Source organism: Eumetopias jubatus, unplaced genomic scaffold, assembly GCF_037043125.1.
Source record: "Eumetopias jubatus isolate StellerSeaLion01/CBP00866 unplaced genomic scaffold, mEumJub1_p1.0 scaffold_3, whole genome shotgun sequence".
Classification (NCBI taxonomy): Eukaryota; Metazoa; Chordata; class Mammalia; order Carnivora; family Otariidae; genus Eumetopias; species Eumetopias jubatus.
The window spans coordinates 169,093,153-169,165,241 of NW_028274809.1; the positions used below are offsets into that span (position 1 = coordinate 169,093,153).

The 72,089-nt window shown below is 34.4% G+C and overlaps 1 pseudogene; it reads left to right on the top strand.

Annotated features, from left to right (window-relative positions):
* Positions 1-37,855: 37,855 nt before the first annotated feature.
* LOC114211548 (ribosome biogenesis protein NSA2 homolog pseudogene) lies at positions 37,856-38,638 on the top strand (annotated as a pseudogene).
* Positions 38,639-72,089: the final 33,451 nt, after the last annotated feature.

Consider the following 72,089-nt stretch of genomic DNA (forward strand, 5'->3'; position numbering starts at 1 on the left):
TGCATCCTATTTAAAATAAGTATAATGTTTTCATATTTAAACATGTTTTTAGATTCTTTTTGATGTGCCATTAGCTGTACAGAAATGGTAAGATTATTGTTATAATTGTGGGCACCTTTATTTATTTTCTGAACTGATTCTAGTTATAATTAAGGCTTTAATATATTATTTGACATACCAAATGCTTTTTGCATTATTCTAAATTATATTACCCCTGTCACTGCTCAGGGTCAAGCTGATTCTTGCAGGGACTTGTTTTTTGTTTCTTTTTAATTGAAGTCATTAAAAATAAGGAAAATAATGATAAAGGCTATTGAGCTTCCAGAACCCATTTTGCTTAGTGTACAAAAACTTTATTATATGGCATGATTATTTAAGATTGCCAAACAGAATATTTTGTACAACAAAATAACACAATGACAAAGCTATTTAATTTTAAAGATCTTCAAGAATTTTCATTACATTTATCTACAAACTCAATTATTGTCTGTGAAAAATATCAGTTGCCACATCCAATTTTTCAAAAATAATTTAATTTAAAACTTATTGCAGAAAACATTTAGCCATTTTTTAAAAAAGAAGCTAAACATACAACTATCACATGATGCAACCATTGCACTCCTAGGTGTTTATCCCAGAAAAAGAACATAAAATAAAACTTATGTTGACACAAATACCTGCACATGAAAACCTATAGCAGTTTTATTCATTAAAGCCAAAAACTGCCAACTATCCTGTTGTCTTTCAACAAGTGAATGGCTGTAGAGTCAGGGGGATATCCATACCATGGAATACCACTCTAGAGAAGGAACTAACTATTGATACATCGACCAACATGGATGACTCTCCAGAGAATTATGCTGAGTGAAACAAGGCAGTTCCAAAAACTTGCATACTATATGATTTCATTCACATAAAATGTTTGAAATAAATAAGGGCCTAGGAAATTAATTTGAAAGTTTTAGAGAAGGGAATCTAGTTTTAAGAATTTTCCAAAACTGTTAATTCTTGTGTAAATCCGAAGTCATGAGGATGTAACAGTGATATAGTAGCAGCAAAAGAGGTCTCAAAATTAATAGCACAATAAGAATTACACATATATTCAAAAGACTTAAGTCTTATGTCTTCAATTAATTAATAATTGCCCATATTTCCTAAAGCTAGTTTTCATTTAATTATAGAAATACAAATATTTATCACTCCAATAGATCAATATCAAAAAATATTCTCAATTACTATTTTTAAATTTAATTATCATTCTCCTTTTCTATTTCTGTCCTTCTGATGACCGGTTCTATATAAAAGAGAACTTCCCTGAATATTTCCAAAGGACAGGTGGGAAACATGTTGGCTCTTCTTGCTTACACAATTTCCCACTGAGTGTAAAATTAGCAGTAATATCCTAAATCATTATGCCTGATTGTTACTGGAACCTCATCCCAAACAACCTTTCATGGTGATAGGAAATTACCAGTTTTAGGGAGTCCCAGAATAACTCCATCTCTTCTAATTTAATTTTAACAATGTCAGCTTCCAGGCCTCAAAAAGGTAATCCTGATTTTAATTAAATTAATTCTGGTTAGATAATAATGTTTGACGATTAAACGGACATGCTTTATTACTCCTAAATCTTCATACAAATGCAATGAATTAAAAACTGAGAACGCTGCAAAAAAGGATTAGAATAATAAATTTATTGCTGAGTTTCCACTATCAGATTGGTTTTGAGGATAATCCAGATTGATTCAGTAGTGTTTGGAATTAGATTTTATTAGGGAGATTTGTGAATTAAAGAAGGAGACAAATTATTTGCCATTTCTCCCATTAAGAGGTGGGATGTATTTTCTTTCCCCCTAATTCTGGGCTTGACCTGTGACATTCTTTGATTAACAGAATTTGGCAAAAGTGGTACTGCTTAAGGTCTTAGACCAGGCCTTAAGAAATCAGCAGCTGCCACTTTTGCAAGCTTGGAACTTAGCCCGCTCCAGGCTAAGAGAAACTCAAAGTACTTGGAGAAGCCACAAGAAGAACGTGAACCTCTGGTCAGTAGCTCTTGCTCATTTCCAAGCCAAAGACTAGTTAACATTCCTTGCCAGATGTGTGCCGTAGTCATTTTTGAACATTCCAGCACAGTTGAGCCTTCAGACAACTGCAGCCTCATTAAACATCACATGAAGCAGAAGGATTGCCCAACTGTGCCCAATTAACCTACAGAATCATTTATAAATGATAAATGGTCCTTGTTTTAGTCTCCTAAGTTTTAGGGTGGACTGTCATGCAGCAATAAGTAACTAAAATTGGAGAAAATAGATTTTCTGAATTCCAGTAGTTTCTTTTACATAATTAGCTACACACTTGGTTAATTTGGATCCTAGAGTTTCATAGTATGCAAAAATAAGGAAATACCCAGCATATGAAATAAACAGTTTAAGAAGCCAATACCACCCCTGCTGGTGAGAAGATTAGAGCAAAAGAAAGATAGATGTAGAATCAGAGGAGGAAGCAAAGTAATGGAAATACCAGATAGATTTAGCTGCTGGTATTCCTTTTCCCCTAACATCGTGTGTAAGGGCAACAGAATGACACTAATGGAGAGAGATTTCTACACAACATGGAAATGGTGCTGTTATTCTACAGGAAACCAACATGTTTCTGCATGCTCCCAGGGAGGTATCAGAGAAGCTAAGAAGGCTCATGGTCAGATAATGGAGGTCACAGTTGGTTGAATATCATCACCAAGAATTTCAGCCTAGAGAGGAGCAGGTGCCCCAGAACATCTATTTGAAGGCAGTTTGGGATACTCATGAAGAAGAAGGGCTAGGGTAGCCTTTCAGTATTAACCCAAAGGCCTACGTTTTCCAAACTACAGACCTAACCAGATTGCTTTCTGAGTTGTCTTATCTGAGTCATTCTTCTATAAACGTGCAGCTTCTGTTCTGACCAAAAAAGGTCCTAGGGAAGTTCTGAAAGTTCAGGTTTCTTGTGTCACTTCCTGACTTATTTCAAAAAACAGGATTTTTTTCCTTCAATCATGACAAGCTTTTACCTTCATAAAGAATATGTTACTGGTTCTTTCTAAAATTCCTTGCCTTGGGACTCTTTCGACACTCCTTCACATTTTTCTACTTCTTCCTTCTTAGAGTCTACCTAATCCTAGGCCTTTTGAGTAACCTTTACCAAAATCTGGAGACTTTGATTTTATCTGTCTTCTAGGGTTACTAAAAATGAAATCCGAAATTTGTCTTTTCTTTTATTTTGCCATTCTCTTTGTCGCAGAGGGGGAAGAAAAGCAGGAGCAGAAAAGGAAACAGAAGAAGAGGAACAACAAAAAACAACACAGAGATAGCACTTGACCAAGCATTAACATTGTCTCTACAGATTTTCATTCCAAATGTCTAGCACTCAAAGAAAAATGAGCAAATATAAAAGAGTAGTGGCTTGACCAAAACACTAGAGAGTAGTATAAAAAAACATGGAAGATGCAGCATTTGGGGTGACCAGACATGCACGTTAAATAACCATGATTCAAGGATTTGAGAAAAAAAGAGAATATCAGCAAAAACCAGGAGATTACTTAAAGAGTAAAATGGATCTTTTCAAATAGAAAATGAGAATTATATAAATGGATTAACAAAAGTTAGAAAATGGTTATAAGGAAATTCATGATGTAGAATATAGATTAGAAAAAAAAATCCAAAGTGTACTTTAAGTACAAAGTGATACTAAAATGGAAATAGAGATCACAAACTTTATTTTATAACTTTTTTCCATTTATAACTTATAAATGGAAATAAAGATTATAAACTATGTGAACTATAGTTAGAAGGAGAACAGAAGAGGGAGAATAGAGAGAAGAGAATGGGAAAGAAACAAATAGCCAAAGAGATTGAGGTGAAAATTTCCAGTATTGTTAAAAATCATCCATCTGCCCCTGTTCTTAGCATAAGTAGAAAGAAAATAGCTTCTAGACACATGAGAGGAAATGAGTAACATACAATGACAATGAAAAATCTTAGAAACAGGAACTATAAGAGAAAAAAGTTCAAAAAGAAAAGAAAAAAGACAGTTTACAATTTTACAGAAACAGTGTGTACCAGTTTCTTCTGCAGTTTTGTATTTGTAACGCTTTCACAATTTCAGTGGCTTATTGCAACCATTCTGTATTTTTCTATTTCACAGGTTCCTGTCGGTCCGCTGTGGTTCAGCTGATCTGAGCAGGGCTCGTCAGCTGGGCCATTCTGAACCGCAGACTTCCGGTCAGGTAAGATTTACTCCTACCTTCGTTCGAGAACCCTATCAGAAACCGCAACTACAGGCAGCACCTTCTTCCGAAAACGGGTCATAGTAGCACAGGAAAACATGCCAGATCACACAGGCACATCTGAAGGCTTACTTTTTGTCTTACAGACAGACGAACATTCGACTGTCCAGAGCACACCCGGCATAGGAAGGTGGGAAAGTGGACTCTGTCTGGGTGGGAGGAATGATAAAATCACATGCCAGAGGTCTTTCTCTGTAAGGGGCAAATAATGTATCGAGAATAATTTTCTAAGCTACCTCATAATAGAAGCTATTAAACAATGATATTAAATCTTGAAAGCGCTAAAAGAAAATAGCTTCCAATTCACATTTCTATATCCAGAGAAAACTCTAAGAATATTGTACATGAATTTTTCTTGAAGAACTTTCTCCAGATAGAGATCAAGCAACTAAAAGAACTTCTTCCAGATACAGATCAAGCAACTACTTAGGACTAAAGTAGCATAACAAAAAATACTGGTTTTGATTAATGTATATATTTAACTGAATATATTTAAGTAAAACAATGTGGGAATTAAAGCGACTGAGGAGACATGTAAATATTTAAGCTCTAAAAATTAAAAAAAATAAGGTGAAAGAGGAAACAATTTGGAAGTTATAAGTTTTATAGTTGTTCACTTTATAATAACCGCATGCCAAAAAATTTATTTAATATGGACAAATAGAAGATCTCTCCTGCTGGAACATCTCGGCTTCTACAGTGAAGGAAACACCTGTGATAGTTCAGTACTTTAGCTTTTCTGTTTGAAAAATCATTTAAATTATCCTTGACGACTGAGAAGTTAGTATCTGTATATTTGACTAAACCTTTTCCTAAGCTATCGATAATGGTACATAGGGTTTTTAGCATAATAATAATAAAAAAACCACTATCTGGATCATCTCCCAGCCAGTATGTCAGTATGGAGCTTATAGATGGAACACCAAGAACCTCTTCCACATTTACTTTTCATCCAAATAAAAGGCATGGTGTACCAGAAGCTTAAGATCGGGTGTGAGACTTTCAGCAAGCTCAGTGATGCTAAAACCTCACTATCACATAACTTTCTGTGTGGATTTCTTTGGAACACTGTTCCAGCTCGGATCAGACTCAAGGGGTTTTCACTGCCTCTGTTATTTTAGAACTCTACTAGTAACATTGAGGCTCCAGGGTGGGGAGCTGAGGGGGCCAGTATGCTAATTATGCAACCTCTAATATTCTGCACCATATGTGGGAGCACCTTACCTGTGTTGGGATTTCACAGATAATGAGAGTAGTCACAGACCAGCCATCAGAGAAGCTAGAGTACATGATAGCACAGAGTTTTCATTAGCTTTATCACAATATTCACAATAGAAAATTATATTACGTGGTAGCAGAAATAGGCATTTGTCAGTGTTGCTTATATTTTACCTCAAATTAAATAGTAGATATAGGGTAATAAATAAAATCCATTCATGCCTTTCACACACTATAAACACACAAATAAACAAATAATAAATAAAGTGGACAAATATTCTATATTACCATATAGAATAGTGAAAAGAAAAGAAGAAAAAATAGTACTTGCAAAACATAGGTGATGTAGGAGAATGTAAGGATCCTTAGTGATAATTACGAATTGTGTCTAAATAAACATAGTATGAAAGGTATCATACAATTGATAATAATAAAGATAACGGTAAGAACCAAACTTCATTAAGTAGCAGGGAAGAAGGTATACTACAAAAAGAAACAGAACAATTCAGAGAGAAAGATTGAAGGAAAATTTAATATAGGAGAAAAATAGCATAATATGATATACTCCAGTGTGATCATATGTCATGTTCATAAATATAAATAAGTTAATCTCATCTTTTAAAAAAGAGCCGTATAGTTCATGTAACAGAGCAAGCTTGCACCCCTCCAAACAATTTTTCCTTTCCTATAATCCTCACATATATGCCTGACACCTCACAGAGTAATCTTGGGAAGCCACCATTCTTCAGCTCATAAATGAATATAGGTTATATATCTTCTTTACAAATGGTGCTAAAGCAGTCATGAAAATTGTTCAATTATTCCTATTTATAAATAGTTTCATTCACTACACCACGGAAACTATATTTGGTGTCCAAAATAAAAAAGACAGTATCATCTAACACAGCTTCATGAAAATAATTTACTTAGAGATTTATGAAATATATTTTGACTGCTTCAGTAAGCAGATAAAAATGCATAGACCTTTCATAACTGTAAAGTCACAAAACAGGCATTTTAATTTCCTGAAAACAAGAGAAAATGCTTTTATGTACAAAATATAGGGGCTTTGTAGTGGATCACTTACTGGGGGGCATACTGAGAGCAGGTTTTCCAAGTCTAGAGATTAATATATTTAATAGTCTGTGATCATGTGCAAAGATTGAAATAATGCTGCAATATTATATTTCTAAGAAATCTAGATAGTAAAATAGATTCAGTGCTACCAACACCTTGATTGTCTTCACACTTATTTGATTCCAAAGACAGATACAAACAGAAATCTGTTTCTATTTTAACAGGTTAAAAGTATACTTGGATCCCATCATTCGATTCTGAACAGTATTATCAAATCCAATAACATCAGTCATTCCTTGGGCTTTTGGGAACAATGTAAATAGTGTGTCGATGAAGTTGTTTTAAAGTAGTAAATATAATGAAGTTTATTTGAAGAAAAAATGATGGGAAGTAATTGATATACTTCTTGAACATGCAGTCAGTGGCAATATACATATATTATTTAAAAATATGAAGGGAGTATTAGAGAAATTACTATAAGGAATTGAAATTTCTTGCCTCGGGAGGGAGGTCAGATGAGGAAAAGTAAAGCTGAGAGGTGTTTTATTTTTTTATTTCCTTTTTCTTTTAAATTTTAGAACTAAGAGACTATTTCAGATATGTGCAATGATAAAAATGAAAACTAATTTATAAAAAATTCAAAAGTTTACAATATTTTATCCTTAATAGTGCAGTCCTTGGCATACACTTCAAATGAAACTCTAGCTCCTCACCTCCCAGCTATCTGTACCTGGGCACAGAATTTATCTTCTCTGTGGCTCTATTATCTTAATTATACAATCACAATAATAATAGTGCCTACCTCAAAGGACCTCATGCTTGAGTTAATATATGGAAGTGATTTAGGCTTTGCTCTGCACATAATTAAATTCTCAATAATTGTTAAAAATTTAAATGTTGTTGTTGATAGTTCTATATAAGGTCTTTCGCTTATAATTATTTCTGGAGGAAAAAATAAAACACCTTAAAGCATTCAGATGCTACATCTCTCTATAAGAACTTTCTTCATCTTTATGTAAAAGTGCTCTTTCCAAAGACAATTTATCTGTATTTGTATGCTAATAGACACAAGTAGACCAGTATTGTTAAGAGATATGCAAGCCTAGGAGATTTAAAGGATCAGCAGACCTTGTCCCTGGTGTAGGAATAGTCCTAGTCGAGAGTGGGAGACATTTGCAGTTTGAAAGGCAACTTTACTCATTATTTTGGTCTAACAAACTATGAAATGTAAAGTTTGACAATATTGTTTAAAAGGTATACTGAGAAGTCATGAGGGAAAGGTGACACGAGTTTTTTAAAGAGTGTGTTAAAATGAGCTAGAGTTGTTCAGTATGACCTTTATATTTCTTGAAAATTGATACATCATTTCCCTAAAGTTAATGTAAAGAAAGCTAAATCAATGTTTATAAAAATTTCAGAATAAATTAATATACAGCTAATTGAGTTACTGTGTTGTAAATACTGTGGCTGTATAGTAATCAGAATTGATGTTAGGAAAGACATTAGGGTTCGAAGCCGACAGCCAAGAAAAGAATTCTTGAGACATCTTTTGTGCAAAAAGGTAATTTTATTAAAGCTCGGGGACAGGACCCGTGGGCAGAAGGAGCTGCACTGGGGTCATGAGGAGGGGCCCATCATGTACTTTCAAGTTGGGAAGGGGTCAGGGATAGTGTAGTTCTCTAAGGAATCTTGGAAGCAAGGCTTCCAGGACCTTGAGGAGGCTAGCTGTTGTTGGGAAAAGGTCATTTATTACCATCTGATAAAAAAACCTTAGTCATGAGCCCTTTCAGATGTATATCGGTGGGCCACATGCTTGGGGGATGATTGCCCACACGTCTCTTGGGGGATTTAAAGATAAAGGAAAATTCTAAAGGAATTTCTGTATGTTAAAATAGACTTACAGGATCCTGGGGGTCGGGCTAAGGTTGCCTTTTGCCCTTAGCAAAGTATTAACATCCAGGCAGTGGAGTCCCTAGAGGAAGGTCACTCTGCCTGTTTCAAGGACTTGTCAATGCGCTGTAGGTAGTGAGGATATTTAATACTTTTCCTTCTGCCTCTGTTTCCCACATCACATAGCACGTGCGTGCATTATTTGATATGTGATAGTATCACTATCACATTTAGATAGTTTTTGCACAATCTTTGAAAGCAGTAAAAGTTGTTTTTTTTTTTACATCAAAAGGAAAATTTAACTGAAGGAAGCAATATGAAAGTGAGCTAAAAGCAGAAGATAGGACATGACTTTAGAAAAGAAAAAGATTCACCTTAATCACTATAGTGCCTAAGGCTAATTATACTCCGTGATACAATTAACATAGCATAAGTAGAATAAAATATGTGTTATAATTATTCTCTGGGAAATGACACAGCACAGTGTCCAATTTCTGAATTAGGGGACATACGATTTAAACCGGTGTAAATGCATTTGAAACCATTTTATAACAAAATTGCTGTTTTAGGCCACCTTTTTGTCTCACTGAAATTAAGAAAGTAGTAAGATCTTACTTTAAATTTCAGAACGTCTCTATCTCTAGATTATCTGTGCTGTGTGTGGTTAGTAAAACTGTGTGAGAACTACCACGATACAGCTCTAATTTCTAATAACGTTTTGTTTATAAATGTTTTATTGCTGTTATTTCCTGTGGTGGTAATGGACCAAACTGATGAAACTGTAACTCTCTTTCAGAACTATCAAAAAGTCAGAACTATAACATATGTGATGAATGAAAGTTTGTTTTTGTTAAAATAGTATTGGATTGGTAATTCTAATCTGATTAAAAAGCTGACACAAGTGTAGCTAGAAATGAATGGGTAACTTTAGAAATGCTTTATAACTTAAAGAGATTGAACTCTTTCTATAAATAGCAAAGGACAGATGGGGATGGGAATATCTAAAACTCTCATCTTCATAAGTAGATCAGCCTTTAATAAAATATTTGTGGAAAATGGGATTAAGTCTTTCTATCAGCAAGCTAGAGAAAGAATGTAATTACAATTCATTGAGTATAATACAAAGACCAGAAGAGACATTACAATGATGATAATTAAATAATTATATAGAAATAAATGTCATTTTAAAGACATCTAGGAAAAAGGAGGCTATGAGTTCTTTAATTAATAGGATATTCAATCTATATACCTTTGTTCCTTCAACAATTGAAAATATGAAATGCTTCACTCTTATAATCTTTACCTTCCAGAAACTGCCTAGGAAACTTTCTCCATGTTTAGTGCTTTGAAATTAAATATATATGTAGTTAGCTACTGGATTATGTATTATAAAATTTAAACATTATCACTTATATTAACTCTGAATACTTAAACATTAAAGTATATATCAAAAGACTATAAATAGATATACAGTTGACCCTTAATGTGGGGGTTAAGGGTGCAGTTGAAAATCCAAGTGTTAACTTTTGACTCCCCCGCCAAACTTAACACTAATATGCTACTGTTGACTGGAAGCCTTACCGATAACAGAGACAGTCCATTAACACATATTTTGTATGTTATGTGTATTATGTTTGTATGTTATGTTCTTGCAACAGAGTAAGCTAGAGAAAAGAAAATGTGAGAGAGAAAATACATTTATAGTACTAAGCTGTAAAAAGTCCAAGTATAAGTGGACCTGTGTGCTGTTTAAACTGGTGTTGTTCAAGGATTAACTGTACATAATAAGTATCTTTTTCTCTGAAAACAGAACTCAGTTTTGAGGTAATTCACTTTTTAATGTCTGCATGGATTTAGTGTGAAGATGTCTCCCAGAAGTTCTCTAGGTAGAGAAAAATCACAGGAATAATGAGTACGTTATTCTGCAAATTATCTAGGGTATCTAGAATGGAGCTAACTTTCATAGCTGTTGGAATATGATCAGTATGTTAAAATACATGGATGTGACAGATCACACAGTAGGATATTTACCAGGCTGTCTTTCTGTAAGATCTAATAACATTAAAAGAAAGGGTCTGATCACTGATGGTGTTACTACTATGAAAATCTAAATGACCTGGACTAGCATTTTTAATTGCCACACTTTGTTAATGTGACTAAATTTGAAAAGGCTAGAACTCCCTTTTTTTTTTTTTAAATATTATAACCACTAATATTTTGTTATAGAGAGGGTATTATGAATGAATTCACAGTTTCCAGCATTGATAATCTTTGCCAAATAATCAACCAAAGTACAAAACTTACATTAATAAAGATGTCATTAAAAGACTGATTGACATTTTCCAGTGAGTATTTTGTTTTGTTTTTAATAAAGGAAAGATAAATAGTAGGCTTTAAGTAGAAATATCTGAGTAACAACAACAAATTCAATTTAATATTTAGTCAACATATCTGATTAAATTATCAAGATGTCCAAGGGATTATCCAGCAGTTTTGCTGTCCTAAAATCTTTAAGTAATCTTTTGAAGCATTGGAATTTCAATGGACTTGTTAACTGTGACCTAGCCCTTCAGATAGAGATATTATTCTTACTCCATTTATCCATTTTTTTCTAACAAGGTCAGTGAGCATACCAAGACTTTCATTATAGTTTAAGTAGAGTTCCATGAATAGAACAATGTGTTATAAAATGTTGGCTTAATATTACTCTTTCAATTGAAAATAATAAAAATCAAAATTCAAAATAATCTAAGCATATTAGAAAAATTGGCTAACATAACTAAGAAAACCAAAAGTGGAAACAGTTTCCATCTCTTGCCTCTGAAATTTTCTTTGCCATACCTGCATTTTCTCTTATTGCAAACTCACTTTCTCCACATGGCAATTTAGATACTCTTGGATAGTCACTGATTCCCATGTGCGCTATTTTGTTACTCCAGGGATAAGACATTTCCACTAACTGCAAATACAGTAATCCAGGGAGAGGCATACCTTTGCACCACTTATTCTGACCAGGATATTAATTTAATATATTCAATTGTATGTGAATTATATAAATCAATCTGGAACAAAGAATAAGGATATTACGATTGTCAAACCCACCCCAAATTAGCATAATTGGAGGTATGCTGGAAAAGAAAACCAATTACTATGTGAGATAAGTATTATAAGAGGAGATCATCAGCTATTACTTTCTCCTGTCCTTAAAAATAAACAAACTTGTATAGATTTAAAAATTAGAGCAGTGCTCTTAGGAAAAGGAGCTATTCTTTATCCAATCGTACATCTATTTCAATCTAAACCAGGGTGGGATGATAGGACCTCTTTTTTTAGCAGAATAATACTAGAGCTATATAATAGAATTTTTACATATTTTGTGACATTGACATATATGATTTATTAGTAGTATTAAATAACAGATATTAAACTGAAAAACATGACAGCTCTTAGCAATAGCAATAGTAAACTAAAAGACCTCATTGGAGATTTAAAAGAAGATCTGAATATGTAAATGAACTGAAGTTTAATAAATCATCATTATTTCCTTATCTTAAATACAGATTAACTATTATAAATATGTAATTTTCTACTTCAATATGAAATACCCAAAGGAGTATTTTTTGAAACTAGGGTAATGACTAAATAATACATCAAAAAATTCTTAAGAATATTAGAAATTATTTTGAGAAATAAGGGCAAAATAATAACTTCTACCTCTACCAAAACTTCTTTAGTACTAATTCTCATAAAAAAATAGATAATTAAACAAAAGAGAGTTTATTTTTTAAAAGATTTTATTTATTTATTTGACAGAGGGGGGAGAGAGAGCACAAGCAGGGGGATGGCAGGCGGAGGGAGAGGGAGAAGCAGCTCCCTGCTGAGCAGAGAGCCTGGCATGGGGCTTGGGATCTTGACCTGAGCAGAGGGCAGACTGAGACATCAAGGTGCCCCAACAAGAGAGATTTTAGAAATAATGATAGCCACTACTGAATTTAATAGGAAAAATCCAAACCAAAAAAACCTTCCTCTTTTTCTGTTACTGTAGATGAACTGGTCTTGCTTCTAGGAAAAGTTACTCCCTCCTCTTGTAAACTAAATCTCATCTTCTGTTATCTTTCTTTTGAAGAATCGCTCCCACAATGTTCCATGTGTCCCGAAGCATCAGTTTTTCAATTAAGACATTGACCAAGTGTTCACAGTTGCCCACTTCTTACCCACTGCTTTGTCTTGACCAAACATTAGACTTCTCTCTTTCCTACAGACTTTTTGAATTCCTCTTCTCAAAACCTGAGTAAGCACCAAAAAATAAAAATAAAATAAAAAAAAGTGGAATGTGCCGTCCTCCTCCAGCAGGTTCTTCTCTCAGAATCAGCTAGCACAGTGAGACCCTTTTCCTGGCAGATAGCCCTGGTCCCCATGCTTGTCCAGCTTCCCCTCCAAATTTTCTACTTATCTCAGTTTGCTGCCTCCTTTACCTCATAATAAAAGAAAATTCTTTTTTGTTTGATTTTGAGATGCTCGCAGATTTCTGAAATTAGAGTGTTCTCCCTCTTGTAGTAGTCTTTCATTCTAATTAAAATTTCTCCCTATCTAGATTTTGGATTTGTTTTTATTTAACAACGCATGCTGTTTTTCAACCCATTTCTAAAGAATTCTATCTCGACATTAAAATCTGTCTAGCTACTGCACCAATTCTCTTTCCAAAATAAAAGTCCTCGTAGTGACATGTTTCTTCTTCCATTTAAGATGAAATTCCTTTATTCTCAATATCTCCAGTGTCACTCTTCCCCTTCTCTCTACCCCTCCGCAAATATCAATAATTCCAATACCTACATATACACACAAACTAGGCATTCTTCAAGATCTAGTGCCATATAAAATATATTATGTATTTCTTAACCATTTAATATGTGTAAAACTGTTTTTTTCTTTATTTAAGTTCTATATTTATTTTTATATGTCATTAATGAAGGTTTTTAGTCCTGTGGGGTTTTTTGTTTGTTTTCTCTCTGTGTTCTTAACATCATTTTTTTCCTATAGGTCTTATGATTTTTATTGCACAATTTTGCATGGAATGGCATTTTTTTTTTTTTTTTACAGATGCTGATTTTTAACCTGAAAATAAATAGCTACAGTAATAATGAGCATTTATTTGGGACTAAAGAATTGTAATTCGGGGAGCACAGATTCTAGTTGAAACCTGAGTAGTGCCCTGCTTGTCGGGTGAGAGCAGCGGGTTTTATGAAGAAAAAGAAGGGGGCAATTACATGATTTGAAGAGAAGAAAAAATGTTTCCTATGGGTGCTAACAAGCTAAGCTACTCTGGGTCATACATTGATTGACTACTGATTCTGTATTTAGAAAGTCCACAGTCATCAGTCTCATGATCAGGATGTCTTTTTTCCCGCTGACTTTTCAAACAGTTGCTTTAAAGAATTGCCAGATTGCCCTGTCCAAAGATTTTGGCACAGTTCACACAGACACTGGTTAAGGCAGTTGCTCTGCACTGACCTCTTCAGCTTTATTTTAAAATGGCTTTAGTCATGTCAGTTTTTCATAAATGTTTGTATCTCATCACAGTGGAACTGACTGCATGCACACAAAAGTTATGTCAGTATGCAGATTTATGAGTCTTTTCAATTCCGGAAAAAAAATAATTAGCAATTTGTTTCAATAATAGCCCTGTTATGTTTTGTTTCTCTTTTTAGAGACTCAAATATGTGCAGAAAATTAAACAACTATCTTTCTCAAAAATAAAAATAGTAACATCAAATGCAAACAAAAAAAGAATTCAAACATTGTAGTAAATACCATTGAAAATTTTATAACTTCTTTGTAAAGCAATTTGAAAAAATACTCTAAGAAATGTAAATAGTTTATTTAAATTTGAATACAGTTTCCTCTAGGAATTTAACCTATGATATTATAACGCATATGACTTACTGAGTACATTCATTAGGCACCAAATATGATTTGATATTTTAAATATAATACCTACCACCAGGAGAGTTCTTCAAATTTTGAACTTAAATGATATTTTTAAATAGGGGAAAGTTCCCAAGGTCATGCAGCTAGTCAAGAACTGATTCAGAATTTAAGCTTAGATTTGTTCAGTTTCATTGCTTATTCTTTACCTTCCTTTGTGACTACACCATGTTTTATTTAAAGGGTTGATTCAGTAAATCAAATGGTATATTTTATTACAATGTTTTCTGTAATATTAAAAATCCGAAAAGCTAAACATCTAATATTATGGGAATAACTTGATAAATTCTTAAATATTAAAACTACTCCTAAGATTATACCTTGAACACACAGTAGAGAAACATTAAAATTGTTTATGCTACAGTAAAATTTAAGATGGAAATATTATTAGCTTTATCCTACATACTCTACTGAAACACAAAATCATTAAGCAAATTACAAATGTGAAAAGCTGCAAATAGTTGGTACTATAGAAGATTTTAAAACCAGTATTGTGAGGGAAGGGATTCATTTTTCAAGACCAATAACCTAGAAGTTGGCCTTTTGCAAAGCTCCATGGAAACCAGCCAGAGCTGACTTCTTAAAGCAGTGAAACCTGGTAGAGGCTTGAGGTAGAAAATCAACTCACCCACTTACCATGTCATGAGAGATATAATCATAAATTTAGACTTTCCCATTTTCCATTACATTCTAGGGAGTGCATAAAAATCTAGCAGGGGTGGCTATCAGATTCCTGGAGGGGTACTCTGACTTTTGGGCCAAGTGACTTTTAAGATGCTAGTGATATTATAATGCTTTGTGTGTGTGTGTGTGTGTGTGTGTGTGTGTGTATACACACATATATACCTATTTAATAGTTATTATTTTTACTTTAAAAATTCATCTCACAGGGGTTAATGTTTAAATAACTATAAGAGAGATGATAAACTGAGTTTAGTCAAATTGCCTTGCAAATATAACTGAAATTCTGTATCACTGTGGACACATGCAAATGAACAAAATAAGATTTGGATTCTCTATCAGAGTTTAAATTATGTTGTAGTCTGAACTTTTAAAATGTAATTATTTTGGAACTGAGAATTACTTTAGAACTGATTTCTTATTAATTCATATATTACAGTTCATATGTTAGATTTTTAAAATTAGTTTAAATTTCATAGACTACACATGCTAATCCCTATTATTTAAATTTAATACCAAAATAATTCTTGTAAAATATGCAGACTGGTAGAAAGAAATGCAGATGGCCTTGTTTGAAAATCTGTGTCATTAGAGAAATGCTCCAGATTGACGGTAAAATGTGTTGATAGAGTCATAACCAGAGTCGACTAACTTCACTGAGCAAACAGGAAAATGATGGTAGGCTGAGGACTGAAAAGAAATTTCATTATTTATTAACTTTTTTGGCATAAGGTGTTAATGAGTGAGAGTATTATGTGTATAGGAACGTGCATGAACACACATAAGCCATGTATGTTCTATAACTGTAGAAAGAAATATTTATGACTCCTTTACAATTATGAATGCTTTATTTAACTTGTCCCTGCATTTTCCCTAATCCTAAAATTGTATTGCTATCCCACAGATTGCAGTTTATCATGTTCAAAAATATAATAATAACTCTGAGTGTTTTGGAGGATTAAGTTTTATGAAAATTACATGTCTGGAATTATGCAAGCCCCAAACATAAAATAACTTCAAGGTTAGGTTGTGGCATCAGTTTTCCCTCCGGTAAATTTGATGTTTGTTGCTATTTTGGGCCAAGGATATTTGGAAATAAAACTCAGAGAGTGAGTCCTTTTCTAATTTTATGTATACCTGATGAGAGTTTTGTCTGGACAAAGGTATAAGCATCTTTGGACACCAAAATTTGGGTAGGAGAAAAACTTTTGCTTCCAGCTATTATAATGTTACCAAGACTAGACCCTTTTGCTACCATATATAATAACAACAATAACAAAAACTGGAAAAATGTATGAAATGACTCTTTTCACACATTGAGAAAAGGCCATTTATGTTCTGATATCAATGAGTGAAATAGTTAAACAAGGCGAAGTCTACAAACACCCTTTCTTGCTGGAAGCCCTCTCCAAATTGCAGCGTACAGATAGGGAATTCGGCAGAACAGGGAAGGTTTTGCTGAGTAGATACAGAAATCAAAATGCAAGGATGCTAAGGTGCTGGAATCAGCAGGCAGAATACCGGACAGAAGAGTGCTACTCAGAGAAAGGGCTTGAAAGATTTTTGTAGAGAATCACTTGAGTCTTTGGCTGAAAAATAAACTACTGCACATGCTTAAGGTGAGATTCTAGGAAGGTACCAAAACCAGCTACGGAGCAAAGATAGGAGCAAGGAGATATAATCTGAAGAATCAATTCCTAGACGCCACACACAACAGCAACAATCAAGTTCTGATCAGCCAGAGTGGAGAGATTTTGTGGATAATTGAAAATTTCAGTAGAGTCCTGTGAAAGCTCACATTTAAATAATGATACTAATTGACCTTAATGTTAGGACTATTCTCTCTAGTTTTTACAGTTTTCTACATATAAGATCATGTCATCTGCAACAGTTTTTCTTCTTCCTTTCTTATTTGGATGCCTTATTATTTCTTTATTAGAAATAGTAAACAGGTTCAATGAGGTTAAAGGATACAAAATCAACATATAAAAATCAATTGTGTTTATACATACCAACAACGGAAATTAAGAAACAATTCCATTTACAATAGCATCAGAAAGAATAAAATGTTTAGGAATAAATTTGACCAAGAAGGTGGAAGACTTGTACAATGAAAACTACAAAACACTGATGAAAGAAATTAACGAAATCCCAATTACATGGAAAGTTATTGCGTGTTCATATATTGAAAGACTCAGTATTGCTGAGAAGTCCATACTACTTAAATCTTTCTTTAAAAAAATAAAAGATTTTATTTATTTGAGAGGGAGAGAGAGAGATTGAGCGCACAAGAGGGGGTAGGGTCAGAGGGAGAAACAGACTCCCCGCCGAGCAGGGAGCCTGGCACAGGACTCGATCCCGGGACTCCGGGATCATAATCTGAGCCGAAGGCAGTTGCTTAACGAACTGAGCCACCCAGGCACCCTATTTAAAGCTTTCTACAAATTCAGTGTAATCCCTATCATATTCACAATGGCATTTTTTACAGAATAGAGAAAAACAATCTTAAAATTCATATGGAATCACAAAGGACCCTGGGTAGCCAAAACAATCTTGAGAAAAAAGAATAAGCTGGAGGCATCATATAACCTCATTTTGAGGTGTATTATAAAACTACAGTAATCAAAACAGTATGGTATTATCATAAACACGGACACATATATCAATAGAACACAATAGAGAGCTCCCAAATAAACACATGCATATACAGTTAATTGATCTTTGGTAAGGGTGCAAAGAATACACAATGGAGGGGCACCTGGGTGGCTCAAATGGTAAAGTGTCTGCCTTTGGCTCAGGTCATGATCCCAGAGTCCTGGGATAGCCATGCATAGGGCTGCCGGCTGGGTGGGGAGCCTGCTTCTCCTTCTCCCTCTGCCATTCCCCCTTTCCCCCCGCCACCCGCTTGTGCTCTCTGGCTCTATTTCTCTGTCAAATAAATAAAATCTTAAAAAAAAGAATACATAATGGAGAAAGGATAGTCTTCAACAGATTGTGTCAGGAAGACTGGATATCCACATGCAAAATAAAATTGGATGCTTGTCTTATATCATTCACAAAAATCAATTTAAAATGGATTAAAGGCTTAAACATAAAAACTGAAATTGTGCATATCCTCGGAGAAAACATAGGGGTAAAGTTTTATGGCATTGGTCATAACAGTGGCTTTTGTGTATATTAGTAAAAGCCCAGACAAAAACAACAAAAATTAGAAAGGTGACGCTACATGAAAAATAAAAGGATTCTGCACAGCAAAGGAAACAATCCACAGAATGAAAAGGCAACTGACAGAATGGGAGAGAATATTTGCAAACTATGTGATAAAGGGTTAATATCCAAAATATATAAGGGACTCTTACAATAATAATAATAATAATCCAATTAAAAATGGGCAAAGACTTGAATAGACATTTCTCCCAAGAAGACATACAAATGGCCCAATGATATGTGAGAAGGTTCTCAACATAACTAATCATTAGGGAAGTGCAAATCAAAATCACAATATCATCTTACACCTGTTAGGATGGCTATTATATTATTTGTTAAGATTTGGCAAGGAGATGGAGAAATTGAAAACCTTATATACTGTTGGTGGGAATGTAAGATGTTATTGATAAAGGTGAATTTGCTTCTGCTTTTGATTTGCTTTTGTATGTGTCATGTCTTTTTTATTCTTCCTTTCTTCTATTTTTCCTTGAGAGAATAATTACTAGTATAATGTTTTCCTTCCTTGAATTATATTTGCACTATATTTGTTTGAATCTTTTTCTTAGTGGTTGATTTTGGTTTAAAATATACTTCTTAATGTATCAGATTGTGTTTCTGATTATGCTAACATATCCAGTATAATGTAGCCATGTTATTACTATATAACTCTATCCCCTCTTTCCCTTTTGTTGTACTAATATTATTATGCATATTCTAAATTTGTTGCAAACTCAAAACCACATTGTTCTAATTGTTACTTTATATGATTTTATATCATTCAAGAAACATTAGCAAAGATGCTTTGTTATATTAACTTTCTTATTTACTTTTCCCTGTTTCTCTTAATTGCTTCCTGTGCAATTTAGTCACCATCTGCTATGTTTCCATACTCCAGTAGCTCTGTTCAAATCCACCTTCTTTGTGCTTTGTTGTTATTTGGCAATAACAATTATCCACAGCTTTGTTAGTGTTTGATAACAATTTGTTGTCAAATATATTGTGTGTCTATATATTATATACCCAACAATATCGTTACATACATATTGTTTTATACAGTTTTTGAATCAGTTAAGGAAAGAAAGAAATGCTCATTTATACTGTCTTTTGTAATTACATAATTGCCTTTAGCAGTGCTCTGTTCTTTTTTTTTTTCCCTATAGAGTTGATTTATAGTGTTAGATCACTATATTTATCCAAAAGAATGTTGTTTGGTACTTTTTGTAAGTCATATCAGCTAGCAACAAATTCTGAGGATGTTCATTATTTTGCTTTCATTTTTGAAATATAGTTTTCTTGGATATAATATTTTTGGTTGACAGTTCGTTTTTTATACTTTGTATGTGTCAACTCACAACCGTCTAGCTTCTGTTATTTCTAATGAAATGTCACCTTGTATGTGATCAGTCATTTTTTACTTGATGCTTTCAAGATTTTGCCTTTCTCTTTAAATACTTTCCCCCATATGATGTATCTGGATATGGATCTCTTTGCCTTACTTGGAGATCACTGGGCTACTTACATATTAGATTTAATGTTTTTCACCAGATTTATTTATAAAGTTTTCAGTCATTATATCTTTGAGTATTTTGGGGGGTTCCTTTCACTCTATTCTTTCTTCTTGGAACTCAGTTAAATTTATGTGCGCTTTATGAAATTCCGTATTTCTCAAAGGTTCTGTTAATTGCTCTTTATTTTTCTCTTTATTCTTAGATGCATTCTTTCTATTGATCTAACTTCAAGTTTGCTGATTCTTCTGCTAGCTCAGTTTTACTATTTAGCATCTCTAGTATTTTTTTTAATTGTGCTTTTTTTATTTTTCTACCTGAGTTTCAGGATAGTTTTTTTATAATCACAATGTCTTTATTAATATGCTGTATTTGGTTGCATGTTGTCATTGTACCATTCTTTACTTCTTTAAGTATGGCTCCTTTTGGTCCTTTTAACTTAATTATATAGCTTCTTCAAGGTAGTTCTTCCTCTCCTAAGTCTGACATATAGGGTCTCTCAATGGCAGTTACTGTTGCCTGTTTTTTTTTTTTTTTCTCCTGTGTGTCTTGCACTTTCCACTTTTGCTGTATTTGTCATAAAATTTAAGAAAATTTGCCAATCTGACAATTTAGGTACTACTTTGTACCAACTCTGGATTGTTGTCATCGTTGCCTTTGTTCTTGTCTACATTGACCAAGGTAGAGGTTTATCATGCTGAGCTGTGGAAGAAAGGAACAGGTCTTGGCTCAGAGGACACAGACACTGGCTGATCTTATCCAAATGTAACAGATATTCTTGAATAAATATTTCTTCATTTTTTGTATCACAGTGAGATAGTTCTCAGAGATTTTAATTTGTTTTTGTTATATTCACATGTAGTTATGGTTGTCTGTCTGGAGAGATATTCCATGTAGCTTATCATGACATCATTCTAGAAGTTATTCTCCAAGATAAAATATTTTTAAGAATCTAATACCATCCACCCCAAAGCAGGGATTTTTCTTTTTGATATTGACAAACTGATTATAAAATTTATGTTATAAAATTCTAGAAACAACTAGAGTAGCAAAAAAAAAAAATCTAACAAAAAACCACAACTATTTTAGGAAAAAAAAAGAAATGTTGGAAGAATTACATTACTTAGTTTTAAGACTTTCACTGAAGTTCCAGTCCTCAAGTACTCAAGGTGTCATGTTTTTGGCATAAGCATAGATACAGATTAACGGAAGGAGAGGGTACCCAGAAATACACCTGCAATGTATGAACAATTGATATTTCAGAGGTATGCCAAGGTAAATATTTTCAACAAAATCACTAGAACAAATTAACACCCATATGGAAAAAAGTGAATAGCGGTTTTTATTTCACAATAAAAAAAATTACTTTGAAATTGTCATAGATCTAAATGTAAATGCTAAAATTCTATACCTTCTAGAATACTACATAAGAGAAAATTTGGGGTACTTTAATTAAGCAAAGATTCATGACAAAAATCTCTCTCTTTCTCATACACACACACACACACAAAACTTCTATTCTTTGAAAGACACTTAAGAAAATGTGAAGGTACATTATGCATTTGGCTTATTGGCTTCTTAAAATTAGATTGTAAGGATTCTTTATATATTCTAGAACCAAACATTTTTTCAGATATATCTATTTTTAATATTTTCTCACAGTCTGTGTGATAAATTATTCAAATGGTACATGTACTTTCTCAAAATTAGAATCTGTTCTTCAAAAGGTGCTCCTAAAAGTTACTTGTATCTGGAGTATATTAAGAATCCTTAAACTCAGAACAGGCAAAAGAAAATACCAAAATAGGTACTCTACATCCTGAATGTTGATGTTTATAATTAATAATAGCCCCCAAACCAGAAGAAGTAAAATTAAATACCATCAATTAATGAATGAAGAAGCAAGTTTCCATGTATTTATAAAATGGGATACTATTTTTTTAATTTTTATTTATTTATTTATTTGACAGAGAGAGACACAGCGAGAGCAGGAACACAAGCAGGGGGAGTGGGAGGGGGAGAAGCAGGTCTCCTGCTGAGCAGGGAGCCAGATGTGGGACTCGATCCCCAGGACCTGAGCCGAAGGCAGACGCTTAATGACTGAGCCACCCAGGCGCCCCTAAAATGGGATACTATTAAGCAATAAAAGAAAACAAGTAAACTGCATACATTCAACAACATGGATGAATCTCAACCGCAGTATGCCAAGTCAAAGAATCCTCATATAAAGTAGCACATGCTATTTTATTCCATTTATACTAAGTTTTAGAATAGTCAAAATTATTCTGCAGTGACAGAACAGATTCGTGGTTGCCTAGGGCTGAAGATGTGGGAGATAGACTGTAAAAGAAACTTTTTGTGGTGATGAAAATATTGTGTCTGCATTGTTCTGATGGCTAAATGGTACTTATCAAATGCATTTGTCAAAACTCATAGGACTCTATAATTAAAATTAGTTCACTTTATGTTATATAAATTACACCTCAATGATGATGATTTATAACGTAAAACAAAAAAGTGAAATAGCAAAAATGTTGTTTTTAGGATCTATCAGAGAGAAAGCAGAAGTTATTGAATGCCTAACCTTATCAATACTTGATTGCTATGAGTAGAAATCACAGTGAGAGCGATAAAAGTAAAGGACCATATAATTCAGTCTGAGGAATTGAAAATGCACATAGGAATGGAAATGTTTAAGAACACTAAAAAATCCAAATACTGGTCTTGTTAAGAAGTCATACAATCATTGATGTGTTAGATTCCTAATTAGCTTTCTCCTCTCCCTTTCTCTAAATATATAACCTCAAAATGAATAACCACAACAGATTCTGTGATTTCAATGTCTTTAAAAATGCAAAAATCTGAAATAAAAACGTCATTCTAAACAACTTTCAGGAGATATAGTTATTCACATTTATATATAATTCAAAATGTTACCTTAAAATAGTATATGTCAGTTTTAGTAAACCTATTGGCTTAAACATAAATCATTATTTCAAAATATTTGTCAAGGTATATCAAACTATTATGATGAAGCATGTCCTTCTTCTGAAATGAATCATTGAACACTACATCAAAAACTAATGATGTACTATATAGTGGCTAACTGAACATAATAAAAAAATGAAAGGTAAATCAAAATGATTAGTCTATATTTCAAACAGAATATTGTTCCAGTAATTTTGTTTATAAAGTCTAAGAATGCAATTCTTTGTTTTTAGTTTGGATAATTTCTAGAACTCAAAGACCAAGGAATGAATTTGTCACTGTTATTTTGAAAATCAAATTAAATGTCTTAAAAATGAAAAGTTATTTTTTGCATTGAAGAGGATAAGAAAATATTTTTCCAGTCGAGCGAGATGAATTTTGAAATTCAATCACATTTACCCTTGTTTGTCGGTATTTTTTATATTTTTGAAAGTCATTATTTTAAAGCTTCTGGTAGTTTATACAATCAAATGCCTCCAGTTTTTTCTTGAAGACATGATAAAATATGTAATGATTCCTTTAAAAAAATATTAAAAGGCCAGGTAAAAGAATATAAGGTACATTTGCTCTTGCATTCAAAATAATAAATGTTTCTTTAAACAGTACATTTTAAAGATACTTAAGCCTTGAGAATGATTAACTTGCCTTAAACGGAAACACTAACTTCAAGAGGTTTCTTTTGCAATCTCCACAGCTGTCTCCCCAACACTGAATACATAAATATCATTCTGGCACTATGGCATACATATAACAGCATCAAAATACTGCTTTCTGACTGGCAATATTATTCATGAACTTTTGCAATTAGTTGTGCTTAAAATGAAGACAGCTATTAAAGTGGAATCTTTTGTCATATGCATGTATTATTGAGTTTACTTCAAAATGGCAATAAAACTGAGTGATTTCTAGAGCAGAAGAGCTTCTGAAGATAATAAACAAATATACAAAAAGCAAGCATTTATTGAGCACTTTCTTTTAGCCATTTTGCTAAGTATGTTATAATAAATTACCTCTAATCCTCACAGTAATACTTCAAGTCAGATGTTTTTTGCATTTTAGAGAGGAGAATACTGAAGTGTTAAAATGAACGTGGTTTTCCCCATTTTAAACATCTAGTAGTTAGCAAGACAAGGATGTGTCTCCAGGTTAGTATGCCTCCAGTATTTGGGCAAGGCCCAGCATCCCTTCATCCTCACTGCTTCTCTCTTCATGAATGGCTTGAATGCTTAAAACTAAAAACTGGGAAAGGAAAAAAGAATTAAGTAAATTATGGATGCTGCATTACGGGAAAAAAATGGTGAAGACCTTTATGAGATGTTCTACCAAAATCTGTTACTGTCTTCTATTATTCTTTTAGAAAATTAAAAAGAAATAGGTTTAAAATTTTGAGTGGAGTACTGATGAATGAAGAAATTAATGTGTCTCCTGGGTAAGTGAAGAGAAAATTAATCATTTTTATCAAGTGTCTAAGAAATCATGATTAGAGGAAAATAAACTGAATGGCAAAGACCACAAACATAATTGAGAAAATTGATTGACACATTGCAGGAAAGAGCTAGATAATTAATAGTGGTATGAGCAAATAGTTTTGCAGCATAAATTACTTCATTTTAAAAATATATGCTAGAAGTATAAAATAGGAGTGTAATTATGTTTAAGCTATTAAGAATTGCATACAAAAAAATAGAATTTCAAACATGGAGATAAATTCCAAGTTTAGAGATTGCATTTAAGATTCATTAAGATTAAGATTCATGTATTTTGGAGATAAGATTTGTGCAACAGCTTGAAACCTTTTAGTTTGGCTTCTATATCCACTACTTATAACCTACTTAATACAACTGAAAGAAATTCAGGAAGTAATCCATATTACATTTACAAAGCTTAAATTGCGATACAATGTGGCTATTACAAATTCAAATACAATTGAATTACAAATTCCAAGTCTGTTAATCCTAATAGTCATTGTAAAAATATCATTCATTCTGTTCTCTAAGTCAGCAGGGAATAGCATTGGGTTTGCTGTATGAATTAGGAAAATTCCTAGAATATCTGTAATTCCACATTAATTTCTGTGATTTTTTTTAACCCTCCTGGGATAGAGGGTAAAATATGTCAGCAGCTCTTAAGATTAAAACAGCATTACATTTAAGCTATCACTGAAATGTTTGATTGAAGAAAACTATTCCAATGTAAGAGGCAAATTTATGTTTTAAAACACAAACATTATTTCTTCTGGCATGACAAAATATTGGCAGTGATAAGTCTTTTCTAGATAGTAATGACTTCCTGTATATTCGTAGGAAATAATAGTATCACAATTTGAGCAACATTTTAAGTTGTCAAGCTCTTTCTCCTCAAAATACTGGTCTTGAGTGCATTAATCCACAAACTTATTTACTGTACAATTATGGGTTATTAGTTTCTTTAGTAATGTGAAAAGTGTGAAAATTGATTAAATCTTACTTACAAGCTATTACCCTATATTTGTAATACGTGAATTGTGAAAGCATTTTTTGAAAAATAACTCAAGAATCTTTCTCAATGGAATATGTGACAAAAGGGAAACTATCTTGTGGTTTGATTATCGCCACATGTAGGGCTAATTGGTTCAAGTGGGCGGGCCCTCTAATGACTGTATATAATTGGCTGAATGTCCTTACTTCTAGTCCTAGTATAGTTTAGGGGCTTAGATTGTAATGAAGACATATATTCATAACAATAGGTCTCTCTCATCTATATTTTCTGCTACAACCCACAGAATTCCAGGTGCAGGGATGATTGTTTCTATGATTCTTCCCAACCATGCTCTTTGACCAGTAGTAATATTTAACAGCTTTTTGGTGAAAATAAAAGTAACATTAAATTCCCTTCAATAGACACTGAATCATTACCAAGATGGAGGCATACTAGAAAAGAAAAATGAAAATACCAAGAAGCAAACATGTCATCGTGAAATACAAACCTTTAAATTAGTTAATTGATATGGGATGAGTAACGGAGAAAAATTAGAAGAAAAAGGACAATGATTTTTTAACTCCTAAAAAATTAAGTTGAGGATAACGAGAAGTTCTTTTTCATCAGAGTCCTTGCCACCCACATGATCCCTGCCACCTGAGCTCCAAGATAGTCTTTCAAACCTACCATTCTTCCCCATCACCTAAACCACCCTCCCCCAGTTCCAAGCTATTGCCATTTCCCACTTAGATATTTCAAGTAACCCTCCCTCTGTCTTATCTACCTGCATCCATTTAGTCTTTATCTCTCCAATACATTCTCTAGATTGCCAAGGGAGTTGTCTCTCCTGTTCATCTAAATTAAAACAGGCACATCCTTGCTATCTGATATACAGGCTCAGCTTTTCAAAGAAGTCTTTCCTGTTCCCTTTAACTGGTTCATTTTCCCCTAAAATACGTTTATTGCATTATAAGCTTCTCTGATATAGAACTTGTTTAAGTTTATTTTTAATTAGCATTTATCTCCATCACCAGACTAACGCCAGTAATAACAAGGGTCATTTTTGGGCTCAATTCCGTGAAACAGGTGTATACTACAGGACTGTAAATGCATTTTTTTCTTTCTTATAATCTTCTTAATATATTTTCTCTAATGTTATTATAATATAGTATATAATACATATAACATACAAAATATGTGCTAATTGGCTATGTTATCAGTAAGCCTTCAAATTAACAGTAGACTATTAGTTGTTCAGTTTGGAGGGAGTCAAAAATTACACAGAGGTTTTCTACTGCATGGTAAGTCAGTACTCACAACCATCACATTATTCAAGGGTTAACAATGAAAGAAATGAATAGCCTTAAGTATCCCAAGACTGAAACATGGACTCATTTATGTAGGAGTCTAGCCTGAACATTTTAACTCTCACAGAAGGAATCCAAAAGAAACAATAAATAAAAACCATCAGGTTTTATATGTTGGTTTGAGAAATGGTGGCAACTCCTACTAAAAGTTGCAGTAGCCATAATGTGAGGAAGTAAACAAACTGCCAGTTAGCAAATGACAGTAAAAGTCAAGTTTGTTCACTACATCAAAAACTAATGATGTAATGTTTATGGTGATTAACATAACATAATAAAAAAAAAAAGTCAAGTTTTTTGAAAGCACTGCTTATTCCAGAGTAGTATGGAGAAAAAAGTGTTTCCAGAATAACAGTGTTGACCAAGTAACAGTATGGCCTTAGAAGAAATAGGAGCAGAAATATCAAGGGAAGAAAGTGCTGACATATGCATCCACATTGCCAGTGTCAAACTATTACTCAGTTTTATAACAGCTAGGTGTGCTTGGCTGCAGTGAGGTACTGTGTAAATCCCATTCTTAAATCTATGAATGACAAGTAATAACCAGAATTTACCAGGATGATAGTACTGAGCAATTCCTTTAGAAAAAACTAAGAAAGGAAAAGTTGAACTTTCATCGAATAGCATGTATGTAGGTGGGGAGTAGTAGTGGAAGAATGTATTATTCACATCTTCTCAAATGCATTTCTTCAAAGCAGTGGTTTCAATCAGTAAAGGTAAAATTTTCCTATGAAGTTAAATTTCACATAAATACACATCTAAATTTCTAAATATACATCTAAACATAACATGCATAATTTCTCCCACAAAAAAATTCACAGACCCATAAAACATCACATTTATTTTCTCTCTGTAGTCGTTATTGAAGATCTCTAACTTAAATCTGAGGTCAGATTCATTCCTCCAAGAGCTTAAAAAGTTAAAAAAATTTAGTTGATTATTTTGGTTTCTAGTTGATTTCATTTAGTTGAATTTCATTTTCCACCAACCCTGAGAGATAGGGAGTAAGACAGCAATATTATCCACTGGTGATTGTCTGATAAGCATCTATTTCTGACCCCTCCCTAATAACATAATTCTGATTTTTTTTGGGAATTGACTTCTTCCGTATATAATCATACGCCTCAGGGGAATCTTTCCTTCAGCCAGCTTCAAGGGTAGGGCTGAATAAATGTGTCCATGGTACAGAAATGGGAGAAAAGTTGTCTGATTTTTGCCTACACATTTTGAAGGCAAATAGGATGTGACATTTGCCTGGAGAAAACCAGCATATGAGGAAATGAATGGTCACCTGACTGAGGGAGGTAGCAGAGTGAATACAGAAGAGAAAATGCAGGCATTATTAAAAGTAAATTTAGCCAAAGATAACTAATAATTTGCAGAGAGGCCAAGGGAAATTTCTCAGATTTTTCCCATATGACAAGAGAATAAGATCCTATTAAATAATATCAAAAAGATTACCACAGGAGATTTGAGAATACATAACTAGAATTTAAGAGATATTCTGAGGATAATCAATAATATTAGGAGGTGAGATACGCTGAGGTGAAATTCAACAATGCAGGAATGTGGGATATTGACATGAAATGTAGTAATTGTCACAGGATGCAACCATACACAGAACTCAAGTAATTAGGTTGGAGGAAGAAAAAAGGTAGGGAGAGTCTGAGATGTTTTTTAGCTAAATTACAGAGAGATAAGGAAAGGGGGAAAAGACAAGGAGGGAGGAAAATTTATAGCTAGAAGTGGAAATTATTACCTAGAGGTAATATTATACAGAGTTCAAAAAGGTTAAAACTGAAGAGAGCTCATTGGCTTTTTTAATTAGAAAATGGGAAGCCACTTTCTGCTATGCATTTAGGTAAGTAGAAGCTTTCTGAAGACAATTTTAGTTTCCATCTCACAAAAATGATTCTTATGGTAAGTATGTTGGACATTTGGAAGTATCATTAAGTAATACGGGTATGGGAGATGAGCACAAGGTCAGTGGCTTATTCTTCATGTATGTATCAGACAGACCCCTGATGGCTTTTGGTTTTATAGACTCAGCACAGAAACCTATCAGTCAGAAAAGGATTATCCAGCCAGTATCCACAAGCATATGATGTAAACAAATGTGGAATTGCACTGATAGAAACATATTTTGATGCTCTGCTGAACTAGCAACAACTGTCTTGAGGTAATGGCTTACGGAGTTACAGGCCTCAGTTGTCAACAGTTAAGAGTGTTCTTCCCAGAAGCAGTAACATTTTCAAGCATTATATTGGCAGTGACACCCTTACAAGTTAAAAAGAAAAAACTCACTGGATTCAAAATACACAGATTGAATGATAACTTCATCCTGTATAGCTCAACTTTTTGAATTCCTAATATAAACTGCCTTAAGAGAATTGGTTCATTATGGACATATGTTCACATGTTACTTTAACGAAGTAAAGTGTCTTCAAACCATATTAAATGCGACCAAGAATTGTGAGGGAAATGTATGAGTAGTTTATGCTGAGACTTATCAGCTTTCTCTTTAATCCAGAAAACTAGATAAGAGTTGTTCATTTACTAATTGGAGAGAATTATAAATTTGTTACCATGGGCACACTTGGAATGAGGAGAGGAAAGACAAAATGCAAAGGTTTGAACAGATGTGAAGATGTGAAAATTTCAGTACAATACTGTGCAAAGTAATAAAAATATTGGAAGTGGACAGAAAAAAATAGGTGAGCATTAACGTTCCTGGAAAATAATGGTATGATGCTTCATGTTCTCTAAGGACCTAATTATGAGCTATTCTGATTAGTGTACCTCAAGTATTGACAGACAGTCTGTTTATGTTGGTTCCTAATTAAAGACTCTCCCCTCACACCCCTAAAAAGGTTTAGCAAAGACATCCTTCAGCACTAACAAGCATACTGTGAAGCCACATGTTGGGAGGCAAAAATAAATGAATTAAGAAAATAGTTTAAATATCTTTATAGACTGGAAGAGAGAAACTTCTCTATGACTTTCAAGGAAAACAGTCTTTTTAATTATATGTCCAGGTTTCCAGTCATATTTTTTATATTTCCCATATTGCACATAAAGATCAATCATGTATTTTTTAACTCCCAGAACAACATCTATGGTAGGAATGTTTTTCAAAAATTATAATCTTGGGATAAACCTTTATGAAAACAGTTTCACTCTTCAGTTTCTTTGATGAATGCTTTCAATTCAGTTTCTGTGTAGTCATTCCTAAATATTTTCATGTGTCACATGAAAGTGAACAGGAAATGGACAAGTTTCTGATTGTATCAGGTTCATTCCGGTAATAATACCATGTCTTGGGAATGTTTCATAAAAGAAAGGGAGTAATACTAACAACCTGGGTTGAATATTAATAGTATAATATCTTGATTTCATGAGTTGGAATATTAGCAGTATAATACCTTGATTTCATGAGGAATTAAATGACAAGGAATAGGAATGTCAACAATGGAGATAAATTGCAGGAGTATATCTGAGCCTTAGACAAGTTGTTACTTTATGTTAGTAGTTTTGCTGGACTTTGTAGGCATATCATTTAACTCTAATGCAAGCAGCAATGAATGTATTTATATTCTCAATTTATATAGGCAAGGATTTGAACAGTCTGTCAGATTGCAAAGCAGCGGTCTTAATATTTTCACTACTCTAACGTTTAGATCTAATCCTTTATGGAGAAAGCTCTCTCACAAAAGAGTGATTCAGCAGAATGGCTGATCCCCTTGGTTTCTTCTAAATGAACTAAGCATCTTTTGTTGGTTTGTAATAGTTCTGATTGTTTTCGTGGTTGGTATTAACTCAACTGTATCAGCCCTATCAGTCTTACTAGGATTTGATTTTAAGCAAAAAAATTTTAGCATACGTGTATCCTTTATATTCCGCTCAATGTTCCTTTGTATTGCTCTTGTTTTCTGGGGTTTAATTACTTAATTACTCATAATAATGAGCATCACCCCACCTATTTGACCATATTTTTTGCAGGATTTACCTTGTTCTTTTAAACATTTCAAGATATTTTAAACATTATAGAAACATAATATTTAAAACTGTACCACATTAATGGCTTCTCAGGAGATGAGCTAAAATACTGGTAAGGATTCTCAATTATAGATCATCCTGAACTAAACAATAGAAGGATACATTTATTGATTTGGGGAGGGAGGCATGAAAGCATATTACAGACATATATTTCCAGTGTCAAAGCCTACATTCAGGAGATAGAATAATTTTCACCAAATTATTATGTGTTCTAAAGAAAAGACAAAATCGAGAGCTATCCACCTATGGAATTAAATCATTTAAAATACAGCGAAGCTCTCTGCTTCTCACTGCAAATGTCTTACCAGGATTGTTTTACTGTGGTGACATTTGGCTGAATTAGACCATTGGGATCCAAACATACTCCCAAATGTGAGCAGAATTTTTCCTTTTAAAATGTTAACATGTTTTCTAGCCCTTTCTTACCATTTCATACTGAAAATAAAGGCACAGTTTTCTTGATTTCTCTGCCAACAGGACCTAATTGTAAGTATTTAATTCTCTGAATGTATGTTACTTTTCTAATGTAAAGCTAGAATTAGAATCATAGAAACAAAAGGTTTGAAAGGCTTTTGAGAGTTCACCAAATTTATCTGCCTATTTCCAGTAAGATGGACTCCTCACCAATCCGGGCATATATTTATCTACATTATTTTAAGGAAAACATTTCCAGAGAAGAATATTACATAAGCAAACAAAATCCCTGAAGAACAATCCCTGGGAAATTTCTGTAATTACTCTTTTTAAACTCTCCCTCCTTCCCTGTCTCCTTTGCTTCCTCCCTCCTTTCCTCTCTCTCTCTCTCTCTCTCTCTCTCTCTCTCTCTCTCTGACACACACACACACAGACACACACACACACTAAACTTTTCTAAGATGTATTCTGATATCTTCCTTCCCTCTGTTTTTCTTCCATGTTTCTCTTTTCTCCCCTCACATTAACAAGATGTAGTAACAGTATAGTTTGAAAATTACCTCTTTAGCCCACAGTTATTTGGTAATTTATTCACACACACACATACACACACACACACACCCTCAAATAGTGAAGCTAATAGCTTTATGCCAATCTCAGTCTTTGTGGCTAACATGAAATGCTTGAGCAAAATGCTCACCCATAAGCAGCCAGACATCAAAAAACAAAAAGGACTTCCTTTTATTCATTCCTTTTGTACATGTTTGTACCTGACATTTTTTTCAGGTTGGTTCAGCATTGAACAAGCCTGATTTTGAGTGTGTCTTTAACCTCAAAAAACATGTACAGTATATTGTTTTCTCTTTCAATAAATCCGTGTTATTATTCTTGGTTAATTCAGAATCTGTTACTCTAAAATCAAGAAAATAATTGATTAAAAGCTGACATATTTTAAGTTGCATTTGTTTTAACTTACTAGTTTTGCTAGAATTGCCAGAGTTAAAAGAAAGATATAAACAAGACAAATGCAGGGATGTTTTGATTGAACATTTATCATTTGGTAGCACAGAATTAAAATAAATTATGTCCTTAAAGTATTATGTTCTTTTATTTTTTATTATTTTTTATTTTTTTAAAGAGTATTTATTTATTTGAGAGAGAGAGAATGAGAGACAGTGAGAGAGTACAAGGAGGGAGGAGAGGGAGAAGCAGACTCCCTGCAGAGCAAGAGCCCGATGTGGGGCTGGATCCCAGGACCCTGGGATCATGACCCGAGCCAAAGGCAGACGCTTAACCGACTGAGCCACCCAGGCGTCCCATGTTCTTTTAGAAGTGATATCATAGTGGAATTATATTTCAGACACTTGAATAACATGTATGCACTAGGCAGTAAAGTTATTTATTTTTCATACTTCTTTCTTTACTTTGACCTATGTTTAATATTTAAGAATTAGTTGTTTTTTGACAACATTATAATATTACCTTCCTTCTTTTTGAAGGTAGAGATTAAATTTATCAATTAGAAATCCCCATCCTGTATTTCCTAGAAGAATGATAACCTGATTAGAAAAATATAATGCATTTGAATCGACTTGAATATAATTAAATTTAACTGCAACCTGTGTTTTCCCTTTAAAAAAAAAGCTTATGAAAGGAAAACTACATGACGGGAAAACACTTAAGTTTGGTTAGTCCTGTACCATGTTCTCTGAAATGTGATTCAAAAGGTTCTGAGTGCAATTTATTATTATTAATGGTTTAGGAGATGGACTACTTATTTATGCCATTGCTCAGAGATTATTTGTTATAAATTCACCGAAACTATCTTTGAGAATATTAACCTTCCTTTGTATAAATTCATTTCCTAAAACAGTGCGAATGTACAAGCAAAAACATTTCCAATTTTTTGTAAAATAAAAATTCATTCACTACTTACAGGGTTAAGTTTGAATTTTACTATTAAGATGCTTATCTTAATAATAATTTTTTCATGGACAATAACTCCAAAGGGAACATGACATAATTTGACTGCTTAAACATTTTGAAACACATGAAATTTTTATGTTGGGATGCATTTTTCTTTTGATATAACACTCTACTTTCTATGAAACCTGAAACACAAAGATTATACTCGCCACATATTTATCTAATAGATCATCTTTTTCTCAGGTTGATTACATCATCAGATACAATGAATTAAAATATATTGAAAAAAAAAGAACAAACTGAAGATAGGATTAAATTCTACTTTAAAAAAAGTTGCCCAGGGGCGCCTGGGTGGCTCAGTTGGTTAATCGACTGCCTTCAGCTCAGGTCATGATCCTGGAGTCCCGGGATCGAGTCCCGCATCGGGCTCCCTGCTCAGCGGGGAGTCTGCTTCTCTCTCTGACCCTCCCCCCTCTCATGTGCTCTTTCTCTCTCACTGTCTCTCAAATAAATAAATAAAATCTTTAAATAAATAAATAAATAAATAAATAAATAAATAAATAAATAATAAAGTTGCCCAGCGCAGACAGCATCTGCCTCAGATCTGCCCCAACCCCTGGGCGGGTGGAACTAGGGATGAGAGTACATTTTATTTTACGAGCAGCCAATAGTCTGATTCTTCTCACTTAAGAAATGTGCCTGCTTGTCCACCACTCTTGTTCTCATTACCTCTGCCCATTTTCCAGTTCTGCCTCCGGTTTCCATCAATGATGGGGCTGCCCTCCCCCCAGCTAACCCCACTTGGCTCCATGCTTGTCTGGGGTAGTAGTGTTACTCAGTGGGTCTTTTCCCAGCCTCCCCCACACACGCTGTCTGGTGGAAAGGTGCCTATGTCATTCCTAGAGGAAGCCCTTGGGACACCTAGCTTCTTTGCCGATCCAGGGTCATCCAGCACCATGGGTTGGGTAAAAAGAACCCTGACACTGCCTTTTGAGAAACAAGCTTGGAAGGCGGTGGCTTCTTTCCACCCACTGTCACCCTCTGCCTCATCAGCTCCTGAGCAGCCGGGCCAGTGTCCTGCTGGTCCTGGGGACACCTGCCCTATCTTTTTGTACCAGTTAAACTCTAGGGGCCCCATCTGTGTTCATTTTGTCTGAATCTCTACCTTACTCTTTTATTCTACCAGCTGTTTTACATAATGTTGCTCATGGACTATTTATGTAAGGGAGAAGAAGCAGAAATAAATCTATAAATATATATTTTAAAATAAAATAAATCTTGAATAAAGCATTGCCTTTCTATCCTTATGTGTGTGTCAAGAGAAAAGTTCTGTTATGAAAAAATTATAAAGCTTTCTTTATGTAATTAATTTTTATAATTGTTGCTCAGTTTCAATCTGCTGTTGTTTCACTCCATTTGCCATGTTTATTCACAAAGGCTTGCTGTATTTTTTTGCCTTCCTTTAATCTTTTGATGTCTGGTTGAATCCCTACCATTCCCATGCTGCTTCAGCCTACATTGATCTCCCTTTTTGTAGTCTCTCATAGCACTTGCTGATTAATTTTGTGTTACTGTCTTACAATATATGTTGTAATCAGCTAAGCTAAGGTAGGGATCGTTAGAAAATAAGTCAATCTGAAATATAATGACATGTTATTTTTCATGTTTTTTTATTTTGCATAATTTTTCCTATTCTCTCTCAGAGTTTTCACTATTATTATTGCTAAATGTTAAGGCTCACTGTCATGAGCCTTTAATTAGGAGACTTCCCCCAAAGCTAATATTAGTGAATATTAGAACACATGGTGCTTCTTGAACTTTGGCATCAAAAAAATTAATAATTTACCCTGAATGACATCTCTAGTCATCATTAGGCAGGGAATTTCTAGTTTTATTGCTCTCTGTGTGAATTGTGGCAATGAACTACTAAATCATGGTCACCTCAGGTTATATGTCTTCTTCTTTTTTTTTTTTTTTCTTTAGAACAACACATTAAGCAGCTCAATTCAAATTATGTGTCATTCTAATTGGAACTGGAGAGCAATTAACTTTTGCATGGCAAAATGTCAAGTACTTTTTTTTAACTCATCAAAAGGAATTTGTCAAGAGAAGTCTATAGCTTCATATAAATTACAGTTGTTGCTATCATTGGTCTCTGTTGCAGTTAGCTTGTGAACTCCTTTTAGTATGGCTAAGGATAACAACTAGGAAATTGAAGAAGCAACAACTATGTTTTGCCTCTTGGCATGACATCACTTCTTAAGAGTCAAAATCAGTTACAAGTTCCAATTCATGTAAATAGATTTTCCCCATTTTATACAAAAAGAAAACTATAAAATGCCCAAGTTGTATTTTTCTCTTTAGTCCCAATATCCCCAAATTTATATTAATGAAATCTATTTATGTTTATAAATTACAAATAATTGTAGTTCATAAACCAGCACTGTAAATCTAATACCAAAGGATTAAATAGCAGACAAGAAATTGCACAAGCAGTATCTATATTATCTTCCTCCACTTCATAATTGGATATATTCCCTAGAGCCCTGTAAATTATAATTTAAAGAATATTTTTTAGAAAACTGTACATCTTTCTTTTCTTTTTCTTTCTTTCTCTCTTGCTTTCTTCCTTTCTCTTTCTTTCTCTTCTTCTGTGTTCTTATCACAGTGTAATGTTAAAGACTTGAGATTTATTGAATTTCAGTGACAGATTGGAGAAATGTGACACAAAATATTTTTCCTAATAGACCCAAATATCTTTAGTTCTTCCATAAAAGAAAGCCAAAAGTGAATAAACTTTTTTCAGTAATTAGTATTTTATCATTTGGAAATGATTTAGATATTAAATGAATATCCATCATTAAACTTACCTCACTGTAACTTTAAGGATTCAAGTTACCAAAAAGATTTTAGAAACTATTTTTAAATAGACATATTATAAGTCATAATTTATATTTTTTTATTTAAATTCAATTAGCAAACTTATAGTACATCATTAGTTTCAGATCTAGTGTTCAGTAAATTGTCAGTTGTGTATAACACCCAGCGCTCATCACATCCCATGCCCTCAGTGCCCATCACCCAATTACCCAATCCACCCACCCACCTCCCCTCCAGCAACCCTCAGTTTGTGTCCTATAGTTAAAGAGTCTCTCATGGTTTTTCTCCCTTTCTGATGACTTCTCATTCTGTTATTGTTGAAAAGTTCATTTATAAACTTATTTACTTATATCTACTTAACTTACTTGTTCATAACGATCATATTCAGATCATTCAAAAAATCTCATAAAACCTTAAACATCTAGCCATCCTCTTAAGTTATCTTTCTTGCTGATAAATTCTGTAATGGGGATAATGTATTTGACTTCTAGCAAACCTAGGCAGAGTGAAAGTTATTTGGCTGCATTATATCTAGTGATGATAACTCTACAGATATTCCAGTTTTAATTAAACTCACAAACTTAAGCAAGTTTTTATTTACTGAAGATTATTCTAGATCACATGAATTTGAAAAACTTTTGAGTTAGTTTCCACATTTCTGAGAGTACACTTAAATTTATATAAATGCTTAATTTTCTTTTAGCCAAGTAAGTAGAGCTGTCTACAAATTAATTTTGGCAATACCATTCAGAGGTAGAAAAAATATTACACATCTATAACATACATACACAGACGTAGATAAACATGCAGACAAATACAAACAGAAATCTTACAGTTCTTGTTTTAAAAACTTAGCCATGAAGAGTATGATAATGCAAAACTCACTTCTTCATAAAAGAATAATTTGGTCCAAATTATGTTTCTGGCAATGGAATAAGTTAAGGTTAATTGATAAGATGGCTTAAACTCTTTACTAATATTTGTGGAGAAGACTTTTAAGATTTCTTTCATTTGTGTAGTTTCCAAAAAGCATCTTCATTTTTTTCCCCCCTCTGATAAGAATTAGTTTCCTAGAGAAGACCAGGAGAACATTTATGTCTCAAAAGCACAGAGAAAGAATACAAGTTCTTCCAAGAAGGAATTTTGTTTTCTAAGGCCAGAATTTTTACAGTACCTACAAGCCTTCTGAAATGAATAAAGGAGGTTTGAGGATTGGTAAAAAGGATAGTTTTTTAAAATTTTTTGATTCTTTTTTTTTTTCTGTTCTTGTAAAGATTCAATTTGTTTAAGACAAGTCGTACAGGTTGTCCTCAATTTGGGGGAGTGTTTGTAATTCCTCAAAGAATTGGCTTATAACCTGAATGATATCAAGGGTCACCAAACAAATATATCATCTTCAGTTTGGTTCTTTATGTCAGAAGTTCTTCATCTAAAATAGAAATCAAAAGATTTCCTTGTTCTAGATTTAGAGTTGTTTGTCTTTGGAAAGTTTTTCTTTCCCTCTGGGTACACAATTTCATTTTAGCTTAAGGGAAAAGGCCTAAAAAAAGTTTCTGTCAGGCTCTGAATATCAGCTTCCAGCCAACTTCTGACCATAGAGTTACTTTAAAAAAATCCTGTTGAACACCTTGTTGAATTTTAGCCAAGACAAACAGTAAATATCCCTGGCATTATTGAACAATCCCTTGAATGCAAGCAGCATCCCCAAAAAGGATGCAAAAGATACTACCCTCTCAAGTTCCAGACCCACTCTTAAAAGTAAGAAAAGAAGGACTCTCTTTCCCGTCGCAGCTTGCGTGGAGTCAGTTCATGGGTCTGGGAGACCCGAAAATTGAGAGCTTTGTCACTCCCCGGCAGCTGCACCTGATGGCTCTGTGGCTGTCACCATGCCACAAAATGAATATATTGAGGTACACCAGAAGCAATATGGCTATCATTTGGATTACCATGAGAAAAAAAAGAAAGAAAGAAGGTCAAGAGGCTCATGAATGTTCAAAGAAGGCAAAAAAGATGATTGGTCTGAAAGCTAAGTGCTACCATAAATAGCGCCATGCTGAGAAAATACAAATGAAAAAGACTATCAAGATGCATGAAAAGAGAAACACCAAACAAAAGAATGATGAAAAGACTCCACAAGGAGCAGTACCTGCGTATCTACTGGACAGAGAGGGACAGTCCCGAGCTAAAGTACTTTCCAATATGCTTAAACAAAAACGAAGAGAGAAAGTGGGAAAATGGGAGGTTCCTTTACCCAAGGTTCATGCCCAGGGAGAAACAGAAGTATTAAAAGTTATTCGAACTGGAAAGAGAAAGAAGAAAGTATGGAAGAGGGTGGTCACTAAAGTCTGTTTTGTTGGAGGTGCTTTACTTGAAAACCACCTAAATATGAAAGACTCATTAGACCAATGGGCTTACGTTTCAAAAAGGCCCATATAACACATCCTGAATTGAAAGCCACCTGCCAATACTTGGTGTAGAAAAGAATCCTTCATCCCCACTATATACAACTTTGGGTGTTATTACCAAAGGCAGTGTAATTGAGGTGAACGTGAGTTGGGCCTTGTGACACAAGGAGGCCCAGTTATTTGGGGCAAATATGCCCAGATTACCAACAACCCTGAAAATGATGGATGCATAAATGCAGTCCTGCTGGTTTGACAGCAGTTTCAGAGAAGTAATTCCTTACAATTACTGAAGACTACACACTGATCAGGAAGACCACCATTACTGTGGTGGTTCTGAATACTACCAAACAGCCTTATGTATCTGCAGTCATCAAGAGAAGTATTTATTCTATTGTGAAAAACATTAATATAGACATTTATTTAAAAAAAAAAGAAAAGAAAGAAAAGAAAAAGAAGCAGATAATTCCCCTGAGAGCTGTCAACAATCAGTAGGGCCCTAGCCTCAAATGGAGTGCAACCTGCATTTCAGTTGGCCATATCTAGCTGCAAGTGGAGTTCAACCCATTTTCTTCTGGTTATATCTTTGGGTCCCCAAACTGATCGTTGAGCTGTCTGCATATATAAGAACTGACAATCCATGTGCCCAGGCAGGCAGAAAGTGAAGTCAAGTTCTCAGGACACAAAATAAGACAAGCAAGAAGGCAGTAATTGTCCCTGGGAGAGAAGAGATCAGCAACCAATGGGCAGCTCAGAACCATATTCACAAGAGTCAGGTTTTGGAAAGGGAAGGACAATGTGAAATTTTACCTTCCTTTCTCTACCAGGCACTACAGATATCAAGAGAACTGACATTAGAAAGAATTCTCTCCCTTCACTGGCTTCTGCCAGTTTTCCCACGATCCTACCTGAAGTGAGTGTGGTTTAAAGAAGAAAGTTTAGTTCCATTGTCTACTAGAATTTTGCAAGGTTTTCTGTTAATTTTAATTTTAGTTTCCTCTCAAATGTTTATTTTTTTTCTTTAAAGATTTTATTTATTTATTTGACAGAGAGTGAAACAGCAGGAAAGGGAACACAAGCAGGAGTGGGAGAGGGAGAAACAGGCTTCCCACCTAGTAGGGAGCCCAATGTGGGGCTTGATATGGGGCTCGATCCCAGGATGCTGGGATCATGACCTGAGCCAAAGGCAGACACTTAATGACTGAGCCACCCAGGCGTCCATCCTCTCAGATGTTTAAGGGGATAACGGTAACAACAGGATTCCTTGGATTCCCATCAAACCTTCGAGGGGTCCATATGGGGACCTCCTTTGAGGATAGATATGGATGCATTCAATTTCATGTCAAATGATTTGACAAAATCTTGGAGGATAATCTTTTTTCCAGTGTTCAGGAAATAACTGCAAATGGGACACCAATTTTGGGGTCAGTGTTTTGATAATAGACCCATAGGAAGGTACAATGAGAGAGGCCCACGTGTTTTAGGTTTCTGGCCTTGGAGCTGCTGCAATCGTAAGGGCACTTAACTTAGTGGATTTTTGTTTATGGCCTTATGGTCTCTTCAGATGAAGAGACAATTCAGGTAAGGATTAGTAAACTGAGTACTCAGTTTAATAAGGATAAAGGGGAATACTAGAAGTCTTACAGTCTTTTGTTTTGGGTAATTCTTGTGTATTTAATTTTTCATTAGCTTTTTGCAATGAATCGTTCAATAAAGCTATTTTGGAATCTTGAAACCTTTTGGATCCTTCTGCATGCCAATTAAAGTAGGTACCCCATTCTGTTTGTTTGATTTAGGAACCCTTGCTTTCAAGTGAACTTCTCAAATGAATGGTCTTTTCTAATTGGAACATTCTCCATAATGACCATTGTAATTCTAGGTTATTTTAGTGAGATTTTGCCATTTTTGTAGATATCTCCAGCTTCTAGGATCACAGTTCTTAGAAATAAGATAAGTAGGTGTGCTGGGAGATTGAGCACTCAATTCATTGAACTTGAGAATCTCCTTTCTTTAGCTAAACCTTTGGGTAACTTGGAGCCAGAATAATATCTAACAGTGATGTGCTCTTGTGTTGGGGATTTTGTGGTGTTTTACAGTGTATCTTATTCCACAGAAGAAATGTTCTTGAGATTGGTGAGTGACCCAGTGTCAGTCTAACTCATTCCATGACCAGCATATCCTAGCATGGGAGTCTTAGAGTTATGTGGAGAGCACTCTCAGTTTTTAAATGCTTGACCCATGCCCACCAATTTTGCAGTTTTGGCTTCCAAGATTCCCATTAGCAATAGAGCTAATACTCCTTTCACTTGAAGATTTCTTTCTAGAGGCAGACACTGTTTTGGCTTTTAATAGTCTGACTTATGCCTACTTAGATTTTGATTTTGATGGTCAAAATTGTCTGATTTTTTTGCATTATTTCCCCAAGCCCCCCAGAAGTTTATGCTGTAAGCTTACCTTCAGGCTTTATGAGTCTTATAACAACTGCCACTCAATGTGGACATTGGAATTCCTTCTTCTTGGGTCCTCTAATGGCTGCAACTCATGTGGGCTCCCAGTATAACAACCTTACAGGTTCCAGAAACTTTCTAATAACTTTAATAAACCACAGAGCCTTCCCAGGACCCCAGAACCAGAAAGGGAAAAAAAAAAAAATATATATATATATATAAAGTTTGTTTGGATCAGAGTTTAGATCTGAGAGTGACTTATCCATGGCCTCAGTAACAAGGAGAAGAATACTGAACTCAAAGTGTTGTGCAGACACTGCCTGTGTATCTCCTTCTGCAGGCCATTAGCAGTGAGCTTTGGACCCTATTCCTCATCTCCAAAAGTGTTAAAAAAATCATTAAAGTAGACAATTGAGGTGATACAAAGAAACTTTATTTCTTACTTTATGACACTGACAATCTCCTTTTACAGAACTTCAAAATGGGGCAGAAGGCAGAAGGCTCTTTTATAGGATAAAGAAAAAAGAACAGGAAGAGAAAAACAGAAAAAGAAAACAACAACAACAACAAAGCTATTGTCTTGGACCAAGTAGTCACCTTTGTTTGGGGTATGAAGGCTCAGAGTTGGTTTGGCGTTGGGGATTGGCTGATTGGTTGACGGTGTTTCTGGTCAAATGGAGCATTTACAGGGACACAAAAGTTACCTATGTTTCAGTTTGCTGACATGGCACCACAGGCAGGAACGACTCCATCTTGGGCTTAGTTATTTCAACATATTTGATAATCTGAAGAGAAGTTTCAAAGTCAAATTGAATATGCACACATGAAAAATAGAATATGTAGGGGCGCCTGGGTGGCTCAGTCGTTAAGCGTCTGCCTTCGGCTCAGGTCATGATCCCAGGGTCCTGGGATCGAGCCCCGCATCAGGCTCCCTGCTCGGCGGGAAGCCTGCTTCTCCCTCTCCCACTTCCCCTGCTTGTGTTCTCGTTCTCTCTCTCTCTCGCTCTCGCTCTTGCTGTCTCTCTCTGTCAAATAAATAAATAATCTTAAAAAAAAAAGAAAAATAGAATATGTAGCTTTGTTACATTGGTATACAAATAGGCACAATTGTGGATGACTTATCATAGAATAACACCATATAAGTATTCTAGAAAAGCCTAAGTCAGAATATGCTTCAATTCTGTGTTTAATGTTCTTTCACATTTTTTAATAAAACCATTCACATTGTCATTTTAATAAGTTATTTTGTTTGGAAAATATGTTTTTCAGTTATTAGATTTTATATTTAATTGTAATTATATCTGTTTTGGTCCAATAAATAAACTTTTTGAGATATAATTTAATCTATTTACTTAAAAAAATTTGGAAACTCTTCCATTCATTTATTCAGTGAGTATATATTGATCACCAGTTTGGGACAAATTACCTGGAGGGATTAGCAGTTAAGCAGAAGTTTAGGCCCTCACCCATAGCAGGATGGAAAGATATTTAATAATAAATCAAACAGTTTATATATTTATTACAAGGGTGATGTGGTATTTAATAAAGAAGTTCAGGCTTATAAAATAGTGTATAATAGGGAGCTGAAATTTTCTTAAAGGTCAGTAAAAAGTTCCCTGAAATATAGTTTTAATTGAGAGCTCAAAAATGTGTTAAGGGTTAACTTAAAAATGATAGTGATGGATTGGGGCAGGGAAGAGTCTGCCTATAAAACAATCCAGGAAAAAGAAATATGAGGATAAAATTCCTGGTGGAGGAAAAGACTACATTCATTATAGGAATTGAAAAGTGTCAGTATGGTGGTTGAATGTGTCTATAAATTAGATAGATTGATGCTGGAATAGAAGAGAGACAGAAGCCAATTAGGGAATTGTAAATCAGCTTAATAATTTGTCTCTTTATGTTAAGAACAATGAGCAGAAAATATCTAAAGGTTCATATTTATCAGAATTTTTCTTGATGCAGCTGACTTGTCTACACTTCAAACTAGATTAGACATAAAGGGGAATTTATTGATTCACGTTACTGAAAAAGCTCTGATTCATACGTAACTGTGAAAGACTGAATATACAACTGGACAATAGACAGACCATATATAAAAATGAAACTCTGGCCCACAACCTGCAGGAATCTGCCCAGTAAACCAACTCATCTTCGGCAGTAACCAGCCCAGGAAGCCAACCTGCCATAAATCAGACTTGTGGGAGGCCAGAGTTCTAGCTCTACTGACAATCCAGTAACTCCTGCAATATTCAGCCCAAAATCGTGAAGACATGACGAATCACTAGAAGCTTCCCTAATTTTCTGTCCCCATTTCCAATTTAGGACCAACTACAGAAAGCCAAATATGCGCCCCTGACCATTCTAGCTCGTCTGCCTACAGCTTCTCCTTTTCAACACCCTCCATTTAGAGCATACCTGAAGTCTTCCCTTCTGTCCAATAAAAAGCTTTCTCACTTCATTGCCTGCCTTTGTGTCTCTGCCAAAATTTAAGTGATGGTGACTGACTTCCTTTCTATAGCAAGTCTCAGTAAATAGCCTTTGCTTTCTCTTATTTGCCTGACCTTGATTTATTTCCGCAGCTGGGTTCACTGAATCACAGAAGCTGTCAGTGATCTCTCTTTTTGTTCTCTCCTGATTTTTTCACCTCTCTGGTTAACTTTCTTCTATTTTACTTTCTTTTACAAGACCAAGATGTCCACAGAAAAGCTAGTATCCTAATATCATCCTACAGAGACAAATCACAGATAGAAACTAAATATGTATCTAAAGACCCAAAAGCATGTCCAGGGTGATCACAGTCTCATCTTAGGGTACAGGTCCATTCCTGAACCAACAGTAGTTTCCAAGCAGGTGATTTGTTACTGGGGTTTATAAGATGGTTTCTGCATAGGATTATTATAGGAAAAACATGATGCCTAGCTTTATTTTCAATTTTAGGTAAGCGACAAACATGTTTTAAAAAAATGCAAGCAGAACTTGTGAAATAATATATGAAAAATATTTTTTTGTTTACCTCAAGTTCAAATTTTGCTGGGCATCCTGTCTATGGCGTGGCAACCCTACTCACATGGCATGAAAGGCAAAGTTGTCATTAAGTTATGTAACAGACTGTTAGGTTGTTCAGGAACAAATCCAGAAAGGAACGGTGCTAAGCTGAAAAATAGTAATATGTCATTAAATTTTTTAAGTAAGCGAGATATTCACATTTGAAATTTGAAAGAATAAGCCTCGTTGCTGTGTTCAGAGAAACTGGAGGAAATAAGGGAGGATATAGGATATTAATGGGAGGCTGTCACAGCAGATCAAATAAACTGTGGGTGGTTGTAGCTGGGATGATGGCACAGGAATAAAGACAAATATATCAGACAAGTGGGGCAGTAGAATCAGTAGCAGTTTGGGATTGTTATTTATTAATTAAAATGAGTAAATTTAGTCATATTACAATTAAACTGTTATAATTTAAGGAAATTTAGTATAAGTATGCTGGATGCAAGGTCACCATGCAAATTGAATTATATTTCTATAAAGCAACCATAAACAACTCAAAAGTGAAGTTTAAAAATAGGACATTTAGAGTGACATCCTAATCACAACATGACTAAAAATAAATCAAATAAAATTTGGGTAAGATTTCTTTACAGTAAGATACAAAGCTTTTGAAAATAGATAGAAAATGCTGAACTAAATGCAGATATACTTCCTATTTGTTTTTATTTTATTTAATATAATAAATATAATATATATTTATTATATATAATAATTATATATATAATATATAATATAATAAAGTTGTTATCACCCCCTCCTGAAATTATGATACAACCTCAATCAAAATTTAAGCAGGTGTTTTTGTGAAAATGTACAAGTTGGTTCTAAAAAAATACAGAAATACAAGAGCCAAATATAGCCAAGGCAATCTTGAAAAAGTACACAGTGGTTGAATGTACTCTGCTAGATTTTGATACGTATATTAAAGTTAAAGTAGTTCAGAGAATTGGTATTGACACAAGAATAAACAAATAGGTCAATGAAACAGATCTAATAGAGTCTTGAAACAGAATCAAGTACATATGGCTACATTATTTAAAATGAGCTAGCTCTGCAGAATAGTTAAGATTATTCTTTTCAATAAAGTGTTCTGGCTCAATAAAAGTTCAGTACAGGATTGAATTATCCATATGAAAAGCATGAAAAAGTTGACATTTGATTCACCACAAAATCAAAAACAGTAAGTTAGTCTGTAGATTTATATGTGAAACAAAAAAGAAATAAGATGTGTAGATGATGATATGTATAAAGATATAGTAATTACATTCATGTTAAGAAATACCCAGGGGCGCCTGGGTGGCTCAGTCGTTAAGCGGCTGCCTTCAGCTCGGGTCATGATCCCAGGGTCCTGGGATCGAGCCCCACATCGAGCTCCCTGCTCTGCGGGAAGCCTGCTTCTCCCTCTCCCACTCCCCCTGCTTGTGTTCCCTCTCTTGCTATGTCTCTGTCAGGTAAATAAATAAAATCTTAAAAAAAAAAATACTTGAATAAGACACAAAAAATTCCAAACATGAGACAGTTGTTTGACATAGTAAAATTAAAAATAAAATTAAAATCAGAAGATACCATTAGTAGAATGAAAAAATATGTTATGGAGTAAGAGTAGATATTTGAAACACATAACCAACAACAGGCTTATACCAGGTATATTTTCAAAACAATTCCTACATAAAAGCATTCATACATAAAAGGCAGAGAACAAGTAGAAAAAAAAGACAGATACAAAGCAATCTCTGTAAAAAATAATACCTAGTGGCCAATAAAAATATAAAAAGATAACCATTCTGTTCTCTTTCGTTTTCAGTGAAAAGCAACTTAGTCACACTGAGATAACCACCAGAATAGATACAGTTTTATAAAGTTAACAATCTTAAATTTTGGCAAGGATTTGCAGTAACTGGCATTCTCAAACACTTCTGGTGGGAGTATACATTGGTACAAATGTGATTGGTACAAAAAAAAAGAAATGTTTATTGTTGCTTACTAGAATTGCAAATGTAAATTATTATGACCCACCAATTTTACTCTTATTTATAATCAACAGAAATCCATGTAAAGTTGCAATGAAAGACATTTGCAAACATATTTATGGGAGTTTTATTTATAACCCAAAATGTGAAATAAGTAAAATGTTCATCATATGGAAATTGACATTAAATTTTGTACATTCATTTTCTATATATGCATGTATATATATATACACATATATATGCACACACATATACATAGCACATATATATAGTACTATGTTTACTATGTTTCTGTATTTCATTTTATACAATGAAAAAGGAGAAAGCGCTCCTACACACATACATGCACACACATACCCAGGTACGTATCATAACAAACCGAGTGAAGTAAACCCTACCCGCAAACATATTTGTATTATTCAATTACATAAAAGTCAAAAACAGACCATATTAGGCTATGATTGTAGAATTCAGGATAGTGAGAAATAAGGAATGTTCCAGTATCTATCATCTTATTCCAGTTATGCTACATAGTAAACATGGCTCCAAGATGCCTCTTATTTTTTCTTGTAATTTTTTGGATCAGTAGCTCAGAAATGACTAGGTGGTTCAACTCTGATCTCCATGGCTCAGCAGGGTCCACTAGGGTTGGAAGATTTACTTATCAAGTGATTCCTTTACTCAGTTTTCCTTTGGCCCTTCCCCACTCCATTATGTCTCATTCTCCAGGGTTTTATTAGATGGCTTTGACTTACCATAATATGCTTGTCTCAGAATAGTCAAACTTTTTATATGGTAGCTGGCTTCCAAGAAAAAGTCTTCCAAAAGATTAAGAAGTATAAGCTGCAGTTCTTTTATGTCCCTGCTCAGAAGCTGGTACCAGCTTTATTTCTGCCATATCACATTGGACAAGGTAATGATAGAGACTTCTGAAACTAAAAGAAAGGAGACATTGGGTATCTGGGTGGCTCAGTTGGTTAAGTGTCTGCCTTCAGCTCAGATCATGATCCCAGGGTCCTGGGATCGAGCCCCGCTTCAGGCTCCTTGCTCAGCGCTGAGCATGCTTCTCCCTCTGCTGCTTCCTCTGCTTGTGCGCGCTCTCTCTCTCTGTCAAATAAATAAGAAATCTTAAAAAAAAAAGAAAAAAGAAAAGAAGAGACATTTAATGGAGGAGGAAGAAGAAAGAAAGTGTATTCCTTTTAATCTAGCATAAGCAGGAACGAGTGGGAAAAAGCTTAAAAGATGTTTTTGGAATGCAATTAATATTTTATTTCTATGTTGGAGTAATAGTTATGTAAGTTTGTTCAATTTGTTATAAATCATCAAGTTATAGGCTTAAAATATGGGTTGTGTGTGTATACATATATATTGCTGTATTAAGTTTAAAAAGTTAAAAAAAATCAAGTGCTAACTGAAGTTGTTTTTAATGAAAAAATATTAGACATAAAACTTGATCAGGTTAAAATACTAATTACAAGGATGATGTAATAAGAAAGATTAAACTATTCAGTGAATATTTGATGCCTCCAATATCATAGGCATTTTTTTAATACTAAGACATTTTAAAGATACAGGAGAGAGAAAGAGACATAGAAAGAAAGAGAATTTAGGATCAAAGAAGAGATGAGAATTCATCCCAGTTTCAGGTATAGTGGTAAGAAGTTAAATGAATTTTATTGATTTTTTCTATAAATTAGGGAAAAGTTTGAGTTAATCACTAAAATTCCAAAACTTGGTGCAATATATAATAGTACAGATTTGAGAAGCTCATTGACCCCCAACTGGGGCAAATTCTAAGAATTAAACATAGGCACATCACAGATAAACTCTTGAAAAAACAATGATAAATGGAAAATCTTGAAATCAGGCAGAAAAAAATATATAACATTATCTCAGAGGAATAATCTTCCAATAATTGAAACTACTAATCAAAACTATGTAGCCTAGAAGACTGCAAAAAATGACTTTAACACTGAACAAGAAACAACAAAAAACCTGATTGCAAAATTCTATATCTAGTAAAATATCCTTTAATAATGAAAATGAAATAAATATATATTCCAAAAAAGCTAATCTAAGATTATTTTTGTCACCATACCCACATTTATAGTGAGGGAAATTTTTCAGTCTGAATGGAAATAATACCAAGGTAAACTCAGATTTTTTAAAAATGAATAAAGAGCCTATCAAAGATAAATTGCCAGGTACATATTGAAAAGACTAGATTTTCTCCTATTTTTTTAAAAAACTACATAGCTACTATATCAAAAATTATAACATTGTCCTGTTGCATTTATAGTATTGTAGATTAATTAATTAAGTTAAAGAGTATGTAAGTAGGGAGGGGCAGGGGGATAGGGAGGGGCAGAGAGAAAGGGAGAGAGAGAATCTTAAGTAGGTTCCACACTCAGCATGGAGCCCAATGTGGGGCTCGATCTCAAGACCGTGAGATCATGACTAAAGTCAAAATCAAGAGTCAGATGCTCAACTGCCTGAGCCAGCTGGGTGCCTCTATAGTATTGTAGATTTAATACATGTGCTATTAAAGGGACCATGAAGAATGGAAATATATCTGTATGATTGAAAAGTTTCTATAATTTGTGTGAAACAGTACAATGTTACCTCTCAGACTATAAAATTTGGAGATTCATATCATGCTATCTAGAGCATTGCAAAAATATGTAAGAATACATAACTGAAAACAATGGATATATTAGAATTGAATTCTAAGAAATTCAAAGAATTAAAAAATAAATACATAAAGAGAAATTGAAGAACAAAAGCTAGAGTGGATAAACAGAAAACAATACAAAGATAGACCTATATCTAACCATATCAATCATGGAATTAAATGTTAAGGGACTATATAATCCAATTAGGTTATCAATGAAGTCAGGTAGACTCAATGGACATTTTTTGCTATCATTTTTTCTTTTTTCCTTCAGTAAATCACAATGTAATCAATATCTGTATTTTATTCATATGAGTGAAAAATTAATACAGTAGTTTATTTACTCTTACTGTTTTATTATTTAAACAATAGTTTATAGAGATTTATGTGGTAGGCAATAAGGCAAACAAACAAAAAAACTCCTTTAAAACTAATCAGTGTTTGTGTCAAAATGGCAGCACATTTCCCCCCAAATTCAAAGTCAATTGCTGGGTGCTCAGCAATTATGCAAACAGCTTGGTGATTTATATTTTTTTAGTCAAAATATAGTAAATAAATAATGCATGTTCTTTACAAAATACTATGTGGATGGTAACAGAGTTTTGTACAGAATCACAAGAATCTGAAAATACCTTTCATGTAGTTAACATGAAATAGTTGCAAAGATAAGCCTGTTGCTAGACAGAACAATTCCATCCATTCATCTAGTTTGGAGAAAACCTCTTATTTGAATTTCTTCTCAAATTTTGTTCTTTTATGTAGTAATTATGTTTTCCATATTTCTAATGTAAACATTTAATTTGTACTGATTTTCTTATAATTTGCTCTTCCTCTTTTTGAGTGCTTAGTCAACATCATCATTGTTGGAAATAAACTAGCCCTTAGAATTCTTATTCCAACTTTGAATAAGTAATTATCATCTTTAGGTAAAATATATGGTCTTTCAGATTTCATCTGCTTGATGCTTTTTGAGATCCTTTATGGTGTAAAATGTAAGTATATATAAAAAGAACTTTAAATTTGGTGTTTTCAGGGTTACCTTCTTAAAATGAAAGAGGAGGAAAATAGTTACCAAGTTTTTACTTTGTGTGTTAGTTACACGTATTGCCTGAATTATTGCTCTAACATCTTGGCATAATGTATAGGAATACAAATTATATTTTTAGGAGATTTTCTTCATCCTACTTACCAGAAAGTAAGACTTCTTTAATTTTATTGTGAGCATAGCCATATAAAATGCCATGTTAATGCCTTAAGAAATGCTAAGCACTACAGTGGTATGATCTCCCCTTATATTTTTTAATACATTAATAATAAGCTATCTGGTGACTCCCTCAATTTATGTTGCTATTGTTTATTTGGGTAGAGTGGGAGCATCAGTTATCAAGGTCTTTATTAAGAAATCAATATTCATTTATTTTAATTTGATAGTGTCCGAAATGTGAGTTTATGGTCAGTTGGCTGATGGTGCTCCAGAGCAAGTTTCAGGTTCTTCAGCTATAGTTTTCTCCTCTTGTCATCATAATATGGTCTCTGATCACTTGTAGGTTCAGATGTTCTCCAAGGACCCTTTCAGGGATGATCTCAATTCTATTTTGATTTCTCCCACTTTGGATAGAAAAGTCAGCAGACAGACTGTATTTCACTCTGGTCCCCAACATATTTTTTAACAAAATATCACTGACACTTATGTGTATTAGAAACAAATAATCTATTAGAAGAGTTTGTACATTGAAACAATGAGCTCAAACTGGATTTCACCTAGTTTCTGGCAAGTTTCCATGTGACTGTGTCCAGTTAAACTTTTTAAATACAAATATCCGGGTGTAACCATTTTTTTTTTCACTGTTTTTCAAACTTCTGCAAGACTCTGTTCACATCCAACCCCTTGAAAAGAGTAGAGTTCATTCCTTCTTATTGCTCATAGTTTGTTTCATTCTTTAAAATTGTAGACTTTTTAGGATGTTTGAGAATGAAAACTTTCCTTTCAATGAAAATCCATCTATATAAGCAAAAGGTATTTTCTAACTCAGTAGGATGTACAGAAGCCCTAAGAATACATGTTGGATTCCCTCCGTCTAGTTAACATATTACCAAATAACACACTATGTATAAATTCACCCTTCCAAAAACATTTTTGATAAGCAAAGGCTAGACTATATTTTTTTGGCATTTTTCTTTGGCAGAAAGTGAAACAACAACAACAACAACAACAACAACAAACAGTCCTCACTTGCTGTTGTCTTATCCTGACAGTAACCAATGAAAAGAGAAGTTCCTAAATGGGAATAGTTACATCTTCGGTAATAATAAAAACATTCAGGCAGAGTGGAATCAAAATATAGTGGGTTTAAAAAAAATTTTTTTTAACAGAATGGCATTGTGTGAGGAGCTCCACAGACCTAATTCCCACTGAAACAGGTCAAAGTTATTTTTAAAAAAACAATTTGATGTTGTCTCTATTTATTTTTGTCTGCATTAATTTATTTCATCAGAAAATATTATAGTTTTCTATGTACAAGCCTTTCATCTCCTTGATTAAGTTTATTCTTAAGTATTTTATTCTTTTTGATGCATCACTACACTTATACAAGGTATTTAAAATAGTCAAACCTATAGAAACAAAGAATAGAATGGTGGTTGCTAGGGGCTGCAGGGCAGGGAAGAATAGGGATTTTTTGCTCAGTGGGTACCAAGTTTCAGCTATGCAAGATGACCAAGTTCTAGAGATCTGTGCAACATAGTACCAATCATTAGCAACATGGTATTGTGCACTTTAAAATATATTGAGTATAGATTTCATATTGGTTTTTTTTAAGATTTTATTTATTTATTTGAGAGAGAGAGAATGAGAGAGAGCATGAGAGGGAAGAGGGTCAGAGGGAGAAGCAGACTCCCCGCTGAGCAGGGAGCCCGATGCGGGACTCGATCCCGGGACTCCAGGATCATGACCTGAGCCGAAGGCAGTCGCCTAACCAACTGAGCCACCCAGGCGCCCAGATTTCATATTGTTTTTATCATGCACACATACATACAGACACACATGAACACAAAGAAATTTCTAGAGGTTATGGATAAGTTTAGTACCTTGATTTTGTTGATGGTATCACAGATACATACATATGTCCAAACTCATCAAGATGTATATATTAAATGTATGCAATTTTTGTATATCAATTATACCTCAATAAAGCAAAAATTTTCAGTCCTCTGAAAATGGTACTAAGGGCTAACAGCAAATTAGACACATTTATTGAAGAAATTGTACTAGACCATGCTAATCACAGTGAGAATTGGTAGCATTTGAACCGTGCATGATCCTCTCCCTGCCTTCCCACTCCCAGCCTAGTGTGATGGAAAATCTGTTCCAGACTAGTGCAGCCCAGAGCACAGGGCTTCCTCTTCTCCTGTCCCCCAGCTGAGGGAGAAAAGAGTTGTGTAGGGGAGGCAGAGGGTCCACATCATCCTCCTACCCCTGAGCTACCAGTAGCAGGGGCTAAGTTCTGAGTGAGTGAAGCCAAGGGATAAGATGCTCCCTTCTTGTGCATATCCCCCACTTATGAGATGGATGCTCAAACTCAGGGATGGCGCACATGGTAATACTAGGCCCCTTAACTCACTAACACTGGCTCATTCAAGTGAGGACTCTGTACTAGTAGAGACAATTTTGAGACAGGGAAACTGAAAGACTCCATAAAAATCTGTTTTATTTTTTTTCCTTTTCCTGCTTCTATTCTTGCTAGGACCTGCACCCCTACTCCATTTTATACATACCTCATAATGCAGATAGCATATATCCTCCTTCTAAGGGACAAGGAGTTAAATGATTTCTCTAGAATAGATAATATTTAAGGAAGACCAGGTGAGAATGAGGACAATGTGTATTCTAGACCACCAGCACTAGACATCTTGCTGCCAAGGCCCCCTGGATCCAAGAAATAACACCTGGGCCCTCGTCTTTGTTCTAACTGGTTCCTGGATACCTCAGGGGACAGGTACAACAGATGACCATCCTCAGTAAAAACCCCCAGATCCTGAACAAAGACAAGACTCCCTCCTTTCCTTTTTGAGTCTCCCAGACATTCCGTGTCTGCTCTCTATGTATATTCAATAAACTCTGCTCTCACTCCCTGTTGGCTTGCATTTGATTTCCATCCTTCGCGAAGCCACAGACCCTCTTGGCTGATCCTATGGGACTCCCTCGGGGTCCTCTGGACCCAGCCTGCTGGCATCAATTTGAGAAAAACACCCAGTATTGCCCTGGCCCTTTTACTGAGCCCCAGCATGCAAAGCACAAGACTGCTATTGTCCCCACCTCCAGCTCCAGAGCCATGGGTCAACAATTTTGTGTAAGTAGATTTTACACTATAGGAAACAGACTTTACTAATATATTCCAGCCTGTCAGTAAACAAATGAGCAAACAGTAGTAACAGGTGAGAAGGAGCAGTACCCAGTGCTACTACAATATGTTACCTAAAGTGTTTGCTTTCCAACAAAATAAAGGTTTGATTCATGAATACTCATACAAAAAAAGAAAGTCTGACCCTCACACGGGTAGAAAAAAAGACAGTATAAATTACCTGTGAGATTAACTCGCCCTCTTTAGTCAAAGAAGACTTCAAAATAACCATGAAAAATATGTTTAAAGAAATAAATCATGTTTTGTAAAGGAAGTGATGCTGACAATGCCTCATCAAATAAATACCAATAAATAGATTGAAATCATGTAAAAAGCAAACCAAATGGAAATTGTAAATTTGAAAAGTAAAATAATGGAAATGAAAAGTTTACTAGAGAAGTTTGACAGTAGCTTTGGACTGGCAGGAAAAAAATGAGCACACTTGAAGGAAAATCAATAGAGATTGTGCAATCAGAGGTACACACACACACACACACACACACAAAGAATGAAGAAAAAGGAACCTAGCTTCAGAGAAATGTGGGGCATCATTAAGCATGCCAGCACACATGCAATAGGAGTGCCAAGAGGAGAGAAGAGAGAAAAAGAAGCAGAAGAAATACTGCATGAAAACTTCCCAAATTTGATGAAAAGCATTAATCTACACTTCCAAGAAGATTGACAGATCCAAGTAGAATAAAGCAAACACATCATGTTAAAAATTGTGAAAGCCATAATAAGAAAAAAATTTGGAAGTAACAAGGGAAAAATGACTCATTACTTACAAATGATCCCCCATAAAAATAAGAGCTAACATCTTATAAAAAGTAGTGGAAGCAGTGGGAAGGGATAATCAAAGTCCTGCAAGAAAAAACTGTCAACAAAGTATCTTGTATCCATTAAACTAAAACCGAAATAAAAGACATTCCTAGCTATATAGAAAGTTACATAATTTGTTGCTAGTAGAGAAATATTACAAGAAATGCTAAAGGAAGTTCTTCAGGCTGAACACAAGTAACTTCAGACAGATATTCAAATCTACAAACACAAAAAAACGAAGAGAACTAGTAAAGGTAACTATGGAATTATAAAAGACAGTATAACTGTATATTTTTACCATAATTGATTTTAAATCAATTTAATAAAACTAAATATAAGTGTGTGTGTAGGGTTACTGGGTGGCTCAGTTGGTTAAGCGACTGCCTTCAGCTCAGGTCATGATCCTGGAGTCCTCGGATCGAGTCCCACATCGGGCTCCCTGCTCAGCAGGGAGTCTGCTTCTCCCTCTGACCCTCTTCCCTCTCGTGCTCTCTATCTCTCATTCTCTCTCTCTCAAAAAAAAAAAAAAAAAAAGATTAAAGCAACTGTGTTCAGCTCAGGTCATGATCCTGGAGTCCCGGGATTGAGTCCTGCATCAGGCTCCCTGCTCAGCAGGGAGTGTGCTTCTCCCTCTGACCCTCCCCCCTCTCATGCTCTCTCTCTGTCTCATTCTCTCTCTCTCAAATAAATAAATAAAATCTTTAAAAAAAAAGTGTGTGTGTGTGTATATATATGTAATTGTATGTATGTATATGTAATTGTATTTTTGGACCAGTCACAGCTTATGCTGTGGCACTGTTAGAGCAATGGTATATTGGGCTCAGTAAATGACAGCAAAGGATAACTCAAATTCACAGGAATAAATGATGGAAACTAGAAATGGTAAATAAGAAGGTTAACAATACGAACACTCTAAATATATTACTCTCTTTTCTTCTTGTAATGTCTTTAAAAAGTATACAAATATAAGCTATACCTATCATGATGAACATAGTATAATGTATAGAATTCCCTTATCACTATGTTGTACATCTGAAACTAATATAACATCATATGTCAACTATACTTTAATAATAACAACTTAAAAAACATGATAAAGTAATAAAAACATGTTTTATGTATTCATATTTCTAACATTTATAATATATAATTATGATATTTATATTTCTTATAAATGTTTATAATTTATATTATTTATAATTGTTTTATTTGTATTTATAATAATGTTTATTTAGCTTACATTTATAATATAATTTATATTTATTTAAAATATTTATAATAATAATAACCCAAAAAAGAAGTGGGGAGAAATAGAGCCATGCAAGAATAATGTTTCTGAATCTCACTGACTTACATTAAATCAATATAAACCTGAAATAGATTTTGATAAGTTAATATATACATATAAAGTCTAGCAACTACTAAGGAAGTAAGCAAAATATGTATAGTAAATCAGATTTTTTTAAGCTGAAGGGGTTCTATTTTATAGAGTACGTTGCTGTTATTTTGCTTTTCAAATTACATTTCAAAATTCATCCTGAAGCACGAAAATTTTCTCATTTCTCCATATTAAGGATTTCCCTAAAAACTGCCTTTAGTTATTAGTAGCCCAGCAAATAGCATTCCACAGGGTAAAACAGAAATCTGCCTTGAAAACAAATCTCAATTTCCATTCTAGAATGCAAGGACTGCTTTTGTTTCCCAGATACTATTTTTTTTTTCAAGCTTCAAAGTTTATTATCAAGAAAAACCCACTAGAATGACTAAAATTCAAAGAACGAATGATAAGTGTTCTAAAATATGTTCAGTAGGTGCATTACTAGTGTAATTGTTTTAAGAATATAAATTGTTATAAGCATTTTGGAGACACATTTGGCAATAACTATTTAAGGCCAATATATGTAAAACCTATGGTCTCAAAAAACTTATTCCCAGATATATCTCTAAGTGAAATACATAAGCATGTACACTAAAACACATATACAAGAATGTTCAAAACAATATTCATAAAGCTTCAAAATGGAAACATTCAAATTCCTGTTGTCAGAAAATTCAGAAATAGCAAAATGAAGATCACTAGATCAGTAAAACAGTATTTATTGAGTTTATTGTAGGTATAAGAACAGTTCCTGAACTGGGATAATCCAAACCCCAAACTGATATGAAGCTTAGAGGCATGATATTACAGGAAGGCTTATAAAGGAGAAATGAGGAAGTTGCTTAGCTTTTACAATGATTGGTTATTACAATGGGGTTTCCATAGGGCAGGGGATTGGTTAAAAGTGATTATTTCATATCATTTTTTAAAAGGATGACTTAAGTTTATTTTATGACTGTTAGAGATATTTACAAGAAATAACCGAGTTAAGTTATGCTATGTTGACGAAATAAGCTAGAGTTAGCTTTGCTTGAGGGGCTTAAATAGTTTTGTCTGCTCAGGGAATTCTCAAGTCTGATCTACATGTTTTATTTAATTTTAACACTATCAACAGTAGAGTAGATTAAAACAATAACTGAGATTTGTACAATTAAACGTGACTCTGAAATATAAAAGAACATCATAGATGAATCTCAGTAACATAATTTGCCTGAATAAAGCCAGGCAGAAAAGAGTACATACTGAGATTACTATGTTTATAAAATGTTCAGAATAAGATAGTAGTTAGGACTGCAGGGAGGTAATGATAGACAGGGGACACGTTAATATGTATAGGGTGAGTAGAAGTAGGTGCATAGGTATTATAATTTTGTAAAAATTCTTCAAACTATGTACTTAATATATGATTACTTTACAATATTTATGCTATAAACATTATATAAATGTTATATAAACATTATTATAAATAAAAAGAACTTTTGAATATATGATATTACCTCTATTAGGCATACTAGTGTCTTGAAATTTAGTTTCTCATTATTCTTGATATAGCCTGGAAATAAATCTTAAAAAGGAAAGTGAGACAATCTATTGTATAGAAGGAGAAAAAAGGCATAAAGTTTGAGTTAATAGTAAAAAAAAATTGTTAAGGAATAAAATCAGCAGAAAGTGGCCAGTTCAGTGACTTACTGTAATTATGTTATAATGAAGAAAAATGTGCAAATTAAACACACAGCCCATAGAGACCCCATACATAATTTAATAAATTACACATTTAAGGAGGAACAGGGAGAAACGAAGGTGGCTTTTCCCCCCCTCATTCATCGCTTCAAATACAAATACTTGTTAATACCCTCCTATTTTCTTGCAAGTATTCTAGATGCTAGAGATACAACAACTGTTAAAAGTGGCTTTATTCTATCTCTCAATCCCTGACTATACCATAGTCATATCTTGCAGATGGCACTTCTGCCCCATGGCCCTATTTTTCAGTCTTCCGCTTCTTGGGCATCTTGATGGTTTTGTGTTGGGTAAGGAAACGTTTTTATAATACCCATACTTTTGGGTTTCTCCTCTGATTGAAGACTAGTTTTTCTCCTTTGATGAAAAATGTCTTCTTCTCCCCTGAAGGGGCACTACTTAACTATATTTCTTTGAGGAAAAAAAAAAGTATGTCTACCATTTTAAAATATCCCTGTAATAAACTAAGAAATACATGGTTCTAGTTGCAGAATCTCTAATGAAACCACATCACAGGCAAACATGCTAGCTTTGACAGAGTCCATCTATACCCCCATCAATGTAGTTTCATTTTCTAGATCCATAGACCTTGGATCACCAGTATTTGGCCAGTATTCCAAGCTACTGACTCCCTGTGCAGTCCTCCTCTATAAGTAGTCCCAATCCTTCAAAGTAAAAACAAGAGTGGGGAGGATATTCTGAGTTAAAGACTCCCTAGATTACTCTGAATTCCAAAGAGAGCATTGGCAGAGATAGCATCGATGTTTTCCCAATTCTCCATTTGTAATATTTAAAGTGTCACTTATGAAGAGTGACCCATGAGAAGTCTAAGTGGGGAAATCTGGCCACACAAATACATGATGGATTCCTTAACATTACACTGACTAAAACCTTCCCATGCAGGAGAAGCAATAGGGCAAGACAGGAAATCCCCTATAGCCCACAGGTTCTCTCAACACATTTAAGAATAGGTCACATTCTTCACCTATGGATGGCATTATTTTATGTGGAAAACTCCATCCAAACTTTCCTTCATTCCTTCTCCAAAGATGCAAATAAGTAGATCCTATGTAGTCAATGCTCAAATACAATTCTCTTCTATTTGCATGAAATTTTTCTCTTTGTAATTTCATTACCACCCAATGGGGTTTCTGTTACCAAGAATGTAGGAGTCTTGATCCACTCTCTAATTCAATCAGACAGAAATAACACTGGGATCTTGGTAACCCACTCTTGTGTAGTTAAAATAATCCATTCTAACCCACACCTTTGCCTCTTTATTCCCTTCACAGTCTGTCTCTCTCTCTCTCTCTCTCATCTCCACCCTCTGCCTTGTCTCTTTCTGTCTTGTTGATCTGCAAAAGTTTCTTCAAAAAATATTCATTAAATCTTCCTACTTCCACTAAGTAAACGTGATCCCTTTCCATCTCCCTATTGCCTGTATTTCTCACTTACAAATAGTTCTCTTTCAGGAATAGCAATTTTATATCATATTCTCTTCCTAAATTATACTTCTTTTTCATATAAAATTTATATCTTGAAATATAGAACATGTAAGAAACAATGTGTGTTTTAACATCAAGTGTGTTTTTAAAATGAGTAATTATATTCAGTCATTCAGTAGTTTAAGAACATACTCAAATTGAATTAAACAAATTTTAAGTTGAATAAAATAAATTCAGTCAACTAGATACAGAGTTCTGGCTTACAGTGGCTTTGGTTTTATGTCTGTCTATAATTGTGATTCATTGTGTGCAATTGGATCTCATCCAGTTTGGGATGCTCAACTCCACTTGCATTCTTGGGCACCACTGTCCTCCTCCATGAAAGTAATTTTCCATTTCTCTGCTATAATTAAGCACAAGACATTTCTTGTGCATTTAGAGAAATTTTCATTTCATTCAAGCTCAGATTGAGTTAGAGGCTACTATTCTAGAAAACACAGGATTAAATGGGGCTCTCTAACTATTGAGATGGTGATATGGCCAGTGTCTTTTCAAGAAAATACTACAACTAAATGTACTGATGGGATTATTTCACGATAACCGGGAAACTATGACCTTGGCTAAATATTCAACACACGTTTTAACAAATGAATGAAAATTCAAAAAGTATGTAAATGATCTACAAGTTTTCTCCTCTGTTTATGGATTTCATAAAAATATTATTATTAAATTTTCCAAATATAATGGTTTCATAAAAAGAGATTTTAATGACTATACCTTATAATCACACCATGAGTCTTCATCTAGCCTGTGAGCTGGCCAAAATTCAATAATTCAAACCAGCTTGTTGAAAGAGTCCTAAATAATAAAAAACAGTGAAGGTAAATACTTTACATTTTTTAAAAAAATTGTAACTATTGTATTTTTATCTTAGAGTGGACTTGAACATTAATTTCAGATTAAGGGCTAAATAAAAAATACAGAATAATGGAAGAAATAGACCAGTTGACAGTTTTTTTCCTATTAAGTTTTTTTATGTTCTCTGGCTGATCCTTATAATGTTGTCCAATGTTTTTTTTTTTCCGAAAAAAGTTGCAATCTATAATAGCCAGATAAATATGTCCAGAAATTTTGTTTATTCCTAATATAATACCCTATATTTTTTCTGCCAGTCAAAATAAAAAAATCCAATAGACATTTTTCTCTGGTTTAATAGGGAAATTTTTTTTAGCATTAGAATTATTAATAAATTTCCATTATAACATTTAAGGAATGTTAAATAATCAAGTCATACATAAAAAATAAAGTATTATCCGATTATATAAATTCTAAAACTGTTGTAGAACTATTTAGAAATTTGTTTAAGGACTTAGAAGAAAAATAAATTCCAGGGGCAAAATTTATATTACAAAGAATTATCAACATCAACTTTGACCTTTCTTTCCTGTATTTTAAAAAATTCAGGATTACTTTAAAAATGTTTTCAATCTCCTTGGTTTGGTAGCAGTATCTTTTAGTTAATTCTGAATGATTTTCATACCTGAATCCTACTCTACACCATTTCTCTCCCCAGTTTTCTGGCTTAGAGTTCTGTGCACAGAAAGGTTAATCACTAAATGAAAAATGAAACTGTATTTGCTCTTAGGCAAAAAGCTGCTCACTCAACAGTGGATGATTTGGTACCATAGGACGCTTTGTCTATTGGTTTCGCTTTCCATGGTTTCAGTTACCCACATTCAACCATGGTCCGGAAGCTGATGATCCTCCTTCTGATGAATAGCCAGAAGGTCAATAGCCTAATTCGGTGTTACAAAGTCTACATCATTCACCTCACCTCATCTCATCACATAGACAGTTTATCATCTCACATCATAACAAGAAGGGTGAGTACGGTACATTAAGATATTTTGAGAGAGAGAGACCACGTTCATAATTTTATCCCAGTCCATTGTTACGATTGTTCTATTTTATTATTAGTTATTTTTGTTAATCTCCTCCTGTGCCTAATTTATAAATAACACTTGATCATATGTATGTATGTACAGAAAAAACATAGAGTATATATAGGGTTTAATACTGTCTGCAATTTCAGGCATTCACTGGGAGTCTTGGATATCCTGCAGATAAGGGAAGAGTACTGTAATTTGCTTTGTACATGTTTCAGAACTGAAAGTGAAAGTGAGAGTACCTATCTCTTTTCAAGGTGTGGGCATATTTAAAAATAAAGAGGGCGCCACTCAGGCTCATTTGGTTAAGCGTCTGCCTTTGGCTCAGGTCATGATCCCAGTGTCCTGGGATGGATCCCCACACCTGGGATGGAGCCCTTCATTGGGCTCCCTGCTCAGCGGGAGTCGCTTCTTCCTCTCCCTCTGCCCCTCCCTCCTGCTAGTACTCTTTCTCTCTCTCTCACTCTCTCTCAAATAAATAATAAAAATCTTTTAAAAAAAAAGGAATAAAGAGGGTAGGCTACTGAAACCAAGAGAGCTTTAAATTTAGCTATTTTTAGGTATCTTCTTACCTCTTTAATTCAATTTTGCCGTGACCAGAGAATAATGTATGATTTCAGTACTTTTGAATGTATTGACACTTGTTTTATGTGCAGTATGTGCTGTATTTTGCTTTTTGTTTAATGTGCTCTTAAAAAGAATAAGTATCCTCAACAATCATTTTCTCAAAAAATGTATGTTACAATTGAAGGGTAGTGTTTCATAAGTATCAGTTACTAATTATCATTAGGTTAAGATGTTTGATAATGTTCAAATCTTTTATATTCTTTTTTTTTTTTTTTTTTGAGAGGGTGGGAAGGGCAGAAGGAGAAGGAGAGAGAGAATTTAGGCAGGCTCCATGCCCAGCACGGAGCCTGACATGGGGCTTAATGTCACAACCCTGAGATCATGATCTGAGGCAAAATCAAGAGTCAGACGCTTAACCAACTGTGCCACCCAGAAGCCCCCATTTTTATTATTTTAATTGCTAGTTGTTCCTCTGGGGATTACAGGGCAAATCCTTAATTTATTACTGTCTGTCTTAAACATACCTACTTTGAAGGATTAAGTAATCTATCCCAATTATTCTATGGTTTATATTTTTCCAATATTGACTTCAGAATCTATGTATTACTGCTAGCCCATATTGGGTGAATGTGTTCAATAACCTAAAACTCAGTTGAAAGGAATCTCTTCTGAAGAAGTTAATTATGCTATTATTATCAGCTTTTTCTATACTCTGGGAAAAAAACCTGAGTGAGGCTATTGACTTTTCCCAAGTCTGTGCCTTCTGAAACACAATGAGAATAATGATCTATGTCCATAAAATCTTTATGAAGACAGTATTTTCTCAGATTTTAATTTCTTGAACTCTGGCTGTTCCTACACTATTCAAGTGGTAGTACATGACTTCTATTCAATAACTGGTTTAAATTTCTATCATAGTCACTCATAGAAAAAAACCAGATTTTGTTGAATATTGCCCAGTATTAAGAATTGCTGTTAAATTTTCCTGACTTGTAGATATGTTTCAGAGGAATATTTTTTCGAGTTAAATTTTCTGACTCCAAAAGAAATCTATTATTCCTTTCAGTCTCCAAGGGAAGGATACCAGTCTTTACTTTCTTCAGTCCATCAGTACCTCCTAAGGTAAGGGAAGAATTTCTCTTTATACCCGTTTTGTGTTCTCTGTGATTTGTAGTGTGACATTGAAATGTGATTCTTTTTTAATTCAGAATGCCTTTTGTGTCAGAAAAGCCAAACTAGCAACCACTGCCTATGCAGAAATGTTTTGTAGTTCTTTTGTTCCAAAAAGTAGTTCTTGTTCTTGTTTAGTCACTTGGTCTTAAAAGAAACTCCATGATGGCAGGGATTTCTTGTGGTAGGCATATCCCTTTCTAATAGCGATTTCTTTCTCTTTAAAAATCAGATGTTTTAGGACTACCATTGCATTGAGAATAAATGTTTATCAAAGACAAACTCACCAGTATCAGAGGAAAAGGAACTAATCAAGAATGAGTAAATGTGCCCTTGCTACTATCCTGTAGTTACCTGTAGGTATTCAGGCTTCATCCATGGCTGTAACAAGGATCATATTATTTTATAGAAAAAGAGTACAGAAGTGATGGATGATCTATGTCTTAAACAAAATCCTCTTTTTTTTTTTCAATTGCAGCAGCATGAAATAGAAAAAAAATGGAGTTAGGATAAATAGGCTATTGTAATGGGTTGAATTCTGTAGAAGTCCATTTACTACAATTATTGTAGATGTATTCTCTCTCTCAAATGTATCACTAAATATGGAGCCAAACTGAGTTAATTGTCAGGTTTGCCTGTATGTCTTTAAATTGGAAAAAGGTGATATTGGTGGAAGAGAATAAAGAGGACAAAAACAAAACAAAACAAAACAAAATATTAAGCCTTTTCAGAGTTTCCTCTTTTCTTCCTTTTTTCCCTAAAATATATTAGTTTGAAAAAAATGACAATCTGTAATTTTTACACAGTGCACCCTTTATTTTGCAGAATCACAGATATACAAAAATAGCTCAAAGTAGAAATAAGATCCAACAAGAGAAAGACTTGGGTATTTGGGAAACATTTAATTTGGGCAGTAATAAGAGTAGGAAGAAAAGAAAAGAAAACGTAGCCAGAGAGTATGGCCCAAGCTCTTCACATGTCCATGCTGTAGGACATATGACCACCTATAATAATGATAGAAACTGTTAATTAAGGGGAAAAAAATCAAGTCAAGATCTGTATGTGAGACCATGGTAGAGGTTGGATAAGAAGAGAATTAGACACTTTCCTTCAGAGACATACCTACACCCTCAAAACAATCTCACTCAAACCCTATAATATACTTCAGACCCTTCTTCATAAAAGCTACTAATTATTGGAATAGATTGTTTTTTACTACATTACGAATTCTTTTTTATCTTGAAAAATCATGAAACATTAGTGGAAATACATCCAGATATCAAGAATTAGCTGATTACTTGTGCCATTAATATTTCTGTGGCAAAACCCAGATTCCTTTCACTAATAGAACTGCAAAATAATGTAATCTAATGCCTAATGGAAAGGGAGGGTGGCACCACTTATCACGAGTGATCTTACCATTCACACACATGCACACACATTAGGGAAGTGTGCACAACTGTCTTTGAGCTCAAGGTCTTAATGAAGTTTCCAAACATTGCAGGTTCCACAAGACAATGAGGTTTAAGGATGTAGTTATGTCACCCTATTTATCCTGTTCAGTGCATCCACCAACTCTTCAGTTACTATGAGGCCTTTAACCGTCAACAGCTTGTCAGCTGCATAGTTGCAGCTCTCCAGAGAGGTCATCAAGACTAATGATGTATGGTGACTAACATAACATAATAAAATAAAATTAAAAAAAAAAGAGAGAAGGCAAGTTTGCCTTTCTTGGACCTTTTCATTCCTCTTTTAATACTCCGTTTTTCTCCCCTTTGAGATAATCTCTTCTAAATCATTAAATATGGCTTATCATTCATTTGATTCAGTCTTCAAGCCTTTCAATTCCGTTCCAGTTTTGTGGTGCCACAATTGAACTCCTTAATTTTTTCCTACTTCCCAGGCTAAGAGAGCCTTAGAGGTTTCCTCTGTCTTTGCACCTAATCATGAAACATTTCTTTTGATACATTAGACTCCAGAAAGTACAAGAATGAGAAAACCACCATATTTGTGCGAGAATCTGTACAACTATAATCTCTATTTGTGACGAACCTAGTGGGATGGAGTATCAAAATTACCATCAGTTGTTCCCCATTGGGAAGAGGCAAAAAAATATAATAAAAAAGTTTCTGTAGAGCAGTGCCATCTTACATGTTGATGGGAAACACATTACCAGAGTTGAAATGTGGCTCAGAAGCAAGAAAATATCAAGTTTTTTCTAGATAACTAGTTGACTCAGGCACATTTTTTTCATTTAAAAAAAATTAGGTAACAATCACTTTATAACAAACTGGAGATACAAAGTTTAAAATACATAATTCAGGGCGCCTGGGTGGCTTAGTCGTTAAGCATCTGCCTTCGGCTCAGGTCATGATCCTGGGGTCCTGGGATTGAGCATCGGGCTCCCTGCTCAGCGGGAAGCCTGCTCCTCCCTCTCCCACTCCCCCTGCTTGTGTTCCCTCTACCTCTGTGTCTCTCTCTCTGTCAAATAAATAAAATCTTTAAAAAATAAAATAAAATACATAATTCCTCTGTTGAAGAAGTGGAAAGTCTCTGACTACTGTAGTTAAGATTCATTTCAAGTAGGAGAGAGGGAGAGAAAGAGAAAGCTCTTTTATAGCCAATTATACTAATCTTATGTGCCTTTCATTTTATGTTTATTCCACATGAAAATTCATTGTTTGATTTACTTTTGAGATAGCCAGAAAATTTGAAAGCATCACTTTAATTTATTGGTGCAGTAAATAAATAATGTTGTTTATTATGTTATAACCAAATTATAAATTAAACAAAGTTAATTATCACAAGAACAAGAACATTTAAATTGGAATTATAGGGACATCACAGGTCTATCAGTACATCTTCATAGGAAGTCAAACTGGAGACAGAAAGGTACTGGTTGACTATAAATTTAAAATGAGACAAGAATTATATGATTCCAAAGCAGGAGAGATGATTATAGAGACAATATTCATGAGGGTTAAGGATCTTGGAGTTGGCACAGGTTACAGTGAGTTCAAATATTGATTCTGACACTCTCTACCTGTGTCACTTGGAGAAGATCATTCAGCTGCTCAGTGATTCATTTTATATACATGTACAGTGATTATTATAAGAGCACCTACCTACAGGGTTGTTACAGAGGTCAAAGCAGCTTAGACTAATTCCTCTTTCTTACTAAGAGCCAGGCAGCTAATGCTATCAAGTTATAATATCCTGACACTTCCTTTTCTACAAATGTTGTCGCTCAGAGACCATCATCGTTGAGTACATGGGCCAGGAAATTTCTTCCTTAATGGTGTTGGAGACCGACTGTTAACTTGGGGCTTCACAGCTTCGTTTTACTAGCTTCCCTTACTGCCACCTTATTCACTTCACAGGCTTCAGAGAAGCAAAAACACAATAATTAAGTTTCAGTTAAGTTAGTTGCCTTACATTTCAGTTCTAGTTTTCAGAGATTTTACCCAGGAGACTGTAAGGATATTTTCGGTGTTCTCAAAATTGTCAGTTTTCAGATTTACATATAACAATTGCATTTACTCTCAAAGTATGCAATTAATGCCCATTAAATTTGGATTTAAATCTGAATTGGGAAACCCTACTCTCATTGATTGAAAGGTTTTGAATTATTTTTTCATTTCCTAGAAAGAACTACATTACTTTAAAACTAAATAAACCTATGAGTGATTTTAGTCCTAAAATTTTTATTTTGCTTGCATCACTGATGGTAAAGTATTATGTTGATATATTTGAGGAGTTTATAAATTAAGTCCAAGATATGCACAGGATGGAAATTGGCATTTATTACTCTTTTAATGGCCTGATCAATATAATAAATCCTGCCCATTAATAACTAGATACATCCTGCATTGTACAATTTGTGTTGATGGCATCATTATGGCTGTTAACTGTCAATGATTTTATTGATTCAAAATATGTCCAGGGAATCATGGGAGAAATTTTATTATCGATTTGATACAATTCAGTTTCTTTCAAAAATGTCAGTATTTTGTATTCAGTTTAGAGTTCCTACAAATGCATTTTCTGCACATAGTTACTATGAATGACTTATTCTCTGAGGCTTACTTGGTATTTTATGTGAACAATAAAATAAGGTGGTGTTCTTGGTATCTTCCTCCCATGATATAGTAAGTATAAGATGAAGTAATCTAAGCCTGTGAATAAATCCTCAAATGATAAGTAGAAATGAAATACAGTTGACTTTGGAACAATGCAGGGGTTAGGGGTCCCAACCCACATGCAGTTGAAAATTTGGATATAACTTTTGACTCCCCCAGAACTTAACTACTCATTGCCTACAGTTGACCTTATGATAGCATGAACAGTTGACACACATTTTGTATATTATATGTATTATATACTGTATTTTTACCATAAAAGTAAGCCAGAGGAAAAAATGTTAAGAAAATCATGAGGTGAAAATCGTTTACCGTAGTGTACAGTATTTATTGAAAAAAAATCAGTGTGTAGGTGGACCCACTCAGTTCAAGCATGTCCTGTTCAAGGGTGAGTTATACTCCACATTATGGTTCTGTGGCCTCCTGTGCAATTTCTCTGTTGGACCCCACAAGGCACTGAGTTTCTACCACATCAGGTGTATGTCTAGTCCTCATATGACTCTTAGGGACACTGAGACAGGCTATAGAAATGATGGAAAGAATTGGCACATCTATAGACTACTTTTGATTTTTATCATTTATCATTATAAAATAACTGTTTCCAATAAATTTCACAATCACAACCTCTTAGTTCATTTACTTCGGTTCATTCATAATTCATAAATATTGTTTGTGTGCCCTGTAAATTTACCTTCTTGAGGATGTATATTATTTTATCAATGAAAAAAAAGTCATACCCACATTCCTGAGAAAAATTTAAAGCAGTGTGTTTGTCTGATGATGATATTAGTATTTCTGTATAGTTTTTATTTTCTCTAACTAAAGTCACAGTAAAAAGCTTTACCATTTGTAATATAAAATTTGTAATCTTAATATAAAATTTATACTTTAGAATTTAGGCTATGTCAGAAAAAATATTATGGACAGTAGTCCCTAGGGTTAATAAGTTATAATAATTTCATTTCTTAGTTTTAGTAACTAGTTATTCTTACATTGTAGAAATAGTTTGGAAATTAAAGAATGTAAGGAGGGAATGTAGTAAATTTTGTTGTAGCAGAGGAAAGAAAAATATATTGTGTAGATACTGAAATTTCTCAGAAGGACCTCAGAAATGACCTAGTAACTCCATAGTATCCCAGATAAAGGGTAATGAGACATCAGAGCAGACTTACCAGCTTCTCCAAAAAGTCACTGTATTTTAAATTCCATCCTCATCTGAATGCTATATAAATACCAGATTTTGCCTCTTAGGCAAATTGCTAGTGCTCTATATTTAAGCCTTTTTGTTTTTCTCTTCTAGTCATTTCAAGATGTGGATATTTTAGAATGCCACACATAGAGAGCTTGAAGATTTCATAAATGAAAGATATTTTCTTCTGATGGAATTTATTTTATTTAAAGATTTATCTATGTATTTTAGAGAGAGGGAGTGAGAGCAGGGGAAGGACAGAAGAAAAGAATCCCAAGCAGACACGCTGTTGAGCGTGGAGCCCAACCTGGGGCTCCATCTCACAACCCTGAGATCAGGACCTGAGCCGAAATCAAGAGTTGGTTGCTCAACGGACTGAACCACCCAGGTGCCCCAGGATGAAATTTATTTTAGAAGTAATGTGTGCACAAGGAGGTTTAATCTTTGGATACCTTACCTGTGGTTTCTAAATCATATATATGATATGGACATTGATATGATATGGATATAGATAAATCATATGTATATATATATGAACTCTGAAGTTTTCATATCTTGGCTATTGTGAATAATGTTGCCAAAAACATGGGGTGCTATATCTCTTTGGATTAGTGTTTTTGTTTTTTTCAGATAGATACCCAAAGTGGAATTGTTGGATCATATGATAATTCTATTTTTAACTTTTTGAGAACCCCCACCCTGTACTGTTTTCCATAGTGGCTGCACCAATTTACAGTCCCACCAGCAGTGTGTGAGGGTCTCCTTTTCTCCACATCCTCAGCAACACTTGTTATTTTTTTTATTTTTTGATAATAGCCTATCTAACAAGTGTGATATGATAACTCATTGTATTTTTGATTTGCATTTCCCCAGTTAGTGATATTTAACATTTTTCTTGTGCCACTTGGCCATCTGTATGTCTTCTTTGGAAAATATCTATTCAAGTCCTCTGCCCATTTTTTAATTGGGTTATTTTTTTTTTGCATTTTTTTTTTTAAAAATTTTATTGTTATGTTAATCACCATACATTACATCATTAGTTTTTGATGTAGTGTTCCATGATTCATTGTTTGTGAATAACACCCAGTGCTCTATGCAGAATGTGCCCTCTTTAATACCCATCACCAGGCTAACCCATCCCCCCAGCTCCCTCCCTTCTAGAACCCTCAGTTTGTTTTTCAGAGTCCATCGTCTCTCATGGTTCGTCTCCCCCTCCAACTTACTTCCCATCATTCTTCCCCTCCTGCTATCTTCTTCTTTTTTTTTCTTAACATATATTGCATTATTTGTTTCAGAGCTACAGAACTGTGATTCAACAGTCTTGCACAATTCACAGCGCTCACCATAGCACATACCCTCCTCAGTGTCTATCACCCAGCCACCCCATCCCTTCCACCCCCCACCACTCCAGCAACCCTCAGTTTGTTTCCTGAGATGAAGAATTCCTCATATCAGTGAGGTAATATGATACATGTCTTTCTCTGATTGACTTATTTCACTCAGCATAACACCCTCCAGTTCCATCCACATTGTTGCAAATGGTAAGATCTCATTCCTTTTGATGGCTGCATAATATTCCACTGTGTATATATACCACCTCTTCTTTATCCATTCATCTGTCGATGGACATCTTGGCTCTTTACACAGTTTGGCTATTGTGGACATTGCTGCTATAAACATTGGGGTGCACGTATCCCTTCGGATCCCTACATTTGTATCTTTGGGGTAAATACCCAGTAGTGCAATTGCTGGATTGTACGGTAGCTCTATTTTCATCTCTTTCAGGAACCCCCATACTGCTTTCCAGAGTGGCTGCACCAGCTTGCATTCCCACCAACAGTGTAGGAGGGTTCCCCTTTCTCTGCATCCCCACCTACATCTGTCATTTCCCGACTTGTTAATTTTAGCCATTCTGACTGGTGTGAGGTGGTATCTCATTGAGGTTTTGATTTGGATTTCCCTGATGCTGAGCGATGTTGAGCACTTTTTCATGAGTCTGTTGGCCATTTGGATGTCTTCTTTGGAAAAATGTCTGTTCATGTCTTCTGCCCATTTCTTGATTGGGTCATTTGTTCTTTGGGTGTTGAGTTTGATAAGTTCTTTATAGATTTTGGATACTAGCCCTTTACCTGATATGTCATTTGCAAATATCTTCTCCCATTCTGTCAGTTGTCTTTTGGTTTTGTGGACTGTTTCTTTTGCTGTGCAAAAGCTTTTTATCTTGATGAGATCCCAATAGTTCATTTTTGCCCTTGCTTCCCTTGCCTTTGGCGATGTTTCTAGGAAGAAGTTGCTGTCGCTGAGGTTGAAGAGGTTGCTACCTGTGTTCTCCTTTAGGATTTTGATGGACTCCTGTCTCACGTTTAGGTCTTTCAACCATTTGGAGTCTATTTTTGTGTGTGGTGTAAGGAAATGGTCCAGTTTCATTCTTCTGCAGGTGGCTGTCCAATTTTCCCAACACCATTTGTTGAAGAGACTATCTTTTTTCCATTGGACATTCTTTCCTGCTTTGTCAAAGATTAGTTGACCATAGAGTTGAGGGTCCATTTCTGGGCTCTCGATTCTGTTCCATTGATCTATGTGTCTGTTTTTGTGCCAGTACCATACTGTCTTGATGATGACAGCTTTGTAATAGAGCTGGAAGTCCGGAATTGTGATGCCGCCAGCTTTGCTTTTCTTTTTCAACATTCCTCTGGGTATTCGGGGTCTCTTCTGGTTCCATACAAATTTTAGGATTATTTGTTCCATTTCTTTGAAAAAAGTGCGTGGTATTTTGATGGGGATTGCATTGAATGTGTAGATTGCTCTAGGTAGCATTGACATCTTCACAATGTTTGTTCTTCCAACCCATGAGCATGGAACGTTTTTCCATTTCTTTGTGTCTTCAATTTCTTTCATGAGTATTTTATAGTTTTCTGAGTACAGATCTTTTGCCTCTTTGGTTAAATTTATTCCTAGGTATCTTATGGTTTTGGGTGCAATTGTAAATGGGATTCACTCCTTGATTTGTCTCTTTTCTGTCTTGTTGATGGTGTAGAGGAATGCCACTGCTTTCTGTGCATTGATTTTATATCCTGCCACTTTACTGAATTCCTGTATGAGTTCTAGCAGTTTTGGGGTGGAGTCTTTTGGGTTTTCCACATACAGTATCATATCATCTGCAAAGAGTGAGAGTTTGACTTCCCCCTTGCCGATTTTGATGCCTTTGATTTCTTTTTGTTGTCTGATTGCTGTGACTAAGACTTCTAATACTATGTTGAATAGCAGTGGTGATAGTGGACATCCCTGCCGCTTTCCTGACCTCAGGTGGAAAACTCTCAGCTTTTCCCCATTGAGAATGATATTCGCTGTAGGTTTTTCATAGATGGCTTTTATGATATTGAGGTATGTTCCCCCATCCCTATACTCTGAAGAGTTTTGATAAAGAAAGGATGCTGTAGTCTGTCGAATGCTTTTTCTGCATCTATTTAGAGGATCATATAATTCTTGTTCTTTCTTTTGTTAATGTATTGTATCATGTTGATTGATTTGTGGATGTTGAACCAACCTTGCAGCCCAGGGATAAATCCCACTTGGTCGTGGTGAATAATCCTTTTAATGTACTGTTGGATTCTATTGGCTAGTATTTTGGTGAGAATTTTTGCATCCATGTTCATCAAGGATATTGGTCTGTAATTCTCCTTTTCGATGGGGTCTTTGTTTGGTTTGGGGATCAAGGTAATGGTGGCCTCATAAAACGGGTTTGGAAGTTTTCCTTCCATTTCTATTTTTTGGAACAGTTTCAGGAGAACAGGTATTAATTCTTTAACTGTTTGGTAGAATTCCCCTGGGAAGCCATCTGGCCCTGGGCTTTTGTTTGTTGGGAGATTTTTGATGACTGCTTCAATTTCCTTAGGGGTTATAGGTCTGTTCAGGTTTTCTATTTCTTCCTGGTTCAATTTTGGTAGTTGATACATCTCTAGGAATGCACCCATTTCTTCCAGGTTATCTAATTTGCTGGCATAGAGTTGCTCATAATATGTTCTTATAATTGTTTGTATTTCTTTGGTGTTGGTTGTGATCTCTCCTCTTTCATTCATGATTTTGTTGATTTCGGTCATTTCTCTTTTCTTTTTGATAAGTCTGGCCAGGGGTTTATCAATCTTGTTAATTCTTTCAAAGAACCGCCTCCTAGTTTCATTGATATGTTCTACTGTTCTTTTGGTTTTCTATTTCATTGACTTCTGCTCTGATTTTATTATTTCTCTTCTCCTGCTGGGTTTAGGCTTTATTTGCTGTTCTTTCTCCAGCTCCTTTAGCTGTGGGGTTAGGTTGTGTGGTTAGGTTGTGTATTTGAGACCTTTCTTGTTTCTTGAGAAAGGCTTGTATTGCTATATACTTTCCTCTAAGGACTGCCTTTGCTGCATCCCAAAGATTTTGAACAGTTGTGTTTTCATTTTCATTGGTTTCCATGAATTTTTTTAATTCTTCTTTAATTTCCTGGTTGACCGATTCATCCTTTAGTAGGATGCTCTTTAACCTCCATGTATTTGAGTTCTTTCCGACTTTCCTCTTGTGATTGAGCTCTAGTTTCAAAGCATTGTGTTCTGAAAATATGCAGGGAATAATCCCAATCTTTTGGTACCAGTTGAGACCTGATTTGTGACCTAGGATGTGATCAATTCTGGAGAATATTCCATGGGCACTAGAGAAGAATGTGTATTCCGTTGCTTTGGGATGGAATGTTGTGAATATGTCTGTAAAGTCCATTTGGTCCAGTGTTTCATTTAAAGTCTTTATTTCCTTG